At 47.8% G+C, this 71,786-nt stretch overlaps 2 protein-coding genes and 1 long non-coding RNA gene across 4 annotated transcripts in view; 1 reads left to right on the top strand and 2 right to left on the bottom strand.

Annotated features, from left to right (window-relative positions):
* The window catches only part of LOC122370926 (TOG array regulator of axonemal microtubules protein 1-like), a 49,500-nt gene extending 31,348 nt beyond the window's left edge, over positions 1–18,152 (bottom strand). The window contains exons 1-4 of the mRNA XM_043346874.1: positions 18,111–18,152; positions 15,389–16,124; positions 14,932–15,091; positions 10,300–10,378 (exon numbers count right to left, since the gene is read on the bottom strand). Of these exons, the coding sequence (XP_043202809.1) occupies positions 10,300–10,378; positions 14,932–15,091; positions 15,389–16,124; positions 18,111–18,152 (1,017 nt within the window). The remainder of the gene's footprint in view (positions 1–10,299; positions 10,379–14,931; positions 15,092–15,388; positions 16,125–18,110) is intronic.
* A 13,694-nt stretch (positions 18,153–31,846) lies between these two features.
* LOC122370928 lies at positions 31,847–34,840 on the bottom strand. The gene is made up of 2 exons (XR_006254642.1): positions 32,750–34,840; positions 31,847–32,451 (listed from the first exon to the last, which is right to left on the bottom strand). It is a non-coding gene; the product is annotated as an uncharacterized LOC122370928 (long non-coding RNA).
* A 3,743-nt stretch (positions 34,841–38,583) lies between these two features.
* LOC122370925 (aldehyde oxidase 1-like) lies at positions 38,584–59,859 on the top strand. Of its 2 annotated transcripts, XM_043346872.1 has the most exons (25): positions 38,584–38,643; positions 42,077–42,155; positions 43,664–43,905; positions 45,361–45,479; positions 45,940–46,099; positions 46,540–46,738; positions 46,966–47,325; positions 47,528–47,652; positions 47,822–47,947; positions 48,222–48,389; positions 48,512–48,677; positions 49,061–49,176; positions 49,589–49,720; positions 50,251–50,470; positions 53,213–53,405; positions 53,757–53,940; positions 54,173–54,377; positions 54,911–55,028; positions 56,416–56,527; positions 56,797–56,955; positions 57,228–57,493; positions 57,726–57,972; positions 58,167–58,263; positions 58,567–58,674; positions 59,243–59,859. In XM_043346872.1, exons 2-25 carry the CDS (start codon positions 42,089–42,091, stop codon positions 59,311–59,313), a joined length of 3,960 nt encoding a protein of 1,319 aa, XP_043202807.1. In that variant the 5' UTR covers positions 38,584–38,643; positions 42,077–42,088; the 3' UTR covers positions 59,314–59,859. The 2 variants fall into 2 exon arrangements, with proteins under 2 accessions (XP_043202807.1, XP_043202808.1); XM_043346873.1 differs by lacking the exons at positions 38,584–38,643; positions 42,077–42,155; positions 43,664–43,905; positions 45,361–45,479 and adding an exon at positions 45,508–45,545.
* Positions 59,860–71,786: the final 11,927 nt, after the last annotated feature.

The following is a 71,786-nucleotide window of genomic DNA, read 5'->3' as shown; positions in this document are numbered from 1 at the left end:
TGCTCTACGAGGTCTAAAATTGCTAAAAATTGAGCTTGAAAATTTGACGTCATCAATTTTGAGCAGTTTTTTTCGCTATAACTTGGCCAAAAAAGAGGTATCGATCTCAAATTTGGTATGTAGATAGAAGGCGGTAGGGACTATCATATATATTCCGTTTTTTTTTTCGAAATTCAAAAAAACTTTTTGTATTTTTCGGCTATTATATTCAAAAAATCTAATTTTTGATTTTTGGGGGTCAAAATCCAAAAATTCGAAAAACCGAAATAACAGTTTTGTAGCCCTCTTGATTCCACACCTTTTATGTCTGAAACGTTTTTCTGTATCTCTAAAGCTGGAGGCCTGACAGCTCTTCCCGCGAAACCTTTTTTTTGGGTCGAAAATGGCAAAAATGACATCACTCTGACGTCATTAGCGGCCAGCCTATCATAGCCTTTGGAAAAATTTTGGTCACCATGTGCGCTAGCTGCTCCCGTGATGGTACTGAAAGTTTGGTGAGGATCGGCGCAGCGGTTCTCGAGATATATTGAAAAAACTAAAGGGGGGGGGGCAAAAAAATGCCCCCCCCACCGCCTGGAAGGATATAGGTATACCTAGCTATATTGTTACGTCCCAGCAATGCTGCAGCAATGTCACTCTAATCTGGCTTTCACGAAGTGGTTTCCGCCTGACGGTTGCCTACTTGCCTATTAACCACTAAACATTGATCCCTAGCACCTACAATTCCGGCCGCCACTGAAGACCGTTACAAATACAAATAAGCGCGTGATGCGTGAGCATTTGAGCGCCTCCATTCTCCAATAGTTTTTGTTCATAAATATCTTAAAGACGGTCGCGCGAAGAGCCGTAGGCTTAGCACACCTGATAACCCCACCTGTAGTGTATTTACAACAGCGCGTCAATGTTTTAATAGTGGCCCACTCGAGATAAGGTTATTTACTATACCTACATAGCTAAAGAAAAACGTAAATCCTTCTCACTCTTGCTACACCCACTTAACCCGCGCAAGACTGGGGGCCCCCTCTCCTAGAGCCCCTTCTCGTATATTGCGTCCCGAAGAAAAATTTCTTAGCTACCTTAGGTCGGCGGGAAATGACGTCAAAGTGACGTCATGTCGGCCGATTTTGATACAAAATATTGAACTATGGCAATCACTCTCATAAGCTCAGTTTTTAAGCTAGCTTTAATTTCTTTGCATGAGGGGACTCAGATTACACATGACTATCAAACTGCTATCACGGATTTCCAAAATTTTGGAAACTTAAAAAAGTCATAGAAATACCTACTCATTTTTATTTACCCCCTATTTTTTCACTATTTTCAGTATCTTTTTAACATCATACAATATAATAAATGTTGTTCCTGAGCTCAAACTGACTATGTAGACACCTTTTTTGTTAAAAATGTCAACTTCAAAATTTGACCTTTTTGGCCCGGTGACCTGACCTTAGCTATGTTCAGATGAAAATGGCCTCAAATGACACAGACGACACTGTTTTCGAAATCTATGGCTGAAATGGAGCATGTAAAACATGTATCACGTGACCGATGCATGGTATAAAATTTTCGTGACCTAGGATGACCTGGCCCTGACCTGAAAAAGTCGAATTACAAGTTCGTTACCCTCAGGTTATCTACGGTATATTTCAAAGAGCGTGTAACAAAAAAAGAGCTTGATCGGACTTGGTAGCCGGCGGCCACGGTCTAAATTGTGAACAAGTCAAAATGTTGATAATTTTTACTTTGACCTGAAGTGTGACGTCATCGGTAACCTCAAAGTCAATAAAATTGGGCTCCGCTCGACAGTTTTTCTCAGAGCTATCAGATGCCGTTTGAATTTTGACGATCTGCCCAGTAGTTTCGGAGATAGGAGGGGGAGGGAGGCTCTGTTAGCAGCGTTATGGAAAATGCCCCAGTCATGCCCGGGTTAACGAATGATTTTGAGCCAGTTCAGTGATGAAAAAGTTGGCGAGACGCGCTAAATGTCTATCTCGGATTTTCATGATCGGTGAGCCGTTCATGAAAGTTCAAGCCGCGTGGCCTTCCTATTATAATCAGGCAATGGGAAAAATGAAATAGGAAACTTCACCTCATACAGCAATCAGCACCCTCAAACAGCAGCCGTTTGTGGGTTACCTACTGAAGCGATTGGAGTGCCCCACTCGTAGCAACAAATGGTGCCTTTGAGATCTTATGACATGAAGATTCACCAACAGATTCTTTAAAGAGCCCTTCTTTGTGCATTTTAAGTTATAACTTACGCACGAAGGGCAATGTAACACTTTTGGATATGTTCACCTAAGCATTGCAGATCGATCCATATGACATCTGACCATTGATGACCTTCAATGACTTCAGCATTGAGCTGAGCAAAAAAGACCTTAACACGTTTTAATGGAAAGCCCAGGTCGTTTATATTTATAACCTCTGTAGTCTGTCATAAAAACGAGACAAGAGACACCAGCTCTAAAGTTCAATATCTGGGTCTCAGACGAGAGACACTTCATTCAAGATATGAAGTCCGATGTCCTGATACCTGAACCTCAATGATCTGGCAGGGCAAACGTTCTCCTTTCAAGTGTCGGTAGATATGTCTGTCGGGAGACTGCACAATGCCAGGAGGCTCCTAAATTAGGTGCCTCCTAACTCACGGAATTTATATCTGTAGGTAATCATATTGGGTATAGGATCCTTAGCTAATTCTAGAATGACTATATCTACATAGGTATAGGTATATAGAAGGCCCTTTGGACGATTGCCTCACTTATTTGCCTGTGCCTATCAACAATAAATAAATCATGCTCAAATGCCCACAATGGGATATCTGCTCAAAATTAGGTATCTTCCTGTGGTGAAATCCTTCTGATATCGTCAGTTACATTAACCGAAATCTCATGAATGGCTGGGGTGTTTCGTTATACTATCAGTTGAAATAGACGGCCATGAGCATTCAAAACCGATTGACCGCCACGCCTGGCCATTCATAGTCACAGTTATGTTCGTTTGTCGCAGTTACTCATACGGATCTTATATCAGCTACTCGCATCGTTGACAGCGCTAGGACATTTGGATTTGTCGGCTTTACGATATTACGGCCATAGAGCAAGTCTGTATACCAAGATCTTCTGTCTACCACAGACCTCCGTATACCGAGGTCCTCTGGTTTCAGGTGACGAGGTCCTCTCATGAGGTCACCAAACGGCCATTTGTTTATCCCGGAGACATTGGCAATCCTGCATAGCGCTGGAGTTTCTCAGAAACCCCGTCCACATCAGTAAATACACAGTGTTTAGCTATTCGCCAGTCGTAACAGTCATATAGATGGAGTCCGATAGCTAGCTGAACGGAAAATTACCATTGCAGTTGTCAGTAGGCGATGTCCCATGACCATCCTATGACCCTCTTATCCACAGCACCCACTTATTCCTTCACCCCCCCCCCCCCATCTCACCACCCACCACTACCCCATCGGCCATCACCCTCCTGTCACCTGTCCTCCTGTCCTGTCACGGAGGTTGCGACCCTGTCACCCACCTGATGATGACCGTTACCGGAGAGGAGCTCGCGGCGCCCCGAACAAGAGTCGCACGCGGTGGGCAGCTCGGCCACCGTGAGCCGATGAGCACGCGACCCGGCGCCAGGCCCGGCGCCGTTCAGAGCCGGCTGGGAGCGGAACCGTCGCATCAGCATCGATGTGGGTCGCACGTTGAGCACGGGCAGCCGGACGGGCGGCCGTCCGGCCGGGTCTCCACCGTCCGCCTCTTGGCCCAGCATGGCGGTCCGGTAGCCGCAGAGCATGTTGTCGCAGCCGACGGCGGCCGGCGGGGAGCGGCGGCCGGCGCCGGCCGGCTCCGCACCGCTCACCGGTGGCAGCCGGGGCACCTTGCGGTCAGCGCCGCGCCGCGCCGAGGTCACCGGCGCCGGCGGACCATGGGGCACTCAGGGTAGTTACTTGGACGGACGTCCCGCACAGACGCAGATCGGTGGACGAGCCGCTCGCCGAGCTGATCCTCCAGGCAGCGCGACTTCACAGCTGAGGTCGCCTGCTCCTCTGCTTCTTTAGGCCCAATCGGAGCTCTGTGTGGAGCTGTAGCTGACGCGACTGATGGCGACGATGGGTGAGCGCTAGTGACACCTGTCCGTCCGTCGGCGATGCAGCCGGACGGCACACTGCTACTGCCACTGTCGGCGCCGCCGCCGCCGTCGGCGACGCCGCCATTCCGTATTGATCGCACCCCGCCGTCCGGCCGACCGACCCCGTCGCATGCCGATGGTCTTGGCCGTGAAGGGCCTGGGGCTGCCCCGCGCCGCCTACAGCAGGTGGCCATGGTGTCGCTGCTACAGCACCACGTCCTCCGAACTTCAGCAAACATCAGCGCTTCGTCCCGGGATACTGGTAGATGTGGTCACCTTTCCATGCTTCTATCCTCAGGATACTGAAGTCCTTCTCCTCCACGCCGCAACCCCCCTCCGGGCTGGACAGGCAACTTTATCTCATGCAGGCTGCTCCCTTGGAGCGGCACCGCTGCTCCTGAGGGAGCGCACCCCGTAGCCGGGTGCAGTGAGTGCCTTGGGGCTGGGTGGCCTGTCCTCTGGACGGGCTCAGCCCCGGCGACTCACTAGGGTGCCTGCCCAGACCAATGTCTCCCCCTAATTCCTATCATCCTTCCGGCTCTGCAATGGTCTTGTCGACCGAAAGGGCCTAACCCAAAAAAAAAAAACAAAGTAGATGTGGTATTTCATACGGCCTTGGGTGCCGCTGGTCTCCAATCAATACATACGAGTACATTCAGTTATTAATGCAATCCGCTTCCCACGCCAGTGCAAGGGGTACCCAACATGATGGCCAATGGTTGGGAAAAAGGAACATTATCAGCCATCGCCGCACGGTTTCTTCTACCTTTCACCTCCTCACTATAGAGTTCTACTTTGACAGTGCATTGTGCAGACTCTAATAAAACATGCGTGGGTAATTAACATTTGTCGCCTTTGCGGCTCGCGTTATTAAACTTGCATCTGCTTGGGAAAGAAATGCTTTATGACGATACCGGAAGCCGGAACTTAATTATCCTGACACTAATGATGACAAAGTGATGACGCAGTAGGTACTGCTTCTCGAACACATGGCCCCTCAACAAATAACCTGTAAAGAACTTTGCGAGGTGGTCGTCTGCGCAGGAGCAAGCTGAGCTGACTCGTGAATGGCTCGTGTCTTTTATCGTTTAGTAAAGGGGAGCATGGCATGTTGGCTTGGGAGAGTTGAACGATGAAACAGCGGTTACGGTTGACTCACGAGTTGACTCACTTCTTCATTCTTTTTCATGATACATAGTTGACTTACTTTTTCATTCCCAAGTTGTTCGCTGCCCCCCATAAAGAATATCCATTGCGCCCCAAAGCGGCCTGGCACCCCTACAGCTGGGCTCCCATAATCATTTTAGGAGAATGAGGTACACTCCTGTTTGCTGGAGTGTGGGGCATTCCACGATAGATCGTACCATTTTTTTCCAATTTGACACCCTCATCTCTAGGAATTTGACGAGAATTGGTCTCAGGGTAATCAGGGGCTCTGAATCCACCTGTAACAATTTCAGGCTTATCAGATAAGTATTTTTTGAGTTATGGTGTATAACATTTTTTGGATCTTGCTTTGCAGCGCTAAGTTTGGCGGGCTGTAACTCTAAGACGGATTATTTAAATGCCAAATGTTATATAACATTGAACTTGCAATGAAACAGAGATTAATATGTATTTTTGAAATTTCGAAAAATACGCTATTTTTGATATATGACATATCGAGTTTTCTTTCATTTGTATTTTTTGACTTTGGGACCAATTTTTTTTTGAATTTTTATTTCTTTGAAAAAATATTTGGCTCATTGTTAAGAAGTATGCAAAAAAATAGGAAGGTGTTCTTTCTATAAATGTATTTATTTTACGTCACGATAACGGTTTCGATTAGTGATTTCGGGAGGGGAGCTTACAAATGGCGTGGTAAAGCTGCCTAGTGACATCACGGGTTACTGAAATTTCAATTCAAGTCTGAGTCATCTGAAAAAAGTGAAACGAGGGTTCATTCAACCCTCTTTCCTATAAGCGCGAGGGTGAAAAAGGCTGTTTGGTTCTGACATTGTTTTGGACGCCAATGACCATAGCTGTCCGAGATGAAAGCTACAGGACGCATACATGGTGTCCTCCAGAGGTCTCACAACTTGTATATCTGGGAATTTTTCAAGGTTACATGAGGTCAGGTCGGTCACGTGACATCACTGTTATAAATCAATGGGGAAATATAAAAACTGTTATTTTGGCGCCGAGAATGATCTAAAACTATCCCACGTACATGGTATCGTGATTTCATGCACTCCTTGCAAAGTCCAATGCTTTACTTTTGCATTGTTAACCTTGCGTGACGTCATTTATGACGTCACTAGGGTCGTACGAGTTTTTCGTCAATAACTCCCGATCAAATGGAGCTAGAGAGTCGGGAAAGCCACCAATGGACTCGGGAAGACCTTCCGAATCGAATGATATGCCATATGATACCCTTTGCCCAGCTTCGTGACCTGAGGGGCTCTGACCTGACCTTGACCCGAGGTCAACTACTTAAGTTGACCTCACCCTAGCAAAAAGTATACCATTCGATGCACCTGAGCTAGGCGAACACAATAATGCCAAAATCGCGGCTCTGCGGCCATTTTTTGCGAAGTTATTTACTAAAAACCGAACCCGTAACTTCAGTCACGTGACCTGACCTCAGACGCTACCGGTTAACCTGAGACCTTAAAATCGGGTAGCAATCGCTGCGACTTGTAACGGCACACACGCTCGTTTTTTCCGCGAGGCTCTAGCTCTATTAGAAGCGAAACGGCGTGCTGGGGTCGTATCAACCCCTCCGAAACCCATTTTGTTTGCGGGAAAATGAGGAACTTATAGAAAGAACACCTTTCTAATTTTTTGCATGTCGATTTGCAATGACATGAAGATTATTTTGAAAAAAATAAAAATGTGAAAAATTTTGGTCCCAAAAGTCATTAGCCCGCGCCCCACTGGGGGGGGGGCTATTTATAGCCCCCCTCCCATTTTTCTGCAATAACTTCCAAACCGCTTGACGTATCAACGCCAAACTTTCAGTACCTTTGGAGGCATCAATTTGACACCTTGTGTCAAAATTTGAACGTCGTACCTACCATAGGTCGGCCGGAAATGACGTCAGAGTGACGTCATGTTCGGCCGATTTCGACGCAAAACATTGAACCACGGCAATCGCTCCCAAGAGCTCAGTTTTTAAGCTAGATCCAATTTCTTTGCATGAGAGGACTCAGAATAGACTGCGCTATCAAACTGCTATCTCGGATTTTCGGAATTTTGAAAATTTCGAAAATTTTATATAATAAAATTCAAAATGTATATTTTTACATTTTTTTCAAAAAAATTTTGACTTTCCGAAAAAAACCGGAATATATGTGATAGAACGCATTATTATGACTAACTCTAGCAAGTTTTAGCTAAATATCTTCAAAAATGGCCAAGTTATACGCATTATTGCAAAAAATTAACAATTATTGATTTTTCAAATCAATTTTTCAGCACAAATTTGACATCGTACGCCAATATAAATAGCACCATCGTGTTGCTGAGCTCAAACTGCATCCAATAGACACCTTTTTTGTTGAAAAATTTTAACTTCAAAATTTGACCTTTTTTGACCTGAAAGTGACCTGACCTAAGCTAAATATGACTCAAAATGACCTCGAATGACACAGACGGCATCAAATTCGAAATGTTTGGCCTAAATGGACCATAAAACATGTGTCACGTGACCGACGGATGATATAATATTTTCGTGACCTGTGATGACCTGACCTTGACCTGAAAATCAAAGTACAAGCTTGGTACCCTCAGAGTATCTAGAGCATCTGTTCACGAGTATGTGAACCAAAAATGAGCCTGATCTGACTTGTAAGACGGCGGCCAGAGCCCAAAACGTGAAGAAGCCAAAATGCTAATAATTTTTACTTTGACCTGACCTGTGACGTCATCGGTGACCTCGAGGTCAATGAAATTAGGTTTCGCTCGACAGTTTTTCCGGGGCTATCAGACGCCGTTTGAATTTTGACGATCGGCCCAGTAGTTTCGGAGTTAGGAGGGGGGCTATGAATAGCCCCCCCCCCCCAGTAGGGCGTGTTATACGCAGACCCCAGTGGGGCGCGGGTTAGAGGCAAATGAAAAAAGATTAAGGTTTTTGCTCAACAATGAAATTTTTTCTTTGGAATTTTTAAATAGTAATATTAATTTTTGATTCATCGCAAGCTTAGTGTTGTTACGGAGCGAGCGAAGCGAGCGGATACGTAGAATAACGGAAATTTCTGAGTATGAGCGGCCGGCCGGCCGGCCGGCCGTGCGGACGCTTTTGCGAGGCTTATATCTCAGCAACCACTTGACCGATTTACATGCGGTAATTTTTGTAGGGTAGCTTCATTCCTTCTACCAAGTATTGGACTATTCCCGATGCATGTGGGTGACCCCTTATGCACGTGCCACGTGCAAAACGAAGAGGTGTCAGTTTTGTAATTGTTGCAATATCTCGGTAACTACTTGGCCGATTGCGCTGAAAGTTGGCATGTAGGTAGGCACCCACTAGGCACTGCATATACAGGGTGATCGAAAAAAAGTGTCACCCCTAATTTAAAAGCCATCTAACTCGCGATTGGTTGGTCGTACGACTTTGCGCCAGGCAGCAATGGAAAGAGCATACAATTTCCTTTCGAATGGATGTAAATATGCATGGTTTATGCCGCAAACGAATATGTAGCTATTCAAAAAGTATGTTAAGGACGCAATTTGGCGTGTTCAAAAGTTTGGTTGTGCAAATTTGTACTTTTGACAGATTTTTTGATCTGACAGCTCACGTGACAGCTCACGTGAGCATTTTTCTTAACTGTTCCATGGTTACCGCTGCATAAAATTGATAATCCGGGAGTGCAGGTTGTCGCAATGTTTCGCTAGTTACCGGCGAATTTGTGAATAATGAGGCCGCATGTTTGCGAGAAAGTTCGAGTGAAGTGAAGTTCAGGGAGCTTCGAGTGAAGACGAGTCTAAGATCAGCTGAGAAACAGTCTGCAGTGAACAACATACACTCCATGTGTAATGTGTAAGGTGTGTGTCATGTTGAGTTACGATACTCATTGTTCTCGTTCAGCGGTGTCCGATCCCGTTCGGTGAATTTCGTTTCACGTGAAAGCCGCACATTGACTGGTTTTTGAGCCCATGGGGACATGATTTGGAATAGAAAACAATCATGAATACATTCAATTGAAAATAAATTGCCTGCTCTTTCCGATGCTGCCTGGCGCGAAATCATCCGACCTACCAGTCGCGAGTTATGTAGATTTTAAGTTAGGGGTGACACTTTTTTTTCGATCACCCTGTACATGTGCCAGAGTTGGGGTGCTGCTGCACGTGCGCACGTGCAGGGGTCGTTTCCAGATCTCGAGAACGGCTCGACCGATTGCGCTCAAATTTGGTACACAGTTAGGGACCGGTTAGTAGGGTGCCGTGCACAAGTCAGTTGGGACCCATTTTGCACGTCCGCACGTGCAGGGTGCCGCTTCCAGATCTCGAGAACGGCTGGGCCGATTGTGCCCAAATTTGGCACATCGCTAGAGACCGGTTAGTAGGGTGCCGTGCACAAGTCAGTTGGAAGTACCCCCTCGCAATTTCGCACGTGCAAGGCCCACCCTCTCGCTCGCTCCGTTAGTCGCCCCAAAAGGCGTTATACTGGTTTACTTTTTGTTGGTTGCTTAACCCGTTCTTGAGTTATAGGCCATCAAACTCACCGTTACATACCGAAGTTAAAAAAATGTGATGCAATATAACTCAAAAAGTTTTGATCTGAGAAGTCTGATATTTTGCCAGGCGTCTTTGGGGCCTATGATTACCCCTAGGACCGATTTTCATTAAAATCTGAGAGATGAGGGTGACGGGCCTGGTACGATCTATCGTGGAGCAACCACTTGACCGATTTACATGCGGTAATTGCGCTGAAAGTTGGCATGTAGGTAGGCACCCACTAGGCATCGTCACAAGGCTGAATCAAGTAAGATTCAGCATCGGCACATTCTCTTTATTATTATTATACATAAAACACACCGGAGCAGGCACATGGCGGAGGTCGTTCTTACCGAATGAAGCAGGGAGTCAGAGGATTCAGCTTCCTCCCACTGCAAAACAAAATATGCAACACCCCTTCCCTTTTCAACCTCACTACATTTGCCGTGCTCAAGGCACCGTGCTTACCTTTTTGGCTCGATGTATCTCATGATCTGACTTGGCTCGACTCAGCATCGGCATTTCATTCCATCGGGTGGGACGATAACTGAAAAGAAGTCGCAGCAATATTAGTCTGCAATCACCCGGGTTGACACGCCAAATATCGTCACAAATATCGTCATATTTCCTTTATATCTAGTTATGCGGTCACCAATGGGGGTAAAGACATGTGCCCGATCAGTAGGGAGCATTTGTGTTTGTGTGTAATGTGTGCATATCGTTTGGGTAAGTGTTTATGCAGAGTAGACGTGAATGGGCTCCACAATTATGTGAATCATGTATTCGGCAGCTCAATGACAATAGCTCGACGGGGACCTCTATTGTATCGGTGATACCTCATGATAGCATTGACAGGGGCATGATTGAAAGGGAGCAACTACAAAAGGTGAGACAGCCAGCCGAGTGTTGGGGTCCATTCTCTATTTCTTTCTATTCATTAGAAAGAAATGGAGCGTAATGCTAAAAATCGGATCCTTAACCCGCGCCCCGCTGGGCTATTCAGCCATACGCGCCCTGCTGGGAGGGGGGGGGGGGGCAGACTCTGCCCCCCTGTCTAACTTCCGAACCGATGGTCGTATAGAAAGACGGGGAAAACGGCAATCGAAAGCTCTCAACAAGCCGGATCTAAAGAGCCCAATTTTTTTTGCTTAAGTAGGTCAGAGGTCAGGTCAATGTCAGGTTAAGGGTACAAAATGCAAGTTTCTACAGCATCGGCCTTGCACCGTAGTTGCCGAAGAATGAAAGGAGACTGATTGCCCAAAACGTGTTCTTAGGCTACTAAGACAATATTCGTTGCATAAAATATCATTCAAATGTCAAGGTCAAGGTCAGGTCAGGTCAGGTCAGCTCAGGTCACCAAAAACAAAATATAGAAAAGGTCATGTGCGACACATGTTTTATGGGTCATTTTATTCATAGAATTCAATAGGCACACTCAATAAGTGATATGGACCACATCTGGATGAACTTCAGGTCGAGGTCAGGTCAAGGTCAGGTCAAGTGAGGTCAAATTTTGAAGTTGGTTGTTAAGGCCTAAAAAGGTGTCTATCTGATGCATTTTTTACGGCGAATCGAATGGTGCTATTTTTGTTTCCGTACCTACGAGGTCTAGAACTTCCAAAAAAATCATTTTTCAAAAATTTTGTGTGTTGTGACTTCATAAAATTCTGAATAACTCCCACATCTTTGAAACGATTTTTCTAAAAATTGGTACCTATCTAGGTGCGCATAGGTCTAGGTGCACTTCTCTGACATATGAATATATTCCGTTTTTTTAATACACACAAAATTTTGGATTTGATAATTATTTTCCCAAAAAAGTCGTTTTTTTAGAGAAAAAAAAAATTGGACCAAAATCCAAACTTTTCAAAAACCGAGATAGCCATTTGATAGACAAAGTAGAATCACGTAAAACCTTTTTGTTATGTCTTGATTCCTTTAAAAATGAAGATGTTAGCGGCGTTTGAAATTTTGCCGTTTTTGAGGCGAAAATGGCGAAAATGACGTCACTAAAACGTCATTTTCTAAAAAAAAAAAAATCCGACGGATTTCGCTCAAATTTTTCAGGGAACGTGTCAAATTGATGTATGATAAGGTAATAAAAGTTTGACGTCGCTGGCTTAACGCGTTTAGAAGTTTCTGGCAAAAACGGGAGGGGGCAGATTCTGCTCCCCTCCCCCAGCGGGGCGCGGGTTAAGGGGGAGAAGGTTTAAAGGTAGCTATCACCTAGGGTTGCACTAATTGCTTATATGCCTGCTTTGTCATATTATCAGAGAGAATCATCGATTAAAACACTGAAATAAATTCATAAAATAAAGATATTTGCTCTAAAAGAGATTAGGTGCAGATTTGGTCAAATTAGGTGCACTCGCCGGATAGACCGTCGTGAAAACGGCTATAGTATCCACCCATTGGGGGTAGTGTGGAAAGAGGCCGAGGGTAACTGGTCGTAAAACTCACCATTGGTCACTGGGAAGTGTTTCTCTCCCGCTGGTGGTAATGTTACCCGCTGGGGGTAGTGTTACTCACCCGCTGGGGATAGTGTTACTCACCAGTAAAACGCCTTTTGGGCGAAGAACGAGCGAGCGAGATAGTGAGCCCTGCACGTGCGGAAGGGCGAGAGGGTGCTTCCAACGGGCTTGTGCAAAGCATCCTTCTAACCGGTCGCTAGCGGTGTGCCAAATTTGAACGCAATCGGCCCAGCCGTTCCTGAGATCTGGAAGCGGCATTCTGCACGTGCGCACGTGCAAACGGGGTCCAAAATGACTTTTGCACGGCACCCTACTAACTGGTCCCCAACCGTGTACCAAATTTGAGCGCAATCGGCCCAGCCGTTCTCGAGATCTGGAAACGCCCCCTGCACGTGCGCACGTGCAGTAGCACCCTAACCGCAACACATGGGAATGCATTGCCTGGTGGGTGCCTACCTGTATGCCAAGTTTCAGCGAAATCGCCCCAGTAATTACCGAGCTACTGAAATGGGAACAAATTTGGCACCTCTTATTGTTGTATTTTGCACGTGCAGTGGGGGTCACTCACATAGATGAAGAGTATCCGACCTTTGGTAGAAGGGATGCAGCTACCCTATAAAAATGACCGCAAGACAATCGCTCAAGCCGCTGCTGAGATATGGGCCTCTCAAAATCATTACTTTTGCAAAACTGCTTGAACACCCTTGACTTTTCACGTGGCACGTGCCACGGCGGTCACTGAGATGTATCAAAAGTAGTCAATTACGGGGTAGAAGGGATGGGGCTACCCAACAAAAAAGACCGCAGGCCAATCGGTCCAGCGGTTGCTGAGATATAAGCCTCTCAAAAGCGTTACAGGCCGGGCCGGGCCGGGCCGGGCCGCTCATACTGAGATTTTTCCGTTATATTGAAAAGACTCACTTCGCTCGCTGCGCTCGCTCGCTCGTAATAAGTATCCCGCTGATGATAATATTATTCAGTATTCACCCGCTGAGGGTAGTGCTACTCACCCGCTGGGGGTGGTGGGGAAGGAGGCCGAGTACAGCTCTTGCTGTCACTGAGGGTAGTCTCACCCGCTGGTGCCGCTGGTACAGTCGTGTACAGGTTGATGGTCCCCTACTCTTTATCCACCGGGCTCCTATGGCTCAGCATTGGCAGCAGCCGCCTGGTACCGGTAGGCTGTGCCGCATGACCCGAGAGTGAAGCGGCACAGCCTACCCACACTGTATGACACCGGCTCGGGTCGCCTGGTAGAGCGATTTGACCGGACGCTGCGTTACACCGGCTGGGGGAGGGGGGGGGGGGGGTAAGGGTCAGGCCTGTCTATTTGGCTCGGCTCGGTGGATGAGGCGGGCTGGAGTGTGGTGTGGGGCGGGGGTGATGTGGGGAGGGAGTGAGCGAACCTGGGGCTGGGTGTGTGTGGTCACTTGTCGCATAGAACCGATCGTAATCCACGCTCCAAAAATTCGTTTTAGAGATATTCACAAAACCCAGGGGGGTTCAAACACCCATCTCCCAAGTGGGGTGCGGAAGGACAGGTAAGGGTCCATACGGTCTCCTCATGCATTGCAGCAAAGAAAGAAAACAGACCTGTCACCAAATAATGTTTCTGAAAAGTGGACTAATTGCATAGCCTCGGACACAGAAATAAACACCCAGCACGCGAAGCGTGTCGAACCGGGCCTCTCACTACCGGTCAGTTTGACAGTCTAGCACTCCTACGCTGAGCTACACCGGATGGTGGCCATCGGCCGGGGCAAAGTCCGGCCGGGCGGGCGGCGGGGCCGGGAGGTCGGCAGCAAAGTCAATGAATGTTTTTGTGGTCTCGGGTGCCGGTCGCTCTAGCTTGGTGGAATGATGATGGATCATTGGCAAAACTTTCAACGTGGAGTCCCGGTTCGAGCCTTATCGGGGCTACGGCTACTTTTCCGAGTTAGGATCTGGTTTGATTTTAGTGGTTGCGAGCCATTTATACGGTTTTATATCTACATGTCGATTGTCGATTGATTGATTGATTCATTCATTCGTTCATTTAATACATATCGACATTTAGCATACGAATTGACATCCAGGATCAATCCGATCAATCTACCATTTTCATAAGCGAATTGCCTAAATATCATGCATATATGTGGCACAAGAGCTATGGTTGCCTCGATACCATGCCAAATCACGTTTTGCACAATGCACAAGTAAATTATATTCGCTGGGTCTGCCGTGCATTGTGCTTAGCAAAAACAGGAATGCAATGACGCAAAATGTGCAATGCAGCAAGTGACCACACACACCCGCCCAGCCCCCATGGTCCACCAACACGCCCCACACCACTCGCCAGCCCACGCCAACCACCGAGACGAGCCCCTCCCCCCGCGCTGGTCTGACGCGACAGCTGGTCTACAAAGCGCTCCACCCGGCGACCCGAGCCGATGTCAAACGGCGTGGGTAGACTGTGCCGCTTCACTCTCGGGTCATGCGGCACAGCCTACTGGTACCAGGCGGCTGCTATCAATGCTGAGCCATAGGAACCCGGTGGATAAAGAGTAGGGGACCATCAACCTGTACACGACTGTACTTACCCGCTGAGGATAGTGTTACTCATTATTATCCCGCTGATGGTAGTGTTACTCACCCGCTGGGGGTGGTGGGGAAGGAGGCTGAGTAGAGCTCCTGGGTACGCTGGTGACGCTGCAGTGCGTCCGAAAAGAGCACGTGCCGTTCGGCCGTGAACCTCCCCCCGGAGCCGGCGCTGGTCGGACCACGACCCTGCATGATCCAGTCGACATCGGCCCCTGCCGTCAGACCACGACAGGCTACCGTCAGCTAACGGGAAGCAGCAGGGGTAAACAAACAATAAATCACATAACGGATCACGGCAGCAGCCCGCATGTGGCCGTATTTACCGGCGACCGCTACGCTAGGAAGGCCAACAGCCACTGGCTACGGATTTTATTTCGGTGTCCGAAAACAGCCGTATAATTTCATAAATGATGGCTTTCAGCAAGCAAGCCAGCATTACGTTATAAACAGAGAATGAAAACGGAAATAGCTGAGGCCTGAACATCCCTCGGAGCTAGCGCAGCACTTACCGCTGGGAGGCCGGCGCAGAGAGCTGCGCGGTCCGTTGGGGCCGGGCAGCTGCAGAGAATATTCCACCAGACCGTCCTCTGTCAGCCGCGGCAGCTGCTTCCGCTGCAGACGCACCGACACGGCGCCGCTGACACCCGCGTGGCCGGCCCGCTCCAGGCGCTGGCAGGCCTCGGTGAGCGCCCCGCTGCCAGCCGAGCCTGCCAGCTGACCCAGCAGGGCCACGCACTCGAGCGCCGCCTGCCGCACGCGCCGCTTCTCATCAGCCAGAGTAGGCGCCACGTGCTCCGCCAGCCGCGTCAGGTTGAACGAGCTCGCCGGAAACGTCAGCAGCGCATAGATGATGACGTTGAGCACGTGCTCGCGCACAGAGGCGTCTCGGTGCGTCAGATGCACGCGCAGCAGGGTAAGCACCGGCTCGGCGCCCAGCTGACGCATCAGGTGGCGCCAGACGCGGTAGCACTCAGTGCGCACCACCAGCCGGCCGCTGCCGAGCTGGCCGACCAGCGCGTCCACTACCTGTCTGAGCAGGGGGCTGAGCGCGAGCTGCAGCCGGTCGGCCAGCACCCGGTACATCTCCAGCGCCGACAGCGTCACCTTGAAGTTGTCCGAGCCGAGCAGCGAGCCGATCAGGTGCAGCAGCTGCGGCAGGTGCCGCTCCAGCGCCGCCGGCTCCACGGTCTCACGCAGCACGCGCAGCAGCTCCTCGGAGCCCTCTGCGCCGCTCCGCCAGCTCTCCTGCGGCGACAGAACGGCAGCCGTTAGCGAGAGATGTGAAAAAACGCGAGGCATTGGAACATTTAATAGCCGTTTACAGTGGCCTTCATCCCGCCAAAACATATTTACGGCACTTGGCATGAAAAGACCCTGTGTGTACTGTGTATGCGAGTGTGTGGCTGGGGGCGTTTTTGACCACTTTTCAGGTTTTTTTTGTGTGTGTACCTTTATGTGTTACGTGTGTGGACACAGTAGTGCGTTGCGACGCGAGATACTTGGTATAACAGTTATACCAGCACCAGGTATGTACGTATAGGTACTGCATTCCGTGCGCAACTGCCACAGATAAAAAAATACTCTATAAAAGGAAAGCCGAGTCGATCCTACCCCTACAAATATTACGAACGAATATGGTGAGCTTTACTGTTCGAGAAGACAGTGCACACATCCAGAAATGCCAGAGCCGGGGACCTAATGCATGGGACTATACTCGTAAAGAGGTTAGTTGAGCTTCACTACTCGGCCACTATAATTCCTTATTTTTAGTTCTCCTGAGCATCAGAATCGTTGCTTAAATTAAAATGGATCCCGCATTCGTGACGAAAACCTAGAAAGTAACCCTAGTGCCAGTGCCAGTCTAGCGCCTTAATACTTACAGCAGATAATTCACAACACCCGTATTGTGTCGAGTTCATCCATGACTCACCTATACCTTTATGTCATAACATATGACATATGTGCAGTGTGCACATAGCGTCAGCTTTGCCCTTTACAACTTTCCAAAAAGCATTCCATTCGTAGCGTTGTGAATGAAATAAAGATAACACGTTGGGACCCTGTATTGGGTTGGGGCATTTCCTTGATGTCTGCCTTGCATACCGATTTCTTCCTCAATATAGGTATTCCCCAAAATCAACAGCCGATTTTTACAATAAAAGCTTTAGCTCCGAGGCAAATCAAGGTTTATTAACATCACATAGGTAGTAGAGAAGTATATGCTATTAGGTACATTACATGGCTCGTATGTTAATTTTGGTTGTGTAATAACTTTGACTGTTAACCACCACAGTTTTCCCTTTTAATTTTCTTTTGAGGGACTGAACATTTGAAACGACAGCATGTTAACGGGCAATTGCGTGTTTGAATCCTTTTCAACTTTCTTCTGAACAGCGACAATATTTAACATTTATTAGCGGGTTGGGGTGGGCCATGTAATAAAATGAATACTGTACCGGGTAGGGGCGATGACGCCACTGTAGGCCTTGGGCGCGAATACCTCAACCAGCATTATTAAAGCATGTTTCGGTCTTCACCCTCGGGCTACAGTGACGTCACATTGCGCAATAATTTTTAGTCGTGCCCGCTACCGGCGCTTCCCCATGTAGTATATTCATATATTAGTACAATTACACGAGAAGTAGGCCGTGCAACTTTTATTTATGCGATAAGTAGCCAGTAGGTAGGTGACGGCCCAATTATATTGAGTGCTTCATTTTCGAAACTGTTGATAAAGTACCCACTTTTTCTAAGTTATTAATCTAATCATCTTAAGTGTCTTATGAACCTGTTGATTCGATATTGTTTGAAAAACCGTCTCTCGGCTTTAACGTAAATGTTAACCTTCCGTAACTTCTAAGCCACTAATCCAGTTTCCAAACAAGCTGGGACCGCTGAGGCCGGTCCGTACCGCGCGAGGCCTCACTGTGAAATGCAGTGGGAGGCCCGTGGGAGGCCCTGGGGATGCGTGGCCCGTGGGATGCAGGGAACGCCCGGTGGGAGCCGAGCGGGCAGCTCCGGTCTTGGTCTTGGTCTTGGGTTAGGGCGCACAGCCTCGTCGGGCTCAGGCGTCCGTTGATTGCCCTCCAAGGATGAGGAATACCCTGGTGTTCATCCCCAAGCAGCACCTCCGCTTATCGGGATGGCTGCTCTGGTAGCACGGACAAAGGGTTCGAGGATATGACATTGTTCTGGATCCGTGGGGTGTGCGATAATGTAAGAAAGACTCACTTTCGAAGGTAAAACTATAAGGACATCATTCAGCATAGCCATGATGGGAGAATATACGTTGCCCACTGATGGGGTGAATCCGGCTGACTTACCGATAGATCTGTATCGGTGTCCGTCTCCCCACATGCGCCAGATTCTTCGAAGATCATTTGGTTCTGCATTATCTTGCGATAGACAACAGATTCTCTTAGATTCAGCCTTGAAAATTATCGATGCTGAATAGCAGGCGAGATCTCTCGTGTCGACAAAATTAATTATAATTGCTTCAATGTCTTCTCGCCGACATTTGCTGCTGTTTTTTCTGATATTTGTTTGTGACAGGCAGCATGCTCATGCGACTATCGACTCTTGTGGTTACTTGTTCAATGTTCAGGGATCTTACAGCGATACTAGAATCCGATGCATCAATAGGATGCAAGCTCGGCATCGATAAGGTACACTCGGGGGCAGAATGATGTTCTACAACTCTTTATCCACCGGGTTCCTATGGCTCAGCATTGGCAGCAGCCGCCTGGTACCGGTAGACTGTGCCGCTTCACTTACTTGTCAAGCGGCACAGCCTACCCACACCGTATGCCACCGGTCTGGGTCGGTGGCTGGAAGGCGATGTGGGCCGCCTGTGACGTCAGCGCAGCGGTGAGGGCCGAGCCCGGAGGCATGGCTCGGGTCGGCGCGGCGCGGCGGCTGGCGAGGGCTGGGGAGTGAGGTGGGGTGGGAGCACGGACCATCGCGCGGGTGAGCGAGCGTCTCAAGGCGCCAATTATTCTACCTAACAATTGTGCTAAAGCAGTAGCTAAAATGTCCTATCCCCAAGACAGCGCCCATCATCATACTTGCCATGCACATTACGACACACTTAAGCGTGGCAATGGGACAGCCTTGGGACAGCCGATAGAATTTATATCATACGTGCATCGAGTTGCAGAGCTACATTGTTTTTAACAGATAAGTATTAAGGCCTTGATTGAGCTCATTGGTGTCTATTATTTCGCACAGCAATCGTCCTCCAGAGACGTGGGAACTAGGATTTTTGGATAGCGCGGCGTCCCAACTTTAAGCAACTCTTACTGTTCCTCTAATGTGTGGTCGCAGCCACCAATAGCAAACCGTTCCATCTAGGAACAAATAAGTCACGCACCTGGAACGGTTCGAACCGGGTTTCTCCAACCGGTCACCCTACAACGCTAGCGTGTTTCCACTGAGCTGCCGATACCAGCGACCACCCGCCGCGGTCAAACGCGATCAAATGTCACAATACCTACTGTCATTGGCGGTCAGCGGGTGAATGTCATTTTGTTTTGTGCAGACGAGGACCATTCTCGGTAGCTCAGTGGAGGAACGCTCGTGTCGTGAATTGGCCAGTGGGAGAAGCCCGGTTCGAACCCCCCTGAGAGGCCGACTTTTTGGCTCCTAGTTGGAACGGTTTGCTATTGGGGGCTGTGACCACATATTAGAGCAACAGTAATAATCGCTTTAAATTGGGGCGTTGGCTGCGGCACTACTCATAACCCCCAGTTCCCACGTCTCTGGTCTGGACGATTGCCGTGCGAAACAATAGACACCAATATGCTCAATCAAGGCCTTAACACTAATATGTTATACAAAATATAGCTCCGCACCTCGATGCACGAGTGACATAAGTTCTATCGGCTGTCCCATTGCCACGTTAAGTGTGTCGTAATGTGCATTGCAAGTATGATGATAGGCGAGTCTTGGGGATAGGACATTTTAACAACTGCTTTAGCACAATCGTTAGGTAGAATAATTGGCGCCTTGAGACCAGGGTTGTATACCAATCAAGTCGATTGAATTGATTGATTTGATTCAGCGCGTATTTTGAGTTGATTGGATTGAGTCGATTGACTTTTCGAGATGACTGGTTGACTGACTCGTTTGACTTTAGCGACTGGTTGACTGATTTGATTCCCGAAAATTAGAGTGACTCGTATGATTGAGTCGATTGAATGGAAAGTTGAAATAAGTTTTAGTTGACGAAAAATAATGACACCAATTGATGACATCAAAGATCACAAAACTACACTGAAAACTGCTTGTCATCACAACTGCAATATGGAGTAGATGGCCAAATAAAGAACAGGGCCTAAACATGAACAGCCAACTTTGACTTTCAACTGCAATAACTGCTCCAATTGAGTCCAATCCTGTGATAGAACCTGGCGATGCACCTACCTACCTTTCTGCACTCAGCAGGAATTTTTTTTTTAATCCAGATGATAAAGTGCAAGGCCCTATATACTAATAAAGTGTGATTAATTACTAATTCACATCTCCACATCTCCTCAGAAACAACCCACTGAACTCTATAAATATCTGAAACCCCTACAAAAATAGCTGAAACAAAAGCGCCGTTTTCGTCTCGCTAATTACGTTTACATTAATAGCTAATTTGCTGCATTGTTTAATTTGCAGCAGAACGTTTGTTGATCCTTTTCTCCTGAGAGCCTAGGCATAACATATTTCATTTTCCTTAAAATATTTTACCGAATATTATTAAGTGGTTTTATTTCAATTGAAATAATAATTAAAACGAAATTGGTGTTGTACAACCGATTTATTTTATGATGATCTACCATACTACATGATAATCAATGACGTCATCTTACCAAAAAATCAAAAGACGAAGAATAAGGATTTATAAAAGCTTAGCATACTTCTTGGCAAAACGTTTTCTTTGTTTTTTCGCAGTCGCACCAACGGCATTTAATTTTCATTGTTCTTCTTCCTTTGTCCTTAACTTATCCTGTGGTTCCAGAGTCCCTGTCCTTTCCATTTCCTTTTAAATATATTTTAATGCTCATCCCTATCCCCCAGTCCTAACAGTTTCAAATTGTATTGCAATAAAATGTTTTGAATTCTTCACATATAACCTATCTACCTTCGTTGGTACTGTTGGTAGCCAGTGACACATCTAGGCAGGTAAGTAGGTACCTACCTGCTTTCCTGCTGTCTTCATAAAGCATACCTAATGAAGTTGTCAAATTTATAGCACATTTTCAACACTTTCATATCAATATGGTGTCAGTGTGGCATGTAACCTAGCTAGGTTCATTATGTTCAGGGTTCAATTCAGAAGAGCTCCGCATAACTCACATATATAAGAGACAGACGGGGGCTTTACATGGGGTAGATGGCCTGATGACTTAGCTGGAATATGGCCAAAATTAAATTGACAACTTTTAGGTGAAAGGTGGTGATTTGGGTTAAGGGGCGTTTGTTGAAGTCAACTACTGGGTTATTTTGCACCCATTAAATGAAACTTCTGCTCCAATTCTACCCATTGAACCTCAATATCATGATCCACCTGTCCATCACTAGGTATCCTTCCTTATTACATAAAAACTTTGAATGTCATGGCAATTTATAATTTTAAATGACAATATTTTTGTTTCTTCTGTAGGTAGGTAGGTAGGTAGGTAGGTACACCAGACTGCTATGGACACTTTTCCAAGTTGGTGGGGCAAAAAACCTAATGTATATCTTGGTTTGAGTCGTTTGATTGAGTTGATTGATTCCTTTCATTGTCGCGTTTGAGTCGATTGAATCAATTCCCGAAAACTGCTCTGACTTGATTGATTTGATTGGTTTCCCAAATTTGTCGTGATTGAATTGATTGCTATTGATTGAGTCGTATACAACCCTGCTTGAGACGCGAAAATTAACTACACTCGCTCAGCCGCGCGATGTCCGTGCTCCCACCCCACCTCACTCCCCAGCCCTCGCCAGCCGCCGCGCCGCGCCGACCCGAGCCATGCCCCCGGGGTCGGCACTCACCGCTGCGCTGACGTCACAGGCGGCCCACATCACCTTCCAGCCACCGACCCAGACCGGTGTCATACGGTTGGGTAGGCTGTGCCGCTTGACAAGTAAGTGAAGCGGCACAGTCTACCGGTACCAGGCGGCTGCTGCCAATGCTGAGCCATAGGAACCCGGTGGATAAAGAGTTGTAGAACATCAATCTGCCCCCGAGTGTACTCAAACAGCAATGGCCTCAGGCTTGTCTATGTATGTACAGTCTCAAGAGGAGCCGTTGTCTGTCGCCCTGAGGAGGAACATCGTTTGTTGTTCCCGATAAACCACTGTCCACCGTACCAGGAGGACCTTTTGCCTGTCGTTTCAGGAGGACCCCTGTCTGCCGTTTCAGACTACCACTACCAGCCGTTGTCCAGAGGACCACCGTCACCGTCTGCCGTCACCGACGAACTCGTACTCTGCGAAGCACTGCGCCGATGGTCCGACTACACACAAGGCTGCGGTCGATGGCCGCCGTCTGGGGGGGCGCAGCAGAAGCTCGCTGCAGGTGCGCCCCGCACCGCCGCCTCTGTCGACTGGTGACCGGGTCCAGGTGGCCGGGGAGCACCACCACCACCAGCAGCCCATTAGCACCTGCTCACGTGACTGGCGCCGCCCTCGGCAAGTGGGCCATGTCAACATCGCGGGACGGCGGCGCCAGCCGGCAACACGCCATCCACGCCGCCCATCGAGCTTTCCATCCCCGGTATCGAGATCGATTCAGCTTCATTACGACACAGATGGTAGCCCGACGTCATGCAATTCATATTTAACAAGGTGATCTAATGCGACGACCTTCTTGAATGTTTTTGGCATAGTGAGGTGGGTTGATGCAAGTTGCAACCTTCCTAAGCCTTTTCTCGAATATGTAAATATGAGCTCAGGGGGTGCTAAGGTTACTCATGAACGGGTCGAGCCCAAATTCTGAATAGCCTCGTGTCCATTCTTCGCACACATCACACGAAAAAGATGCTGGTTTACTGTCAAGGTTCGAGATTAGAGCCTCATACATATATAACCCGTAATGCACAAAGGTCACCCATGGTCATCAAAGTGACCTGAGGTTGACCCTGATGTTGGCGGGCGCAGAAGAGAGAGCGAGCCAATCGAGCAGAGATATGCATTCAGACCGTTCACTGTTCAGCTCGTCAGCATCGGTGGGGAGCAGAACTTCAGCGGATACGCGATACCAGGCCGATCCGACGACCGACGGCTATATTTATAGGTCGGCGGCAGGGGCCATGACGCGTTACGGAAGCGAGACTTCTGGACGACACGGAGCCCTAAAAACGTATCCTCTCTGTATCGTACCTACCTATTTACCACTAATTTTAAGTTTTGTTCTGTTTTGATTAGTAGATTATGTGTATGTAACTGTATTTTAAGCCATCTCACTCACCTTTTTACCCTGTATTTTTATTACGTCGATGTGTTATGCTTCCTTGTCGACGCACCTGTATCATGTAAAATGACTGGGCCATAATAGCCACATGTGGATAAGCCCTCAATATACGATACGATACGATACGATACTAATGCAGCCTGGATCCGCCATTGGAACAGACCGATATTGAATCGAACGCCTAATACCAGGAATGGGAGGACTCTATTGACTATTGGATTCATTCGGGTCACGACTTGTTGATTTGAGCCGCATTGGATTGGTTCGTGGCCTGCTCGGACCACCTGAGAGAGAGCTGTCAAAATTGTGTATCTCAGTTCCCTAATATCAATGTAGCACGTAGTTACATTATCTATGCATGCATGGGGTCTCTTGAGCCTACACAGCGCATGGTATAACTAGTCTTTTATATAACTAGTCGTAACTTTTATATAACTCGTATAACCAGTCGAAGCAGCGTTCAACACGACAAACAATGTAAAACAATTAGATCAAATAGTCTATGCTTCAGTCTGACATCATGCCTCTTTTTTATAAAAAAATTAGTTCGATTTTTTTTAATGGAAGGATTCACAAGGACAAAGCCCCCGCTAAGCAAGGCTTGTTGCATTGATCCATTGATCCTACCCTCTACACTCAGATCGCGCAATACCGGTTTTATGGCAGAATTTGGAGTCCAAAGTTTAACGTGCGCACATTAGCCGCGCACGGCCGGTCCCTTCACTGATTTCGCCTGGCTACGGCCTGCCACCAACCGCAACCATACCTGTCAGGAGGCTCATAAACTGTGCAACTGTGCATAAACTAGCTTAAAGCCTCTGTGCAGGTTCTGCGAAAGCTGTTGGATCCCTTGAACTACATGGAGCTTTATTGCTTCTTCAGGCCAGGGGCCCTACAGCTAGAAAAGGAGTTTTCAAATTCAAGCTGGTACGCTTTTGGCATAAGGTTTTCGAGGGTTACCCGAGTCCCGAATTTTATATCGGATGGGTCTCACAGACCGACTAGAGAGGTTAGATCGTCGCCGCCTCTGTCAGCAGTCAAATACGGTAACTTTTAGAGCAAAGTAACCATGTGCAGTGTACTGGAAAACATAGTGAAGTAAGTGAAGTTTTTAGCCATCCACTCTGGGCCCACCGTCTGCCCCGCGTTGGCCGGCACTGACTGACCTTGTTCTCCAGTTTGTCGGCGGTGCGACTCGGCACGAACGGCAGACTGCGCCAGCTGGGCGGGTCGGAGGCGGCCGGCGCGCTCCTGGGCCTCCCCCGGCGCTCCGCCGAGCTGAGCCGCTCGTACTCGGCGGCGGCGGCGGCACCAGCGGCGTCCAGCGCCATCAGCAGCCGGCCCTCGCCCAGCACACGGCCCAGCGCCTGCAGCGAGCAGAAGCTGGGCTTGGCCAGCTCTCCGCTGAGCTTGGCGGCCAGCGCCACGGCCAGCGGCTGCAGGTTCAGCCGCGCCATCTCCGGCGTCACCAGGGTGGCGATGTTGCCGATGACAGCCTTCTGCAGCTGGCGGTCGCGCGCGTTGACGCCGTGCGTCAGTATCTGTTTGATGACGGCCTGTGTGTCGGTGAGCTGCAGGAGGCAGGCGCGCAGCAGGCCGGCGGCGGCGCGCTGCACGGCCGGCACGCCGTAGTTGCCCAGCCACGGCACCACGGTGGGCAGCACGATGGCCAGGCACGGCTCGGCGTCCCGTCCCAGGCGCGGCAGCAGCGACTCGGCCAGCGTCACCGCCTCGGCCTTCACCGGCCAAGAGCCGGCGCCGGTCAGCAGCTGCTTCAGGTCGCGGAACCAGAGCCGGTTCTGGGCGGTGGTGTGGCCGCCGCGCCGCGCCGCCGCCGCCAGCCGAGCCAGCTGCCCGTGGCCAGAGTCCTGGTGGCGCGCTGTGGCCTTCACCTCTGGCAGGGAGCGCGCCCGGGCGCGCTGCCGGGGTCCGCTCATGGTTGGAGCGGCGCCTGCCGGAGCCCACCGGCCCGGCCGGCGGGCGTCCACTGGTCGCCGGTCGACCGGGCAGGGCCCACCGGTACCCAGATGCTGCTAGCTGTAACCATGAGCACGACCCTGTACACGACGCACGCTGGTCGATAGCGCTGGAACGCCGGCTACCGCGCTGCAGGTCCGTTCGACGGGCCACCGGCGCCCCCCCCCCCCCCCTCTCGCGCCCAGCCGACTGCAGCTGCTCACTGCCCGCCGGGCACAGAACGAGTCGGTCCTGGTGGCCCGCAGCCCTGCCGCCGGCGGCCTGTAGCCAACGTGACCATCAAACCAACTTCTTTCGGTTTATTGAACACTGGATACCATTGTTGACCCCATGCTTCCCGAGGACGTTAGTAAGTTACAATTTTGCCCTACCGGCTCCAGTATTTCATAGTCGGTTGCTCTCTTTCCGGCACTAGTAGTATCTATCATGTCTTCTATTTTGACCACAGCTTACTTCGCCCTAAGCAGAGATTGTTGAGAAGGCCTAACCCCTGCCGTCCGATCGAGTAATGCCGGATAACAGACAAATTTGGATGCCAAATTTTGGGGGCGCACTTACTGCTACTGCCATATTGGTTTCATCCGTCAATCGGGCTTCGGTCCATCACCAGAAGATACCAGTTTGATTCTTTCAGCAAGCCGCTACGAGTGCTACGACGCCATCTGCGAATAAGAACCACTGGCGGATCCAGAAAGGCGGCCTTGGACGCTGCGTTGGAGAGGGGGGGGGGGGGCATATCACCAATTTTTTTTTCAGAATTCCGAAATCTCATCAGATTTCAGTTGCTTACGCGCTGCTATGCAGTTTAAAGGTAGTGTGCCAGCTTTCATGTACCGTATGGAGTTAATGGCCCAGATAAGGAGAACCGGATTTTTAGAACTTATCCATACCTTCAAAAGTCATGAAAACGTCTTAAATTCTTCAAATTTTGAGTACCCCATTGCGAAATTCGCCCCGACAGGTTGTCGGTCGTACCCCAACCACATTTCACACCACTATGAACAATAAATGCACACACTGAAATCGCTATTGCCGATAGGCTAGTCCAATCAAGTTTCGATAAACCCTTTCATCATCATCTCCTGCGGTTTCGAACACGCCTGTTAGGTGGTGTGGTAGACCGCGCCCAAAGCCAGAGCCCCGGTAACGTGAGGTAGCCGAGTCGGGGCAGCGTGCGCTGACCCAAGCCGGGGCCGCGCGTCCTCCCGGTGTCATGTGATAGCCCGGGGCTGCCCGGGGATGCGGTAGACCGCACCCAAAGCCGCGGCCCCGGCTTGGGTCAGCGCACGCTGCCCCGACTCGGCTACCTCACGTTACCGAGGCCCTGGCTTTGGGCGCGGTTTACAGAGGTGAAAAAAATGTCTAGGCTGTCTCCAACTGTATGAACTAGCATACTGACTCTGTCTCCAAAGAAATTGAAAACTTTTATTGGTTGAGCAGTACACGAAAAGCCTTTATCTATTCAATCTTTCCAGCTTTTTGGCTATGAAAGACAACCAACTTTCGGTAGAAGAAAGGTGGAGTATTTTCAAAAGCACAAAAAACATTAAAAAGTGGTAATGTAAGATTTTGGAATTCAGGGTTCCTTTTTGGGTAGTGTGTCACCTTTAATACCGTCAAAATATACATTTCTGCCAGTGCCATCTGTATATTTGTTATTACTGCACCTGGGATTTCGCTACTGGCTTTCACCTTCATACTTAAAATCGAGACATGAGCTCATAGTTATTGCACCGATGTTTTGCTAATGCTTGTAGAACTTGTATCAGACCAGACAAAATCGAACTAAGCCATGCGACACTCGACAGTGACCCTGTATCAAGCGTTCGATTACGGACGATCCGCATGGCGTCCGTATTCAGGGGTCCGCCTGATGAAAGACGCCGTTGTTCCATTTTATGGCACACAGATGTTACGGTCGGTCCTTTGGCAATGGGCAGCAGTGTGGAGGCTGTGAGGAGATCGGTTGGACGTGGGTGTTCGTGGCTGCTCTGTTTCATCTACATAGGTATAGGCAAGGTAATGAAAATGTTTAACTTATTTTGTTGCATCAGTAATACTTATGAACTCTGAGTGTTTTTAAACTAGTTCAAAGCCGGACGCAAGTGTAAGCTTTTAAAAGGACTATTGTTCAAACAAATCGTGGAAATTAAGAAGAAATTTAGGTTAGCTAGGCTTCCAACATTTTGGTGTATACCCAAGACATACAAAGCAGGCTTATACCGTACTTATGGGCTAATTACCGGTTATTATTTCAAAACAGAAGGGTAATGCATGAGTAACGTGCAAGTGCCTATTGCCTACCAATTCTCCAATAAAAAGCGATTCTTATTTCAGTAACGTCACACCTGCCTTAAAATGACTCCCGAATACTCGAGATAAAGCGTTTCTTACGAATTTTGTTAATTTCAATGCTGCCGTCGTTCCGGACACCATTCCCCCTCCCTCCCCTGCCGTCCGCTCGCCCGGTCCGTCCGCCGGCCGGGCCGGGCGTCCTTCGGGGTCCGATTTTCAAAGCAGGTGGCGCTCCTGCCGGCCCGAGGCCATCAGCCGCCATGGCAATGGCCACCGTTGACAGGGGGCAGAGAAATGAGGAAATGAAAGGGATTGAATTGGTTACTGAAATGAACTTAGCATAGATAATAAGAACGTCATATCGCATTTCCCTACTATTTTAAAGCATAATTGACAAACATAATAATAGATAAATGCTGAATCTGCCATGAAGATGCTGGTATGAAAATAAACCAAAATGAAAGTAGCATTATTACAATGAAAAGGCACCAATGTCAGGCTTTGATTGTTTCAAATCATTGAGATGCACGCGCATATGTAAACTGCTCCATGACCTTACCTGAAAAGTGCAGATGGGTGCTTCTTTAACCACCAAGATTGAATACCTTCCTATTTGCAATATGATGACTTTGCAGCATTTGCTCCTCATCTCAATCTCCAACAGAAAGGTCAGGAATAGTCCCCATACTAAAGGCAAATGCTTGTTGTTGGCCTGCATATGAGGCTCTTCACTATAATCTGCAAATATCAAACCATTTTTATTGTAAAATGAGTACATTGAAACAAGTTTTAGGCATCATGGGCTGATGCTATAAGACAAGAGACTATTTCTGAAGTCCAAACATCAAGCCTTATAAATTACAAACCTATGGTTTATGAATACCTTACCTACTAATGACTAATTTATTTTGAATCCTTAAAATTCAAAGAATGAAAGTTCAATCAACAACAGACATCACTTCAAGGGACCCTCCCACCTTAAAGGGACCCTCCCACCTTCAAAAAAGTTCATGAATTGGCATGAAAGTGATGTCGCTCGGTTCAGAAAGAGCGAAAACGAATATCTACCAAATTTCATCGAAAAATATTCACCGGTTTTCAAGATATTAGACTTTTACTTTTGTTTACTTTTTGGGATCTCCGCTGTTTCTAGCGACTTTATTTAAAAGTGCGGCATTTGTTGCGCGCAACGCAGCATATACCACCGCGTGCTACAAAACGTTTTAGTCAAACGTTTAAAAATCGTTAGATATCTGCGCTGACGTCACACATTCAGAGGGGTATTCCTATGCACTAGCCCCTCTGAATCAAAATGCTGCAAGTTTGAAATTCAATATTTCCGATTTAAGGCATTTCTCGATGTTGTGAGTGCCGAAACTGGTAATTGTGAGCCAGGGACCCCATTTTGGCTATCTCAACTCAAATCTAATGTTAAGGTGGGAGGGTCCCTTTAACATTAGATTTGAGTTGAGATAGCCAAAATGGGGTCCCTGGCTCACAATTACCGGTTTCGGCACTCACAACATCAAGAAATGCCTTAAATCGGAAATATTGAATTTCAAAATTGCAGCATTTTGATTCAGAGGGGCTAATGCTGAGGAATACCCCTCTGAATGTGTGACGTCAGCGCAGATATCTAACGATTTTTAAATGTTTGACTAAAACGTTTTGTAGCACGCGGTGGTATATGCTATTTGCGCGCAACATCTGCCGCAAACGCCGCACTTCTAAAATAAAGTCGCTAGGAACAGCGGAGATCCCAAAAAAAGTAAACAAAAGTAAAAGTCTAATATCTTGAAAACCGGTGAATATTTTTCGGTGAAATTTGGTAGATATTTGTTTTCGCTCTTTCTGAACCGAGCGACATCACTTTCATGCCAATTCATAAACTTTTTTGAAGGTGGGAGGGTCCCTTTCAAGTTGTCTGATCATTTCAGCCTGCTTCTGAACTTGTGAATAAATTTAGTTTTGAAAGGGAAATGGTAATTGTTTTGCTCATAGCTCAACCTGATATAAGCAAATGTGCTTGCTGCTAGAGCTCCTTTTGCTGTCTTCATCTGTCATCAAACCAGCAAGATTGCCTAAGTGATGGGAATTTTATTTTAGCAATTTAATTGTAAAATATTTAGATTTAGATAAATGATTGCTAGTACAGAGGATTTACAATCCATACAGAACCTGTTCAAATATGATGTTTGGGATAACATTATCTTTATATTTCCTTTTAAAGTATTTGTAGATGTAACAATGCAATCAATGTATTGCACCAACTTTACATGCAGCCATGCTTCAGTTCAGTTTAGACCTAAATTCTGAACTGTTAACCATGGGAATATAAAACAAATGAAAGAAAAACGATTGTTTCTGCATTAGCCAATATACATCAATCACAATGGATTTTCTACAGTATATAATATACTTTTGCTTTAAGACTCCACTATTTCCTCTTACCTTGTAGATTCAACTGGTATCTACCGTCGCTTCAAACACATTACTCTCGCTTCTATCCCAACGGCATTTTCAGAAGCTGCGCCGCGTTGTCACAAGTGCGCAGGATTCGTGCTAACGTTTTAGCTACTGAAATTTTTTCGTGTCTCCGGAGACAGCCGTAAGGTCTAGTTTAGCGGCAAGCGGCAAAGAGAATCGTCTTTATGGATTCGGCGGCCGGCTCTGAGTCATCACCTTCTTGCCACCTTTTGTCTCCGGTGTCTCCGGAGCAGCCAATGGATGGTGCTATGAAGTTCTCGCAATGAACTGAGATTCGATATAATTGAAATTTTCGCGTGCATGAGAGAAAAATGAGAAGAACTTTGAACCAACAACGAGAAAGGAGAATAGGTAAACTGAAAGTGGTTGTGTCTCCGACAACCTTCCTTTTTGGAAAAACTCTGTCTCCAACACCGGTTGGAGAGTTGGCACATTTTTTCACCTCTGGCGGTTTACCGCAGGTGGCTTCTGCTCATACTTTGTGGTGCGGTGGTGGTGCGTCGGGCCGCGCGCTCTGACTTCGGTCAAGAAAAATGCGTCAGCTGATCATTGTCATTTCTGCCACTTTCATGTGGTGAGATGGGGTCATAACTTTAGAGACGGCTGTTTCATATCAATTATTTTACATAAAATAATATTTCAAACCATAAATTAATGTTCGACAGCCAAATTAAAGAAACAATACCAATACAGGCTTACAGTTTAAATTCGACATTGTGTTGTCTACGATTAGACAGCTGATAACTCATTCCCGTACGTCGTAACTCTATAATGACCTTTGCTTATTGTCACATGTGCGCCGCATTCGCGATTGTTGCCGACGCCTGTTTGCAGGTCAGCCCACTACAGTTGTTATAATATCGAAAAACCGATACACTTTTAGGCGAAAAAAGCACTATTTTAGGCCCATTTTTGATTTTTTTTGCGATATTAGGTAAAAACAGAAGCTTCTTATCCCAGGAAAAATAAAATGGGAAATCATTGGAAGGTGGCACACTACCTTTAAAGCAAACTTTTCCTCATAAAATTTGTTAAGTTTTCTTGTTGTCGAAAAACCGCATCGACAAAGCTGGGGGGGGGGGAGGGGGAGGAAGGAGCATTTGCCCCATATGATCCCCTGGATCCGCCAGTGACAAGAACTGGCACGTGAAGATATGCAGAATAACACCGCGACTACAATCAATAGATGTCTAACGTTTTTTTTTTTACCGGACCACCAGCCAAGGCGACCAAATACAGGAACCGAGGGAAACATGGTATAACAACGCTGTTAGGTACTTACCTACATCTGATGATCTAAATGCCTATGTAGGTATATACCTAGTTACCCCGTACTCGACCGGAATGAACATATCTCTTTTGGAATAAGCGCTACTCGATCCCCTATAGGTGTCATCTCATTCCACGGGCACGTCCTTCCAATGTTTGAGATGACCCGAAAAGGCCAAAGGTGAAAACACGACAACAAATACCTATCGTAATTTGTAACTCTTGCCTTCTCGTAAAAACGGCGACAGTGAGCCCCTACTCCCAATATGCTTTTCGGGAGTACTCTAAACGAGACAGCCCTCACCATATAGCGTCAGCCGTCACAGCTCACAATAGGCATTGCACACATCTTACAGAACCTCCATCTTCGCCCAGGTTTGGTAATTTAGCAATCAACAGGAATTGGTCCGTGGTCGCAACATTTGAATTCCAAGGATAGAGACATTGGAATTGTTGTGCGTAACGTAGCAAATTCAAGTTCAGCAAAATGGCGAAGTAAATGTTAAACACACACTTTATTGAGATGTGAATAAGAAGCAAACATTGAGTAGGCATACTGCAAAGCATAACAAGAGTTTTCCTTGGTTGCTGGCAAAAAAGTAATTAACCATGAACACACGCGCGTCATTCAGATTGCTTTGCCAATAATTCATCGCAGACATTCCTGGTCTTCCGTCAAACAATCACGCCAAACGTTCTGGAAGTCAATCGACACCATACAATATGCCTGCATTCATACATGGCTGTAAAGGTAGGATGCATACACGGCATACAAGTGGATGTGTATGCATCATTCGAGCCAATAGGCTTGTCCGTGGACGGGCCATCCACAGCGTACACGTACATAAATAGATCGATGGAAAGGCACGCAGCCACTTACTCTCATTCCAGGGTCTCCGCAATGACCATGAGGACGCATGCTTTCATCTAAAACACATCCGGTGTAAATAATATTGACATTGCCTTTGAAGCTTGGTGCACATGGCGAAGCCATTACAGCCGCTGTCAACTTGTAATAGTCTTCCTGCTAACTTGATGGGCGTCAGTATATGATGCGCATTGGGCACTCCATGCCTCGGTGCACTGTTAGCCTCCTGTGCACTGTAAGCCACCGGTGCACTGTTAGCAAAATATACCCAGACGAGCCATCACCAATACGTGTTCCTGTTTGTGACTGGGTGGAACGTAGGGCGTGTGCAACACAGAACAATAATGTGGAGAATAAGACAACAAACGGTCCATGTGTGAGGCACGATGTGTTGATTATAACGGAGCACCGAGCACCGACCTTAGTACCCGCTGTTCTGATGAGTTGACGAACATAACAAACGGTCGTATGCCAATGGAAAGGAAAAGTCAATAGGTATTATGCGGATTTCTTTGGGCAGGACAGACGTACCTAATTAGTGAAGAAGACCGGAATAGCTATGAAATAAGGCGATTTGTGCGCACTTCTTGAACCTGATGACATCTTAGCCTTTCTCATAAACATTTTTTACTATTACTGGTGTATAGTAGAATAGTGATTTCAAGTTTACTAATCACTGTTGCCCTCTGTCTCATAAACAATAGTGAAAAGTAATTAGTAAAAGAGTAAAATTTCGAAGCTCAGTAACGCTTGAAAACGAGTCATGGGACCTCCGTGTGGAAGATATCTTTTTAATTTTATTTTGACCGTCGAAATGCGGTAGACACCGTTGCAGTTCTGGCTATATATCTTGGTAGCTAGACCAATGATCGGCACGGGACCAGCATCCACGTATCGATAATTGAACGAGCTATCAAATAACATCGGTTTATGCCATGAAGGAACCGGCGAATGTTTGATGAATCATGCGATTTAGAGATAGCTGACGCAACTAGATATTGTTTTCGATGGAAGGGGGTCAGAGTTTTTAAAGCAGGCCCCCACGGCACACCCACTTTTAAAATATTTCAGCATTCCGTGCGCTTCTTGCCATTAAGTTAAGGATCCCTGCAATCAAGTTGGCTTTGAATTTTGACCTAAATTGGCTCGAGCTCAATTTTTAATGTGGAGATTTATTTTGTTGCGACCTTTCGTCTGGTCACTAAAATTTCATTTTCGGTAGCTGCTTCATTTACAGAGCAATGCAAAGGAAATGGAAACGCCCCCAGACCCGGGCACTGGATTGGACTAGACTTTCCCTGGGTTGGATTTCCCTGCCTCGGCTAGCCTAGTCCGTACCAAATCTGTACGTGGCTTTAAAAAATGCCCATCACATTTCAGTTGCATGTATTTTGTTGTAGCTACATATTCACATGGTTATATCAAAGATTACAAACGCACAAGCCACAACCGCACAGACACTTACGTATCTACGACACATGGGCGAGAAAACAGATCTCCCACGTGCCGCCAGTACGGCCCAATATGAGCTCGTACGGGCGCTCCCGCGCCGCGGTCAAAGTTGCTATTTGCTCGTCGGCCTTCTCCTTCACACTGTGCAGTGTGCACGGTTAGTTATTTGAGCACATGACTTCGATAGCCGGCAGATCCCGCTCGTAGCTGACCGTCACTTACCTACAACGCTGCTTGTAGGTGGGCATACGAGAACGTCGCACACAATAGCCCCAGTGGATGGCATCACTGATGTAATGCATGACTCCGTCCGACCAACCGGAAAAGTCAATTCATTAGAAGATCCAGAAGTTATTTGATATGCTGGGGGAGGCATGCTCCCCAATAATGTGCTTCATTTTTGCTTCTCCAAAAATTTCTCGTAGTGTGATATATTATGCCTATTTGTGCTGTTTAAATCAAACTTCTTATAAAAGTTGTTGATTTCCCTCTCAATGCGAGGAAAAATGCGTAAGTTCGTACCTTTGGGCGCTGCAGAGGGGGACAAATACTCCAACGTGCCCCTCGAACCATCAATGGTCAGGGCGGTGAGCGCTATTTTGCTTCAAGTTATATCTATGTGTTCAGCACCCACAAAGTATTCAGCGTCGTATTTGTTTTGTACTCACAAGACCAATTACGTTTCTTTCACTTCAGGTTCAGGTTCAAGTAGTAGGATAATGTTGGACTTGCGTTTATTCCAAGGCTCTATAGGTTTATTCTATGCCGACATCGAAAATGCTTCGGTTACTGGGTCTTCCTTTATTATGTTTCAGTGATAGCCCGTTGTCCGTGTGTCTTGTCCTTTTTCAATTAATGTCTCTCCTTCAATGAAAATCCATCGCAGTTCACATTTTGAACGTTTTGAACATATCTCCACTTCACATTAGCTTGCTAGAAATACGCTTGACCTCGTTCAGTTTGCCAGGATGGAGAGCCAACTTTTCATATGATTTATCGTGAGGTTTTAGCAACAATAGATGTTTTTAAAGAAAAAATGAAGTTTGTTATTTGTCAATAAAAGGCTTATGCCGAAAACTCAGGGCATGCATTAAGACATAAAGTACAATTAAAGCTAAAAGCAAAACTCCTAAGCTGTTTTACTGCAAGGTAGAGCAAGGGTGAAATTGACAGCACGAAAGCAAACGTCATTCCAAGATTACTAGAACATATTCAGCACAACAGCGTCATTCGACTTTTTTACTACGGCACGTGCTTTTATGAAACACAACCCAGGATCTTCCTATACTGGTCACCAGTAAAACTGCGCCATAGTAACCTAGTAAATTTGCAACTCCAGGTAAAAGTAATTTTTGCTTTATGAAACAAAATTTTACTGGTCAACAGTAAAATCGTGCTTTTTACTATTACTTTTTACTAGACAAAGCTTTATGAGAAAGGCTACTGGAAGGGGCAATAAGATACTGTATATTGCAAACTTAACCCGGCCGGGCCCGGGGGGTAATCCCAACCACCGCAGCCCGGGGAGGGGCGTTTTTCGCCCCCCCCCCTGTCTAACTTCGTAAATAAGGGAGCTACGGAAACAAAAGCGATACCAAACGAAAGTTCCTTACGACACGATTCTAAAGCACCTAATAGTTTTGAACTCAGATCAATTTTCAAGGTCAGAGGTCAAGGTCAAATGCAAAAACCGGCACATGTGTATTGATCTCAAAGTAAGCGTTCTAGAGGACGGCAGGATGCATAAAACCGACAAAATTGGGTGTCAAACGAAAGAGGAGAATCTGAGGATGCTGTAAGTGTGCTCAAAATTAAAGTTCAAGGTCAAGGTCATGCTCAAACTTGACCTCAAACTTTGCACTTTTTCGTACATCTTGCGTGCTAATTTCCAAGATGTTTTGAAATGTTTTGAGGCTTATCAGGTCCCTATTTGTGGTTCATTCATCTTACGATACAAGGCTGCTCAAGGGTCAAGGTCACAGTAGAGTATCCTTGCTAGAGGCTATTTCACTGATTCAAGTTAGCAATAATAAATAAGACAAATTTGCCATTCGGAGGCTCTAAATAAAGGATTAGAGGAAAATGGATGCCAGATTCGTGATCAGCAAGTACGAATCCATCATTATCGACCTTTCATATGTCAAGGTCAACCAAAGGTCATTCGAGGTCACATGAGGTCAACATAAAACTTGACCTTTTCCAAACAAAATATATATCATTCGACGTGGCTTGACAAGGCGAATGCGATGGTACCACTGCCGTAGCTCTAGGGCCATTTTTGTCGAAGTTATTTGCGAAAAACTAAATCCACATTTCGGGGTCGTTGACCTGACCTCTGACCTCAGGTCACCAAAAATATTTTTCTATTTTTCTCTCGGTCAAACGCTACACAACCGTGTTCGTAATTTGTCTTTATCTCTAAAACTCTATTTTTAGCAGCTATTTGAAGTTCGCGTCTGTGATGCCGAAGTTTACCGTGCAGGGGTCTAGAAAAATCGAACCTGTGACGTCATCAAGGGGGCTAGGTCCAATTTTTTTACTTCAGAAGATTTCAAATTGATGGGAGAAAAGGTACTGAAAGTTTCGCTTTCCTATCCCAGTGGTCGATAAAACTTCCAACGTGCCAACGCTCGTTGGAGCAAGATATTAGCAATACTTGGAAGAGCTGGAGACAGTCCGCCCGTCTACATGGATGCTTCCTTACGCCTAAAATACAGCATTGACTTATGACTTTCTAATCGTCCGGTGCTGTTATCGGCTGCCCGCTGCTCGGTACCGCGTGTATGTTCCCTCATTCACTCCTGGTCACCCTTCGGTCACCCCTCGCTGGGTCGGGCCAGTCGGCTATTTTTATCCTCTTTCCGGCTAGGCCACCCGCTAAGCTCCCGCCGTGCCGCGCCGTCTGCGAGGGACCTGACCCTTCTGCCGGCAGAGGTTTCTCCAGGTGTCTCCAAGGAGCCATCGTAGCGCTAAGGGTGTGCTCCGCATACACATGCATTGATTTTCGCCCTTACTAGCAGGGCCGCTGGCACGCGTTGGCAGCGCCCCGCGGGCATTTTTTCGCTTAGGGTCATTTTGTGGTAAGGAGGATCAGAAAATCACCCTTCCAACTTTCTCCAGGCCTGGGTGTTTTATCGAGCGCGCCTGAAAACGCACAGTGGACCGGAATCACACTTCGATTGCGTTACTTCGTAGAAGGTAATACGATCAAAAGTGCGCTCTTTTCTCAATCAATAAGGACAAGTGCGTTAAAACACACTTATAAAGTTTTAAGTTAAAAGCTTTAAAATGCTAAATTTCAACATTTCTACGCTGATGATAATCGTTAGTTGTTTCAGACTTTGGCATGAAAACGTAGGCATTCAGATCCACCGTGTGACCGGTCACCGTACGCAGTAGTGTGATGGTGTGAGTTGGGGAGTCAAGGCCGTGTGGGGAGAAGGTGAGGAGATGCCGGTGTGCCGACGCGGCAATTGGCAGTGATTAGACAGTTGTGCATGCATTGTTCATCTAGCATATCATTTGCTTCGGCAAATTTATAGGCATGGCGCCTGTTTATCCGTCTAATTCAAAGGAAAGGTGTGAGTACCAATACTGGTCGTACTTTTCATAGTCATAGTCCAGGTCCTGAAATGACTGGCACTTGAAATTTTCAGGATATGTCGCAAGAGGCTCATTCCCAGACGTTGTACCAAATTTTGCGGCGCTACGCGACACCACCTTTTACAAAAAAAAACTTAGGGAGGCTGCATCCCCCCTCCCGCCAGGCGAGGGCTAAGTTGGAGACAGTGATGGGACTAAGATGTTCGTTGGAGCAACTCCAAGCATTTTATCGACCTCTGTATCCCTAAGCGTTCGGGAGCTATCGCAAATATTCGGCAGGGGGGGGGGCGAAAACGCCCCCCCCCGGGCCCGCGAGGGTTAACAAGCATTTTGAACGTCCTGGTAGTCCAAGGCTGTCCTGGAATAACGCATATGCCGAAGTCAAGTAAACCCAGGAATCGCCTATCAAACAACCAAGCGCATAACGCGCAAATTTTCCTCGACGGCCACGCGTTGCGTCAAGAACTTTACCGTCCCGTCGCGTCGGGCAATCTGAATCGGGAGCATTTTGATGCCAAAGAATTTAGCGTTCCCATTAGCCATACACGATTCAATCCGAACAAATGACCTCAACTGAGCGCGAGTGTTCTCACCAACCGCAGGAACAGCTCATCCCTGTCAGAAAGCACATGTGTCATGCCAAGCGTCGGATCACTGATCATTTCTCGGCAAATGTAGTCTATAAACATTTCATGGCACAAAACGATGCTCATTCTATCGAAATAAGCTCGACAGCGGACCTTGAAGCAGCCTCGCCTTAAGTTCACTGACATCGATAGGTACCACCTAACATGTCAGGACCCATGTAGATGGACCAAAGGTCCCTGTTATCTGATGACTATGCATTTGGTGACTTCTACTGTCCATCGTCTTCCGTACGTTGCTACTATAGCTGCCCCTTGCTGTTACTCTTCTACGCTTCGACCCTCGGCCTCTCCTCCTCATGCAGTGCTGGGTGCTAATTTGCCCACTCCCCGTGACTCGGCGGAATTCACCAAGCTGGTACTCAGGGCACTCAGGAGTCCTTTGAGACGACACGTGAGCGTAGACATTCATGGGCGATAATGCTTCGGAGCCAGTGGCGGAGCCAGGGGTGGAGCCAGTCTGGCGTTTTCCGATTTTGGGAAACAAGATCAATAGCTATACGGGGAATGGTACACTAATAGATTCTTAACCGGCAATAGAGGTAGTTCAGCAGAGGGAGGGCCACACAGTGTGTGGATATCTATTTGGGGCCCAGCCCACCCAGCTGGGCGCGCCCCTGACTCGTCGGTGGCGCCGGCGCGGATCCATCGTATGGGCTGGGAGCGGCGGCAGTGTGAGTCCGACCCCCAACCGACGACCGGCACCAGCGCAGGCCGACGAGCCAGGTGAGGGGCGCCAGAGGGCGGCTTCTGATTGACTCCAACTGGGAGCATTCCATACATTGGAGCTATTATGTACTAGTGTCAACGTCTGTCAACGTAGGGGAGAGTGGGGAAAGATGCCCAGGGTTTTACTATGTCATATATTATTCGAAAATGACGATCGGAAAGCAAAAACTTGGAGTTTCAACGGAAGCCGACATCATTTTTCTCCAAAAATATCACACTTTCGTGCTTGAAATATGATAACTTTTTTGCTATTAAGCATTTTCCTGAAGAAGTGAAAGGGGGCATCTTACCCCACAGGGTGGGAAAGACGCCCCCTGGCGTTGGGTAAGATGCCCCCTGCACTATAAGTGACATAAATGGGCACGTGAATCGCCTGAACGAATCAGTAGTCCCTTCGGGCCTGCAGTAGACACCAAACGTCATCGTAAGGGCCCTCAAAAGTAGTCGTAAGGGGCTTCAGAGGTCATCGTTAGGGCCATCATAGTCCAGCGCGGCCAAACAAGCCTCCGTGGTGGCGTTCGGAGACCACTGTGGGGCCCTTATAGGTCTTCATGATGCTTGAGGGCCCTCGAGCCCATCGTGGGGACCTCAGATGCCAGCGCGGCCCGTGGAGCCAACGTGGGAGCCCTCAAAGGATGTCGTGAGGGGCCCTGGAGCCAATAATGTGGCCCACAGAGGCCGTCGTAAGGGCTCTCAGAGTCAGATGCCGCCCAAAAAGTCGCTGTGTGGGCCGAGAGACCGGCATGGGGAGCACCCGACCGTACTGGACTCTCAAAAGTCCCAGATCGGCTTTTGTCTCTCATCACAGGTATGTAATAAATGATTTGACGGGCTGCTTGAAGGACAGCCTACGGATTTAAGGGGGCGTCTTTCCCCATCAGGACAGGGGGCATCTTACCCCAAGGTACCGAGGTAACATTAAATCAGTACAATTTGTTAGCCATAAAACTACACCCTGAAACAAACTGTTTGGGACACAGTACACGCATGTTAATTTATCACGACTATAGCAAGGGACGCAAAAATTATCTACCTTCTTTGATATTTAGAATGTTTTAACACCAAAATATTTTTTGAAAGCAGCAAATAAAAAACATGCAATCACCAGCCAGCCGTTGCCCAACTGAGCCTCGCAAATTTTTGTGCCGTTAACAAGGCAGGCTTCCGCTTAACGCTAAGAACATTAATTTCCAGGTTCGATTCTTTGTTTCGCCGCTAGAGGGGGTGGGGCGTCTTTCCCACCCTGGGCATCTTACCCCACTCTCCCCTAATGTCAACGTCTATTAACAACTAGTGTCAAAGATAACACATTTACATATATGACTATCGTCAACCATCTCAAAAGCATGTACTATTACTCATTCTATCGGTTTTCGCCGGTTCTATCGGTTTTCTACATGCGCCCTGACCAAGGGACAGGGGAGGGCGGGGAGGGTGTGTGTGTGTGGCGCGGGGTGGAACCATTCCCCTTGCCGTTTTGCTCCTAGTTGAGCTAGAGCTCCGCTACAAAAGCGAGAACGTGCGCCTTTACCGAGACGCAGCGACTAGTACCCGATTTTAAGGTCTCAGGTCAACCGGTTATCTCTAAGGTCAGGTCAAGTGCTCCGAGGTAGGGGTTCAGTTTGTTGGTGAATAACTTCGCCAACAGTGGTCCCAGATTTGCGATTTTGACACCATCATTTTCGCCATGGTCAGGCGCGTCGAATGATATACTTGGCTTGGATAAAATCAATTTAGGGTGCTGACTGTTGACGTCAGGTCAAGGTCAGGTCAAAGCTACTCAAGTCACCGAGTTGTTCGGTAGAGGTCATGATGCGTACATCCGGTTTATCAGGTCTTTATGAGTCCGGTGGTGGCTTTCCCGACTCTATAGTGAATTTGACCTGCAGTGAGTGACGAACACTTCCGATGTTTTTAGTAGTAAGAGTCTGTGACGCTATTCAACGTCACCAACAGCTTTCGGAAGCATGTCAACCCTCGCCAGGCAAGAGCCTTTTTCATAACCAATACTTTTTTCATGCAACCTTTATTTACATAGGTAAGCTTTATTGTATAGGTAAGCTTTATTTCGTAGATGATGACGGTTATCACAGGGGAGATGCAAAAAAATGCACATACAGGAGCCGGCTATAGACTGGTTCAGTACATACGTAGGCATTAATGTATTATTGTATTATATGTACACTACTGCAATCTGCACGCCACACATTTGGTACGACTTATCACAACTCAGTGAACTCTGGTTCAAGTGTCAAGACGAGACGACGCCGGCCTCTCTGCAGTGTCCTATCGACACGACAGGTAGTGGATGGCGATTGGGTAGCGTTATGAAATGCCGCTCTCCAAAAAATCACTGATATAGGATAGTGTTTTACGTTCATGGAGATAAGCCACTGAGCACCCACACAAGGACAACTTTGATATGTGTCCCAAAAATAGGGCATTATATTAAAATATATACAAACTTACCTATAATTGTGGGATGAATGGTGAGATTGTTTGGAAAAAAATGACCAAATATTATTTATAACTCACCGAGTTTCAAACCCACCAACGGTCATTTGAAGTCACCTGAATTTCTGAAACCATCCGTGACCTTTCATCACCATTTTTTTTTTAACGTCTTGACCGTACGAACTCATGTTGGTACTTATATGTAGGCAATTCAACTCTTCGACGATGTACTTATTCGAAAAAAACAGCTAAAAACAACAACAAAAATGAATACTTATCTCATTGACTTGAACTCAGACGGGTACCTACCGACGGCTTCGTGTTGTAAAAAGCAACTTCCTCTTTTTTTGCTGAACTGTAGGTACTGTATCTTTAGGGGCCCGAAGCAATAGGGATTGTATTCACCGTTCCTGTTTTACCGGTGAAATGATGCCGAAAGGCCAGTGCCTGCGAGGATCAACTGGATCCCTATTCAACACATGAGAAGTATTGACTCGGTGTTCATTCAACGACCCATGGTCGTCGGCCATTTTGAGATGCAGCACGCACGTGCAACTGCTAAGGCTCACCAAATATTTTTACATCGATGGTAGCACGAGCTTCCGTACCTACCTCTGATGTCAGCGGTCGTCAAAAAGTGGTCTGATGATCATAATTCAAATAAGGGAGAGTGTTTAACCCCTCCTCCCTCCGGCTTGGTGGAGACTTTCAAGAGTGCGGACCCTGCATGCAATCATCACGGGTGATGCCACTTCATTCATGCAACGTTTATATCACCTATCGTTTCACCCCATCATTGATTCATCAAAGGATATTTCATCTCACATTTTCAAGATAAAGTGCAAATAAATTACACATGAGTACCTAAAGTAAGACTAAAGCAAAGTGCAGGTGCTGCGCAGTCACTTTAACGGCGCACTGTAGCAGGTTAAGACCCACTCAGAGCACGCTGACTGAGGCTGCGTCTCTTCTGCAGGTCGGCTGTAAAATGGCGCCAACTAACGCGGCGAATGACGCCGCTGTCTCCTTCTCCATCAACAGCCAGCCACACAAAGGTAGGTACCTACCTACGGTTATTGTCATTCCTACAATACACTATCAACGTCAGCGGGTATGACTAGTAGGGGAGAGTGGGGTAAGATGCCCAGGGTGGGAAAGACGCCCCACCCCCTCTAGCGGCGAAACAAAGAAGCGAACCTGGAAATAAATGTTCTTAGCGTAAAGCGGAAGCCTCCCTTGTTAACTGCACAAAAATTTGCGAAGCTCAGTTGGGCAACGGCTGGCTGGTGATTGCATGTTTTTTATTTGCTGCTTTCAAAAAATATTTTGGTGTCAAAACATTGTAAATATCAAAGAAGGTAGATAATTTTTGCGTCCCTTGCTATAGTCGTGATACATTAACATGCGTGTACTGTGTCCCAAACAGTTTGTTTCAGGGTGTAGTTTTATGGCTAACAAATTGTACTGATTTAATGTTACTTCGGTACCTTGGGGTAAGATGCCCCCTGTCTTGATGGGGAAAGACGCCCCCTAAATCCGTAGGCTGTCCTTCAAGCAGCCCGTCAAATCATTTATTATATACTTGTGATGAGAGACAAAAGCCGATCTGGGACTATTGAGAGTCCAGTACGGTCGGGTGCTCCCCATGCCGGTCTCTCGACCCACACAGCAACTTTTTGGGCGGCATCTGACTCTGAGAGCCCTCACGACGGCCTCTGTGGGCCCCATTATTGGCTCCAGGGCCCCTCACGACATCCTTTGAGGGCTCCCACGTTGGCTCCACGCGCCGCGCTGGCATTTGAGGTCCCCACGATGGGCTCGAGGGCCCTCAAGCATCATGAAGACCTTTAAGGGCCCCACAGTGGTCTCCGAACGCCACTTCGGAGGCTTGTTTGGCCGCGCTGGACTATGATGGCCCTAACGATGACCTCTGAAGCCCCATACGACTACTTTTGAGGGCCCTTACGATGACGTTTGGTGTCCACTGCAGGCTCGAAGGGACTACTGATTCATTCAAGCGATTCACGTGCCCATTTATGTCACTTATAGCGCAGGGGGCATCTTCCCCAACGCCAGGGGGCGTCTTTCCCACCCTGTGGGGTAAGATGCCCCCTTTCACTTCTTCAGGAAAATGCTTAATAGCAAAAAAAGTTATCATATTTCAGGCACGAAAGTGTGATATTTTTGGAGAAAAATGATGTCGGCTTCCGTTGAAACTCCAAGTTTTTGCTTTCCGATCGTCATTTTCGAATAATATATGACATAGCAAAACCCTGGGCATCTTTCCCCACTCTCCCCTAGGTAGAAAATATTTGAAGTATAGGTACCTAATCTCAGTGTAAGGGCATGTGTTTGTGAAGTACGGTACGGACTGTGAGTTAAAATAAAATAGGACTTGCTACTGATAGTAATGGAACCTATCGTAAGTTTAAATTCAGTTAATATAATTTTCCAGATAGAAGGCAAATAAACAACTGTTTTCCAACGAATGTCCCAGGACAATAATTCTTTACTTAAATTTATGATAAGAATTTTAACGCAACTATTCTCTCTCGTGGCTCAGTGCTGAAGCGTGCGGCTGGTGATGACGTCAGCGGTGATGACGTCACGTCGACCACGACGCTGGCCGAGTACCTGCGGCGGCACCAGCAGCTGCCCGGCACAAAGACCATGTGTCGCGAGGGCATGTGCGGCGCCTGCGTGGTCAACGTGACCTCTGTGAATCCGGCCACCGGCAAGCCGGAGAGCCGCGCCGTCAACTCGTGCATGGTGCCGCTGCAGGCCTGCGGCAACTGGAGCATCCAGGTGACCCACTGCGCGCGCACCAACACACAGGCACACTGCACACACTCCATCGCGGCAGGTGGATTTGTTACTTCATCCTTATAGTTTAGGGGAAGCCGGGGGAAGCCCGGGCGCGGGGGAAGCCCGGCCACCCCGTTTCCGGCTAAATTATTCACAATAAAATGCTCAACTGTTTGTCCTTTCAGCGTGGCAGCTAAGGTAACGCCAGCAAAAAAGTTAAGGCCGACAAAAATTGCATATTGTTAAAGTTATAGCGCAAAAATGATATTTTAAGGGTTTTTAGCTAAAAAGTGAGATATGTTGCACTGCTAATGTTATACCATACAGTACTAATATTTATACGAATGTTATGTAAGGACCGTCTAAGTGTTTGTAGTGAGGGGTGACGAGGCAGGCTGGCTTAAGTATGACATTTTTTCGAATATCGCTGTTCTAAAATAAAAATTAGCACATTGGGGTAACCCCGGGCGAGTGGCCAAGCTTACCCCCAACCGAGAGCAATGCCACTAAACCACTGTTGTCCATGAGATGATAGGTACTGAGCAGGTTTGGTTTACACCTAGATCAAAGATAAATTTAGAAAATAAACATGTTATCATAGACAAAGCCAGTAATGTCACTTAAGGTCAACTAGGGTCAAAACTACGTTTTTGCAGATAACGCGACAGACAATGAAGCTAGAGCTTCAAAAATGGTGTCGTTGTGTTCTTCTTCATCAGCCGAGTCGAATGATATGCAATATGATGCATTTAGGTAAAAAGAAAAATAAATTTTAAGGAATTTTGAAATACACATTTTTTGTCAATTTTGCATCACGATTTTCATCGACCTGTACTGTATATGTGGTAGACGCTAGCTAAAATACCAGTAGTGACATAAACGCTAAGATGTCCAGAGCTTATCAGTACCTTAATATTTCACTTTCCGTTAATATTTGGAAGACACATAATGGTTTCATCAACTCGTTTTAAAGCGCTGGGGAGGTGGCCGGCGTTACCCCTATGCCGGGCTTACCCCAGAAAAATCAACGCTTTTTTAAAACTCGATTTTCTCAACCTTATACTTATTCCACGAAACCGAATTTTTGGGAAAACACGGCCAATGAACTTAGCTAGCTAACAGGATATCAACATTTTATACAGCACGTATGGTACCTATGTAATAAAAATCAAAAAGAGCTTACTATGCCGGGCTTCCCCCGGCTTCCCCTAATTGTTGACATTAAATTAGCGTAGTAGCCGAAATACGCTGCACAGTAAATCTACTGGTAACGATTTAAATGCTACTATCGTTGATGCTTGATCGCCATCACATATCGCAAATATCAGTAGTCCGCAGTACCATGAGCATGTCAACGCGAAGGAAGCCAATTTCAGCAGATTAACTATAATAATGCTGTTCGTCCTACGAACTACTCTGAAAGGACCGTATAATATTTTGGCTCAAACGTTTCAGACTGTGGAAGGAATCGGAAACAGAAAGGACGGCTACCACCCGGTGCAGGCGCGGTTGGCGCATATGAACGGAACACAGTGCGGCTACTGCAGCCCAGGAATGGTCATGTCTATGTACAGGTAAACAGCGGGTCACTACACTCATTGCGGCTACTGCAGCCCGGGAATGGTCATGTCCATGTACAGGTAACGGACTAAACCCAGGGCAGTTATGGAGTTCGTCAATGACTTGCACGCCGCAACTTTGGAAACGACCCGCTAGTACCTTACCGCTGGTACTTTATGGTACTTCATGGTACTTTATGTAACTGTCGTTAATTCTCACGAATGATTGAAACGTAAGCAAAACAAGTAAGCCAAGTAAATGTGATCGTGAGCAAAGTAAAAACATATGTTAACGTTCTATTTGATGAAGAAAAAAACTTGTATCGAAAACATTGTCCGAGCTTCTTAGATTACTGCGCTTGTAGTGCATAGTGCACAGCATCGTAAGGCCGTGTTCTGAGACGGTTGCGGAGGGATTGTCCAGAAGGGTACACACAGCTTGTTGCGGGCTGACAGTGCCACAACGTTGCCGCAGCCTGCTCCAGTCCAAGGGTCAGCCGACCCCGGAGCAGGTGGAGCAGGCGATGGACGGCAACCTGTGCCGCTGCACCGGCTACCGGCCCATTCTGGACGCCTTCAAAACGTTCACCGGCGAAACAGACGACAGCACCAAGAAACTCGTCAGGGATATCGAGGTGCCTCACAACTATTTTCCCTATTTGTGTCTTATGATAATTTATGCGATGAGATATCAGATTAACTTTCCTATATATTTTTCTTAATACCTTTTGTACGTCTGATGTAAAAGTAACGCATCATCTTTATCATCTGTCTAGATGAATGTTTACCAATAATCATCAATAAAGAATTTAGTGGAAATGCGTTAGCCCATGCTCAAACCAAACTTGCGAAACTCAACCCTTTTACGTATCCCTCTTATTTGTTTTTACCTGAATATCACATCAAATAACTACACTTCAAACGCATTATCATAAACACATCATAGCTACGCAACAAACCCGTGTTTCGATCTTTATGATCCACACACGGACGACCCCGGAGACAGGTGCTCCAGTGCTCTGTCGTTTCCGTGTAGGTCGGTAAAGGTAACCCATTGTTTGCCTTGCGCTCTCAGGAGGCGGCTGGCTGTCACGGCAGCTCCGGTGCCAACTGCAAGGGCACGTGCGCCGGCTGTCCGCGTGCCCGCACGGCGCTCACCCCTGCTGGCAGCACGTGGCGCGTGCCGAGCTCGCTGCCGCAGGCTCTGGCCGACCTCAGCGGCCTCTCGGTGGGCGGCAAGACCATCCGCCTGGTGGCCGGCAACACGTCCACGGGTAAGTGTCGCCATTGCCAGGGTGGGAAGGTGAGCCTCCCAACCAGATACGAACGTCCTTTTTTACTTTACTTCAGGCTGCTATAGGCAAGAAACACATGTATGAAGAAGAGTGAAACAGTGATATCACTATTTCTATGTGCTCTTAAGACAAAGTGTGAAGTAACAGTTAGCCACGAGCCCCGTAACGCATCACGTCGAGCTCACGTTGCCCGGTCGCTGCGACAGGCGTGCTGGACAAGTACGAGGCCCCGGCCGACGGGTACGTCTCGCTGCTGAAGATCCCTGAGCTGCGCGAGGTGACCGGCCCGGAGCCGGCGGCGCGCTCGGGCCGCTGGAACTCCTCGGGCGCAGTGTTCGGCGCCGCCGTCACGCTCTCGCAGCTCATCACCGAGCTGGAGAAGCTCTCCGGCTCGGCCGGCTACCGCCACTGCGCCGAGATGGCGCGCCACCTCCGCCTGGTGGCCAACACGCCCGTCAGGAACGCCGCCACCTGGGCCGGCAACCTGATGATCAAGTACAAGCACCGGTCGTTCCCGTCCGATGTCTTCCTGCTGCTGACCGCTGCCAGAGCCACCCTGAAGATAGGTTAGTGCCGTATTTCGAACATTTACTGCGGTGTGCGTCTGCATAACACAATGTGAACGCTCAACAGTCACCATAATGTCTGAATGAAATCACCAGCAATGGAATGGTGTTTATTGCTGCATTGTGGACATGTGTAATATAATTTTATTACGTCATTGCACAATGTGTGCTCTTCTGACTGACTATTTGCATATTCTGTCAGCCGAGGGAAGGAAGATGGAGGAAATTTCCGTGGAGAAACTGTACGAAATCAGCATGGCGAACAAGATCATCATCTCGATGAAGCTGCCCGCCCTGGACGACAAGTACATTTTCAAATCGTATAAGGTTCGTGTGTGGCCGTATGTTGTTTGGAATGTACCGGAGTGTATTTACATGATGATTCCTAATGCATTGCGATAAAAAATATCAAGGGTCAAAACACAGCTACATACGTCGGTGATATGTTCATACGTTGGCGGTTTAAGACAGCGGCAGCGTGTTCCGTCTCCTTCAGATCACTCCGCGGGCCATCAGTGCGCACGCCTACGTGAACGCAGCGTTCGTCGTGCCGTACGACTCCGCCACGGGGAAGGTTACCGAGCGTCCCACCCTGCTGTTCGGCGGCATCAGCGGACAGTTCGTGAGTAGCTACAGGCGGAGAAGGCGGACGGTCGTCATTCCGTTGTGATACCTTATCACCGACCTTCGCATACGTGACTCGTATAGCGTGTAGTGTGCACAAATCATACGTTTTCCATAATTGTCTATGGACCAGTGTTCTTTGCATCAGTAACCCCTAGATGAGTAGCCTGTTCATCAGTAGCATGGCCATCAGTGACCTGTTCGCCAGTAACCATGGTGACCTGTGGACGCGTGACTCGTATATAGATCAGTGACTACTCCTGTGCGGGCAGGTTCACGCCGAGAACACGGAGCGGTTCCTGACGGGCCGCTGTCTGAGCGAGGCGTCCACCGTGAGCGGCGCACTGGAGACACTGCGGGGGGAGGTGCGACCCGAGCCGGACCCCGAGCTGGCCGACGTCAGCTACCGCGCCCGACTGGCCTCCCACCTGCTCTTCAAGGTAAGGAGAGGAGAAGAAAATAAAGAAAAGGAAAAGACCAGAAAGGAGATGAGTAGAGAGATCGGAGGATCGTTGAGGAAGGGAGCGTTTTTAAAAACGTTACCACGATGCTTGTTTTGCAGGTGATGGTCCACACGCTCGGTGACAAGGTGCCGGCTCACCTGAGGTCGGCTGGCCAGGACCTCACCCGCGACCTCATGAAGGGGACGCAGGAGTTCGAGACGGACAAGACCCTCTGGCCCGTCAACCAAGCCATACCGAAACTGGAGGCTGAGATCCAGACCTCAGGTCAGTGTTTGGGGTCAGAACCTGAGGCTTTCGGAGACAGGACGGTGACACATATCCCATCGAAACAAATACATCTACGCTCCCGCACACTCACATGCGCTGACACATGACTCCCAACCACTAAACCGCGGCCATACTATCCCCGAGATGGTAAACCTCACCTCACTGAGAAAGAAGCACAATACACCGTACCTGCAAATACAGGAAAGATTAAGGTACTCAGGGCGACATGCCAGATAGATACGGAAAATGAGATGACCGCGCAATTAATAATGCCCAATAACTTTCAGCGGTCTCGAAATAAGTAAGCACCTAACCAATCTGTTAGAATTACAAATCCAGTGCATTTCGGCGAAATACATTACGACTGATGGTGCTGGCAGGCGAAGCGGAGTACCTGGATGACCAGCATGAGGCGCCGGGAGAGCTGCACGGCTACTACGTTCTTGCCACAGTCGGAAATGCCGTCATCAGCAGCATTGACGCCTCGCAGGCACTAGTAAGCCGTGTTTGAAACTCTGTATTTGGTGATGCTGCCTTACAGTTGGGCGTATGCTATGGACGGTGATTCACGTACCTATCCACTTTACTTATTCCCAGGAAGTCTTAGTACGTTTTTGTGAGCACTCATTAGATTTTTTCAACATGAAAGTCCGCCTCAATCCTGACCACAAGACTGTTTTATGAATAGCATCATTCCTTCCTTAGATATCTTGGTTTAGTGGAGCGCTAGAACGGTATGCGCACATAAGAATACCTGACTGTCGAGCGTGGGCTCCATGTGCGATCCATTTTCATCCCGTCCAACCGAGTAATTATGGCATGTTGCCCGGGCTGTTGTTATTTCTTTGGCATGAGTAGCTCCACATTAAGAGCATGTGTCATTTTCTGACACTGTTTCCTATCCACAGGCGATGCCAGGCGTCCAGGACTTTGTCACGGCCAAAGACGTGATGGGCTCAAACGATAATGTCCTTATGGGACAATTCGTGACCTTTTTCGGGGCCCTCGGTCTGGATGGCAAGATGGTGCCCACCGATCAGGTATGGCTTCGCAAAACCTCCATTACCTGGCTCGTTGCTCCGTATAAGCTGTCGATGTGTGGACTGTGGACATATGACAAGCCTTCAAAATACGATCTGAAGTTGCAGGGATCTTCTTTTATTTTAGAAGTTGGGCAGTAAATGCACAGCGTCGAGCCCCACTGCATGAGCATTATTTCTTATATACCTACACTGATTGGTTTGATTTTAGATAGGTATCTTGTCTTTTGCGGCCAACACGAAGTTAGCCCTGATGTTACACCTCAAACTCTGTCTGCAAGTCTCGGGGCTGGTCTGAAGGAGAGGGGAAACAGCTTAGCATCGGGTGGCGCCCAACGTGGGGCTAAACTGTGATCTTCCTCGAAGGTGGATTCAACCCTGCTTACGATTTGTTTCGATTGGCAGAATCCTTGTTACTCGGTGATGACCGGTGACTTGTGTTGTCCCCTGTGACGACCGGTGACCTGTGTTGCCCCTTTGGTGACCTGTGTTGCCCCTTCGGTGACCTGTGCCACCCCTGATCTGTGCAGCTGTTTGCCGACGGCCGGGTAAGGTTCTGCGGCCAGCCGATCGGTCTGGTGGTGGCCGACAACCGGGAGGTGGCCCGACGTGCCGCCGCCCTGGTCAAGGTGCACTACTCGCAGCAGGAGCGTCCCGTGCTCACCATCAAAGAGGCGCTGATCAATCAGCCAGAGGGACGCCAGCAGACCAAACTGTGTCCAGCCAACCTGAAAATAGGAGATGCCGATGGTATGTAATACACCGGCCACAGCTGTTTCCTGGCCATGGCGAATGACCATCACGGCGTCTTATCGGTGCCACGCGTCCCCATTTCGTTGTTGACTGGTCCTCTCCCCTTCGCTCTGTCAGTGTATAGCAGGTTCAACCCAGGGGCGGCGGATTCGGGGGGGCAGGGGGGGCAGCTGCCCCCCCTGGCAAACTCGTGGGGGGGCAAAAGTATCTTTTTGCCCCCCCATAATTTGTGACAAAGTTTAGACAAGAAACCACATAGCTGATTATTCTGTTCGATCATCTGAAGATGTAACCAGATGCCCATATACTTTATCATACGTTGCCTTTCTTAAATGGCAAACGTTCGCGTTCAACTGAAGTTTCCTCTCTTCAACCTAGTTTTGGAGGCATTATAAGCGTCAACGTGACGCAGCGGCAGCCCAGGCCTTCAGTGACCGCTTACAGGGGCGACGGATACGGGGTGGCAGAGGAGGCACCGTCCCCTAAGAAACTTTTGGAGGAGGGGTAAACGTATATTCTTGCCCCTCCATAATTTGTGCCCTAAACATGAGGAAAATTTTCATAGCCTATTGCATATTTTCTATTGCATGTGGTAATTTTCATAACCATATTGCAGCTTTGCGCTCCTACAGTTTGTCCAACGGTGCCTTTTGAATATGTGTAAATGCTAACCGTTTCCGCTTTATATCATTTTTTTGTCTTTTCAGATTCGATTTAAATATATTTTAAGTGTGCGAGAGACGCAACTCATACCTTCAGTGGTCGTTTGCCGCTATTTTGTACCTACATAAATGCCAAATCGCAAGCGAGCGGAGACGCAAGGGCTAGCCATTCGCTTGCGGGTAGTTAGGACTGATGAGCGCGCATAATAAGCCACTCCCCTGATTTTTTCGAGCGCAACAGTTTCCAGCACATAAAATGGTAAACGCCGAGGTCGTACACATTGACCACATTGACCAATGCACGGTATGGTATGACACCCAAAGGCCAGTCATCAGAGATCTGCTTTGGGCATTCGGAGGCTTGTGTGGGGCCAGTGTAAAAACTGGATGTTCACAGTTCAATATCCGCTTTATTTCAGTTTTCACCATTAAAAAAGTAAAAATTAATGTTGGAAACTTTTGAGGGTTAGGGCACTAATCATTAGTGGGCCCCCCTCTGTCGTAAGGCTGGCTATAGAATAAAGAGCATCAAACACGAACAGTAGCGGCGGAACACCTTCAATTAAGGGGGGGGGGGCACTGCCGACTTTTGGTCCCATTCTTTCCATGCAACGCCCATAGGGCTAACGTTAAAATGCCAAAATCAAAAGGAGGGTGCACGGTGCCCCGGTGCCCTCCCCGTTCCGCCGCCCATGAACACGAAAGCAAAATCTAAGGCATTTTGGGAAAAAATGAGTATGCCCCGCAGCGTCCGATAACTACCACCTTCCAGTGGGTCAAGCCAACGGGGCCCAAGTCTATAATGGCACTTAACGATAGCACTAACCTTGTCTCACTTTTCCTTGAAGTCTGTTCCGAATGGTTTCGGCCACAGACTTGCTGCACTGAGGTCGTTTGATATGTGCAACTGTAATTAAAGCCACCTGAGGCGCCCTGACACCAGGCTGAAGCTGGGTTGGAAATGCTTCGTCTTTGCAGATATCATTGGCCGCTGATTCTCGAGTGCCTGAACCGGTAGATGTCATGGCAAAATTTGGTGTGATAATTTGGACCTTACCGCAGTCAGCGCACCCTAAAGCCCTAATTAAGAAACGCCCCACCCAGAGCTTCTGGATTCTCGTTCCAGTCCACCGTTCCTTCACCCCAGCCCGCCGCCGCGCTCCCTCACCTCAGCCCTCCGTTCCCAGCTTGACGAGCATTTGGGCCTTAGTTAAGCCTTGCTGTAGGCTTACTGTATAAACCCATCGAGACAGCCCGTCTCGGTGAGCTTAGTTGGCGAACTACTGCCTTGGGGAGGGTTTCTGGCGGATCGCTGTCCCAATAGGTTTAGATGCGACCGACTGTCTCTGAATGTTTGAGCGGTCTCCTCCCGCTGTGAGCTAGTTTCAGTTGATATCTGTCTCAGAAATACTTTTTAAAGAAAGTTAAACGAAAATCCAACGTAAAATGAACAGAGGAAATGGTAACGAGTTACCTCATTGAAGAGCAGCGCTCGCCTACTTCAAAAGGTTTGGCACCGTTCTTCAACATCTGATATGCGATCGGGTTATGGCACAATTTTTTCCCATTGGAGCTTTTTTCTAATACAGCAATACGAAATGCGTTACATCGTCCACTGGCGGATCCAGGGAGCGGGCATTTAAAGCAAATATTTACTCCCCTCCCCCTGCCCCTGCATCGCCCGAAATAGACAAAACGTACCTTATGTTTCCTAATAATTACATTTTTATCAGGATTTTTTTTTTTTTATACTGTTCAGCAGTAATCGAAATCGAAATCCGAGGAGTTTTTGGATTTTGGACACTTTGGGGGGTATGTCCCCCTACAGCGTCGAAAACGCCTTTCTGGATCTGCCTATGACATCATCTCGACTGGGATCTTGCCCCCCCACGCCAAAATCGAATCCGCCGCCACTGGTTCAACCATGTCGGAGCATGATAGAGTCACACTACGTGAGTGTCACAACTTAGTCAGTGTGTGATCGGTTATTACGTTGTCAGTATGTGTCCTATGCGGTCTCCAGTAAGTCAGTGACCACTATGTCAGTGCGTGACCGGTCTCGTTTTCGCCCGTTCAGTGGCGCTGGAGCAGGCTCCCCACCGGCTCAGCGGGGAGTGGGAGGTGGGCACCCAGTTCCACTTCACCATGGAGCCGCAGTCGGTGCGCGTTGTGCCCAACGAGGACGGTCAGCTGAACGTCTTCAGCGCCACGCAGACCATCAAGGATGTCGTGGACGCCGTCTCACACGCCGTCAATGTTCCCTCCAACAAGTGAGTCTCCTGGCACTGCCGTGGAGGCGACGTCAATGGACCAAAGCGTCCCCGTTGTGACCCGTCAGGGAGAGCTAATCCAGCTCCTGATTCTTGTGTTAGTTGTCGGCTGAATATGTCCACTCAACTTCACACGCCCTTTAGGGTTATTTTTTGTTAATTGATCATGTCTCCAAATTAGGTTAACCTGTATGATGGCGTTTCGAGTTCGCAAAACACTAAGGCCAGGAGCCGCTGATTTGTTGACTTATTAGCCTGAAACTTTGGGATCACTGTCGAGATCGAACACCGGACATCGAACACAGAACAGAACACGGACCAATCTCTGGACTGAGTATGACTCGATTTCAGGATTAACGGTCAGGTGCGCCGCATTGGCGGCGGATACGGTGGCAAGATCACCAACTCGCTGCCCATAGCCAGCGCGTGCGCCGTGGCCGCCGTCAAGCTGAACCGTCCCGTGCGGGTCGTGCTCGACATCGAGAATATGATCGACATGTGTGCCACCCGTCTGCCCTACCTCATCTCGTACGAGGTGAGCCACTATGTAGCGGGATATGCGAGGCTGTGTCCCCTAGCCAGCTCGGGAATCGATGGACAAGGGTGGGAACCTGCTTGACATTGGCGCAGTGAGGCAGGTCTGATATTGTCAAATTGTTGCTGTTAGCCGTGTGGTGCCACCGCATTAACATTGACAGCAGTCCAGGCAGTCGTACCGCAGATGGCAGCGGCAGAGAGCGCCCTGACATAACCTGCTGTGTCCTCAGGCTGGCTACGACGACAGCGGTCGGCTGCTGGCGCTGAAGATGCACCTGGTGATGAACTTGGGCCACTCCAACACCCTGCTCGGCTTCATTGAGGCCATGGACGTGATACAGCGAGTCAAAAACTTGTACCACGCTGAGCACTGGACGGTTACACCGGGCACGGTCACCACCAACCAGTGTCTGTACACCGCCTGCAGGGCACCAGGTAACCACACAGACCCAGGGCATATTTTAAGGCACTTACTGCGTCCCATTTTGGGACGCAGCCCCCTCGCCTTGGGACGTAACCCCTTCTGATTTGATCCACTGCGTCCCTGCCCTGTGCCCTATCCGGTTCCCTGACCTGTGCCCTGCTGTCTGCCCTGACCTGTAGGTACCCGGCCTTCCCTCTAAAATGTCCTGTGCCATGCCCTGTAGCCTGCCGTGCCCTACTTTCTGCCCTCCTCAAAGCCCTACTTTGTTCCTTGCCCTGTGCCCTTAGTCGTAGCACGTGCCCTCTGCTCAACTTTGGGACTCAGTAAAAATTTGTTAAAATATGCCCTGCACAGACCGACTGCAAGGTATCAGGTGGGTTTCTGCGCATGGACCCTTGGGAAGTGCGCAAGGCCAATTTTGCCGTTGGTGATCACTATCAGGTGACTGTGCAGTCTACAAATTGCAAGCCATCGGGTAATCAGTATCACTGTCGTCTGGTTCACCCCAAGCCAGCCTAACGCCGATGTTGTTGGGTTTCCGCAGGCAGCGTCCAGGCGATCGCAGCCATCGAGACCGTGATGAACCACATCGCCCACGAGCTGCGCATGGATCCCTGGGAAGTGCGCAAGGCCAACTTTGCCGTCGGTAATCCGAAGATACCGTGAGTGAAACTCCGACCACTGGGGTTTTCCACCAGAATGACGAGAGAATCCACATTAGCTGTGGAAAAAATGTAACGAATGTACTGATTCATGAGCACAGCTGAGATGGCCATCATGTGAAAAAACGGGCAAAAGCTCAAACAAAGAGTTTGAGTTTGAAAGTTTGAAAAGGCCGAGTCAAAGAGTTTGAAAAGGCCGACTTACACTTACGCGTAAGTGTCGTCACAACTCACAATGGCTGACGACACTTACGCGATTGTCAGCCATTGTGGGTGAATGTGGATTGCAAGTGAACCATGAGACCTTAACCCTATTCCTGGCGGGGGGGGCCTCAGGAGCCCCCCTGAGGTTTTTTGGTTATTTCTCCCAAACGCGTTGAGCTAGGAAGCTCAAATTTTCTGACTTTTCCTAAAAGGCTTCTACGCAACATGTCTGAAAATTTTGAGTTGATCTGACCTCAGGTCAGGTCACCAGAGGCGGTTTGGTGACCCTACCTCAGAAAAGTTTGCAATCACGCCAGAGCTAGAGTTTTTGACCGATCAATTTCTTCTCTTCAGGGTTTAGTTAGGGTACCAGTATGTGCAATTTGTATATCTCGGAATTTTGATATCGGTGACCTAAGGTCAGGTCAATTTCGCGACCTCCCCATTATAAGTCAATGGGGGGGAAAATCAACTCCCTGTTTTTACCACTAAAACGGGTCGGAATGGCCCCATATACCATACATGACTTCATATACGATCAACCTTCACTACCTTGAGGTCTGTTTTGCTGTTGGGCAGCTGTGAGGTCATGTGACGTCATCAAAGGTCACCAAAGGTTTTTGGCCAATAACTCCGTACAGGAACAAGATACAGACGCGTTGATGGTCTCATTGTGTTCAGCTCGTCAAGACGCATCGAATGATATACATGATGACCTCAAGGTCACGTGACCTGAGGTCAACCTTTGACCTTGACCTTTCGAGGTCAACATATATATCATTCGATGCGGATTGACGAGAGGATCACGATGATGCCCTTTAGTTTGTTCCTATCTTGACTAATTCGAAAGTTATTCGAGAAAAACTCTCTCCATATCTAGCGCCGCCATTTTGACTTTTTCGACCCCTGTGACGTCATCTTTGACCTGACCTGAAAATAACCTTTGTAAAAATTGTAGATCTTGGCCGTGCGTATCCGATGCCGTTTACCGCTTGTCGCTATCTTGCTTCGTTCTCGAGATCTCAGGGGGGGCCGAATCGGCCCCCCCCCCCGCCAGTTTCTTGTCCCGGCGGAGCCCGCCAGGAATAGGGTTAAAGTGACCCAGCATCATAGTGGTGCCTGTGGTGATCTGCCTATAATGATGAATTTAACTCACCGTGATTTGTGTCCACCTATTTTCAAGGCCAACCCCGCAGTCCGAGGACGCCAACAGGGTCGTCTCACTCATGGTGAGCGAGATGTTCGAAAAGGCCGACATCATGAAGAGAAAGGCTGACATCGACAGCTTCAACAAAGTGAGTATCCGTGGCCTTCGTACATGTTGTTCACGACCCAATCCGTCCATGTTTTTTTTTTTTGCAGTTATGCATTTGTTTTTACCGCACATCGCGTACATCGGATATGTTTTAGGGCCTTGGGATGTGCAAGATGTCAACTCCATAGCACTTGCGACTAGCGCAAGTTAGGAACTCAAAATAGCTAACTATACAAAGGATTCGTTTTGTATATTGCTTGGGTGCAAATTACCGCTGCGAGCTGACCGAAGCCGTGTCTGTCGCCGCAGTCTAACCGCTGGCGTAAGCGTGCGCTGGCCATGCTGCCCATGAACTACCACGTGGCCATGATGTCCAAGATGGTCACCCTGGTCTCCATCTACGACAAGGATGGCTCGGTGGCAGTGTCGCACGGCGGCGTGGAGATGGGTCAGGGTCTCAACACCAAGGTTAGCCCGGGTTTAGCTCGTGGATATAGGTATGTGTCTGCCCATAGCCGGTCTAAATAGATGGTAGGTATCCTGAAATTGCGTTGTGAGAATGTTTGCACAATACACACTGTGCCCCATGTTGTGCTTGACGTTGTCTTCACTGTTGCAGCGAGTGCTTGTAGCTAGACGGTATCCATTCTGTGTTAGTGTGTGTCTGTAGCCGGCGCTCTGGAACGGGTGCGGCCAGCCCAGCTGAGCTCTGTGCTGAGCGTCGCTCTGTCGGTTCCCAGGTGGCACAGGTGTGCGCCAAGGAGCTGGGCATCCCTCTTAGCACCATATCAGTGAAGCCCAACAATACGCTGGTCAACCCGAACGGCTTCGTCACGGGCGGCAGCGTGGGCAGCGAGATGTGCAGCTTGGCCGTACGGCAGGCCTGCGACCAGCTCAAGGAGCGTCTGAAGCCGTTCAGGGCGCCAGAGGGCGAGCCTGAGCGGCCCTGGCAGCAGGTTGTCCAGATGGCGTCCATGATGGGCACCAACCTCACGGCGCACACACTGTGAGTGCAGTCCTCGTAGGGTTCAGTACGCACGATCGGCTGCGTTGCACGCATATGTGTTATGTAGGGAGCCCATTAGGCTCGCCGCCTCAGACATTTATCTTATTTTTATTGTGTCTTGATTAATTAATTGTTAGGTATGCTATGTTTCTAACTTCACAGTGGACATCGGTTGTGGACCCTCTACGTCAATATAACCGCCCCTCCCCCTTTTCGCCCCGCCGGACGGCAGCCAGCCGCCCCTGGAGTCGGGGTACTCGGTGTGGGGCCTGACGGCCGCCGAGGTGGAGCTGGACGTTCTCACCGGCGAGTACCGCTTCAACCGCGTGGACGTGTACGAGGACGCCGGCCAGTCGCTGTCGCCCTGGATCGACGTCGGACAGGTGGAGGGCGCCTTCACCATGGGCATGGGCCTGTTCCTGACCGAGCAGTACCGCTACGACCCGGAGACGGGACGCAAACTGACCAACCGCGCCTGGGTGAGTACGGACCGTAAACCGACCAGCCGCGTGTGAGCGACATGCTGCTCAGATGGACTGACAGACATTCAAATATGTATGTGGATTTACCTACCAGTATCATACGGAGGAAGCCGCCCATTGTTTTGTTTGCTGCCGAGAAATATCTTGGTGCTTCTATGTGTAAAGCTTAACACCAAACACCCATATTTCAGAACTACTATCCGCCGACTCATAAGGACATGCCCAGAGACTTCCGGGTAAAGCTGCTGAAGAACAACAAGAACGACGTCGGAATCTTCAATTCCAAAGGTAAGGCCACTCCAAGGTTATATGCGTCATATTCAACAACTACTGATGAGCAATCACCTGCGTTGAAACGTTCGTTATACTTTCAAACGTTATTGTTTTCTGTTTTATATTTTCCGTTTGGGCTGCAAATTCAGCCGCTCGACTTGCTCTCGTTGCATCGAGCCCTATAAATGATCTGTCGCAAGTGCCGAGCTAAATCCTCCATCTGACATATCCCAGTGGCTAGACAGTGGACAAACTATCACTGAACCCACCGTAGCCCTGGGCTGAGCCCTCTAACTGAGCCCCTTCACCTGCCCTCAGCGACTGGCGAGCCGGCGGTGTGCATGAGCCACGCGTGCCTGCTGGCCATTCAGCAGGCAGTGGCCGAGGCGCGCCGCGACGCCGGTCTCAACGACTGGGTCACCATCAGTGAGTAACAGACTGCCGCGTCCCACCCAGTCATACTGGAGTCCCGGACCGAGGCACTGAGCCAAGCCATGCAGCCGTGATTTTGAGCGGGGATGTGGCATAAAGGTGGTTTTGCCAACCGATAAGCGGGCTGCGGGTTCCGAAGAAATAGAACGCATTGGCGGTTTTCTGAATAAGCCGGTTAGACCTCATGAGACTCTCTCATTTGAATATTCTTCTGCCACTTGTTGTCGAGAGGATTTGATGCTTGATCCACATTTGCGAAGTTCGTGTCTGGCTCTTGATAAAAGCATGTTGTGCCTACCGGGTGATCATTTTGGAATGATATAAAAAGAAAGTCGCCACGTGCAAAGAAAGGACAATATATTTTTATTTCACCTGCTGGTTTCACGTGTGTTTTGCAATAGAAAAACACAATTCTAACGAATAGTGTTTGTCTAATGAAGAAACAACGGTAGGTACAGTATTCTTGTCTAATCCCCAAATCCGTTATTGTGTTTTTCGCTATATTTGTACCCGCGTTTATTGTGCCACGTTTACCAAGCATCTGTTCGCGGCCATCTTTCAGATGCGCCCAGTACGGTGGAGTACACAGAGACCGCGTGCGAGACCAAGCCTGAGATGCTGGTCCTCTCCTAGTCGTCCGCGAGGGACCCGGAAGACCTGGACCGCGCCAGGCCGAGGGACCGGACCACGGCGAACGTACGGGTCATCTCCGATCAGGGGCCGAAAGGCTGGGACAAGAGGCCACACCAGTGATCATCCAGCGTGGCTGTTAGCCGGAGACCAGCCATTGATTTTACATTGGTTGCGTTTTCAGCCATTGAATAATTGAACGTAGTTTAGACATCGGTTTGCTGGGTATTATACTACTCGATTTCCGCTTATGCCGAAGTAGTCCAATCATTTGCGATTGATTACAGGGGTGTTAGACGCAATTCTTTGACGGGTAACTCGGTATAAAAAAAAACATGCCGAATGCCGTCGTTGTAAGGATAAGTGTAACTGGAGCGATGAAGTAAACGCTTCTTCGTTATTTGTGTAAATGCAATAGTAGGACCTGATAATATTTTTGGCCTATCTCTGGTATTGAGGGATGTTGGGCAGCGTCAGCATTCCCTCTAACAGGAAAATACAAACTCGAGTGTTTGTGTGAAGTGCACGGGGAGAATACAACGCATGGCTGACGGAGTGGTTTTAAAGTCGCTTGTCGCTATACATGTGCCGAGATCAGACTGGATCGATCACCTCACCTCCATATAGCCGAAATAAGTTTGGGTCGCCGACACAAAGCATTCCTTTAGTTCTATGGTATATGGTGGCATCCTGTTTTTTCGGTAGGTGAAGATTTTAGGTTAGTTATTGGACAAGTACAGCTGTCCAGTACATTAACCCTCGCCGGCCGAGGGGGTATGTATATGCCGATAGGGGTTTTTTTTTTTCGCGATAGCTCCCAACACGCTGGCGATAGAGCGCTGAAACTTGGCATACCTGACTTTTTATTCAAGCCGGATCTTTTGACACCAACCGCATTTTTTGGGTCAGGTCAGGTCACTGACCTATGACGTCATAAGTGAACCTCTGCACGGTCTTCAGATATCGCAACTTCGCAACGCCCTCACTACCAGAGGATATGTCACAGGGAAATGAAACTTGCAGGATCTAGTATCCATTATGAGTCTCACAACTTGTATATCTCGGATTTTTCCCTAAAGGTCATATGAGGTCAGGTCATTTTCGTGACCTCACCATTATAAGTCATTGGGAAAAATGAAAACTGCTATTCTGGCGCCTGGAACGATCTCCAACTATCTCAAGCACACATAATCGTGATTTGATGCTTTCCTTGCAAGGTTAGATGCGTCACTTTTGCAATGTTGACCTTGCGTGACGTCATTTATGACGTTATCAAGGCCATATTAGTTTTTCGCCAATAACTCTTGATCAAATTGAGCTAGCGAGTCGGGGAAGCCATCAATGGAGTCAGGAAGACCTGCCGAATCGAATGATATGCGACATGACCTCTTTCGACAACTTCGTGACCTGGGGGTGCTGACCTGACCTTGACCTGCGGTCAACACGCCAAGTTGACCTGACCCGAACAAAAAGTATATCATTCGACGCGCCTGAGCAAGGCGAACACGATGCTGCAAAATCGCGGCTCTGCGGCCGTTTTTTGCAAAGTTATTCACCAAAAACTGAACCGTACCTTGGGGCACTTGACCTGACCTCAGAGGTCACCGGTTGACCTAGGACCTTAGAAATCGGGTACCAATCTCTGCGTCTCGTAACGGCGCACACGCTCGTTTTTTCCGCGACGCGCTAGCTCCACCAGTGGCGAAACGGTGAGGGGGGTCGTACCCGCCCCCCCCCCCCCCCTCGGCCGGCGCGTATGTAGAAAACCAATAGGTCCGGCGAGGGTTAAAGGATAAATAACTAAAAGAAAATACATAATCATTGTATACAATCAACATTTTCAGCAACACCGGCTAACTAAAGAAAAGCAGACAAGTGATTTTTTCTTTTTATAGTCGCATTTAAAGCCGTATGATAGGTGACTATAACATATTCTATTAACAAAATATAACTCTTCCATTTATATTCGTTCTCCGTTGGCAAAGGACACCCGACACGTCGTCATGAAAACCAGTCAATAGCCGTTTTCACGACGGCCATCTGGTACATATTTGGTGCACATCTGGTGCAGAATAGGTGCAGATTTTGTCAAATCAGGTTCAGTGTGTCTCTTAGCAGCTATCAGCTAGGGTTGCACTAATTGCTTATATTGCCTGCTTTGTCATATTATCAGAGAGCATCATCGATTAAAACACTGAAATAAAATCATAAAGGCCGTTTTCACGACGGAATAGCAGGCATCTATTTGATACCAATATAATCCTTTGGTTCCTCAGGAATTTTAGTAGTTCTTTTTAGTAGGTTTACCAGCTTTCGAATGAATGGCGCGTTAGTTTGCTATTTTTCTATTAAATATCACATCGATTTACTTTATCTAAGGATTTATCACTAACATCAACATAAGGCGTAAGCACAATTATAAAATTATGAAATTATTAAATACTAGTACAATAGTTAAAAAAAGATACTGAGTTGCCACACTACAAAAGATATATTCATTTATGGCGCACGACAGACATTTAGAAAGCAGCGCCCTGTTTTATTGCACGCTGCTAGCCGCTTCCATTGGGTTTTGCAGGCCGACGTCATTGGTTGTTACACGTATGATGTCACGCGACTTGTGGCCTATCACAGTCGGTGACACACCAGGGAAATAAGCTAATATTAGAGCGCTCTATTTATTGCTCCCGCTACTTCACCGTCTCCCATAGGGCCCTGTGTTGAGCTGGTGTCGAGGCTCTAAAAATGACGCCGATTTTTGCACCCTTCTCACGAAAACCGCTCGGACCGCCTGGAAACTAATTGTTCCGCTTTAAAAATTTCATGGTCGACGGAAAAATGAACGAGGAAAAGATTGGTCCTGAAATAATTCTGAACTCCCTGTAGAACATATCGAAATATGGCTGCAAACTAGGAGCATGTCAAAATCGGCAAAACAATACAAATAAACTTACCGGGATTTTTTTATTTTCTATGCATCTGTGTATGAAATCAGTCGGTTTTTCGGAAAGATCATCTTCTGTTTAATAAATAATTCCACAATTGAAATCGAGAAAAAAAACATTTCTGCTGTGACAGCAGTTTTGGCATTTTGCCAGTAGTGTGGCGTGCGCGGTGCTGGGTAGTCGTCGGGACGGAGTTGTGAGTATTTTCGGTGTTTTAAATTGGTTGATGGCCATTGGAACTAGCTTTATATTATTTCCTACAAATTTTTTGCATCAAATCATGCTTTGAAAGACCATTGAAACCCCTTATCTCTTCATGAAACACGATCATATTCATCGTCGACGAAAATGGCGCGGGACTAGATGTGCGTTTCCATCGAAATAAATCGTAAATTTAATAACAATTGATGATAAATATCATATTCTAGTGACACATTTTCATAAGATAAGGCATAAACTTTGCAAGGAAGTAAACATTGGATAATTGGATTCTTATTTTGCTCACATATCCTTGTAGTAGTCAAATGGCTCAATTGTTAGATAAATGTAAGTATATGTTTTGGCTTGTTGTTTGCTGTGAAACCACCCAGCCACTTGCTGGTTGAGTGGTTTTCTGATAATTACCTGATAATCATTTCTCCTTTTCCTTAAAAGAAACTAAAATTATTTTCAAAGTAACCCATTTTTAGGAAAGGCGGCTGGCTCATTCACATTTCATGTTCTTGTTTTGTTATTGCTGGCAGTATTTGATACAAAAAAAATGCAATATGAACTTTTTGCAATAATAAAACTTAAGACAAACTTAGTTAATGCATCAAACACCCAACAGAAAGATTGCGAGTCCTTGTGACGTGAAGTAGAATATTCTATGAATGTGTTTTATAGAATATGCCAAACTTTAAATTGATTTATTATTTGATACTAATAGCTGAGCATGTGAATTATGCCACAATATAATTTCATTTTCTGGTTTTGAAATAGCCGGCAGTATTTTACTTCAACAAATGTAATATACATGGAATACATGTTATGTTATGTTAAACGTTTAATAACAGCCAACAAGAGGGGCTGTTTCAGCAGATAATGTTTGTACCTTATGCATTACCTTTCTTTTCTGCAGGACCATGCTTCCGCTGGGTGGTCAACATTTGCCTCCTGAAGAAGTTGAGCAACATGAAGACCACCAGATGAGGTGTCTGCAGTTCATGTGGAACGCTGCAGACTCAAAGTGTTATGCCAACCACAACCAAAATGCTGTGATCATGAAGGCATGAACCTCATGACAGCAATTCAGATTTGCAGTTGTACCAAAGTGTGATTCAAACCACCTGTGGCATCTCACTCAATGCGTGAACAGCGTGATCATTGTGCAGTGTTCAGCTGCAACTAAGATATTTATTAGTGACTTGTTTTGCAATTAGCCACCAAAAGCATTTTTTGGGCTGGTTGCTGTAATTTGTTGTGCACTGCGCAATAGTGGTAGTGTTTTGTCACTTGTCAAGTTGTCAGTTGTGCATGTTGCATGCAGGGGCGTCGACACCGGTCCGACTTTTCCGACTAGTCGGACCACTTTTTCGACTAGGCGGTGCCCTGCTGTGGCTCGCGGGGGCCCCTGCTGCAGACCGCGGGGGCCCTACTGCGGCTCGGGGGGCCCTGCTAGAGACCGCGGGGGCCCTGCTGCGCCTCTGGGGCCCTGCTAGACACCGCGGGGCCCTGCTGCGGCCCGCGGGGTCCCCTTTTGCGGCCGCGGGGGGCCCCTGTTGGGGCTCTCGGGGGGCCCTGCTGCGGCCACGGGGGCCTCTGCTGCGGCAACGGGGGCCCCCCGCTGCGGCTCGCGGGGGCCCTGCTGCGCCCTCGCGGGGCCCTTCGCGGGGGCCCCCCACCGGTGGGGCCCTCCGAGAAAAAGTCGGACCAGTTTTCCTTACGCGTCGACGCCCCTGGTTGCATGTTTCTCTCCCCTCGGCCTTCATTATCAGTTAAGTGGTGAATTGGCATCACTCAGTCTCCTCAGATCTCCATTGACTGTCTGTCAACCACCACCTAACTTGAGACGGTATTTGCTAATAGTGTCAGAAAAGAAGTGATTGTAGACATTTTAGGAATATGAGCTCCGTTTCATGCGTGTTCCAGTGGTCATTTTGTCACATGTCCCATAGTGTAATAAATGGAAACTGTTGTTCCCTTTTGAAGGTACTCGCGGATGCAGAAAGCGTTGGGCCTAATTATTAAACGCACCCTCCTATCAGCGACACACGAAGTCGACAAATATCATCCTTTTTAGAACAGGAGGAAACGAAAACTTGTGAACATAGCTGTACCTACAACAGTGCATAAGGCATTGAAATTCTGGGAGTTTTTGAAATTCGGAGAAACTCGAGTTGTCGACAGGTATGCCCCCTTGTAGTCAAAGACCGCCTTAAAACAAACGTCTACAAATGAAGGCAGTATTCGTATGTTCGTTGTAATTGCAGCAGCCTAGCAACATGCATTGCGGTCCGATGGCGAAATACATTCGTGCTAAAAAACTATGCCGGCAACTGCCAATGTACTTAGGTCATTGGTGAGGAGAGGAAGGGTTATGTCAACATCATAGAAATGGCTTCATCTATTGAGCTGTGCCTATTGTGCATAATTCAACCAATCAATGCATTTCGTTTCTTGCAATCTACTCATGCTATCACTCCAGCTTCAGAGTAATCATCCCATATTGAACGTCTAAAGATATTGATTTCTATGGCGGTTTGCAATTGCTAGCCACGTCTTATCTCAGTTTGGTGGCCCCGCATCGGCCCACTCGGCGGCTCTAAAATTGACTTACGTAGGAGGATGGTGGCTTTTATTTTAGCTTCCCCGCTGACTGCGGGGAGCGCCGTCGCCGAGGTAGGAGCAATAATAAGCTTATGTTTGGGACTAATTTCCACGCTTAATTAACATTTTGATGTTATTGTAATTAATTCATGTTAATCTTTGACGCATTCTCTTTCTATTGATACCATCCACCAGTCTGAGAAGTGCTGCCTGGCTGCGTAAGGGCCGATAAAAGATCACGCTTTTAGGGGTATCTCTTCAACATGGGGCAGGAGCAATAAATAGAGCGCTCTAATTTTAGCTTATTTCCCCGGTATGTCACCAACTGATCACGGCTCTTTAATGATCTCCACTAAATGAATGCAACAATGGCCTTTTAAGTTGATATCTGTGGCCATCTGTCTATGGAGCGACCAATATGAAAGTTAGATGAATTTACCGGGGTTACATGACTATGAGCAAGCAAATGTGTATCAGGAATGGATTCAGGTGGAGAATTGCGCTGGACCATGAGTGCTCGAGCGCTCCCAATTCCACGCCGGTTTGGCTTTGGAGCCGAGACAGACGATGCGGGTCAAGGTCACCGCTGGGGTAACGCTGGATTGGCTGCGCCCGAGCACCCGTAACGCGGCACAATTCTCCATCTATAGATTTTCCTATTCGCTCAGCATTGTGATACCTAGGTGTTCGTAATAGCAATTACTCTGCTTATGTACTTATCCCCGGTTATTTAAAAGAAGTTTTTGTGAGGGCAGGGGCGTCGCCACGGATTTTTGAGTGGGGGGGTCGGGTTTCTAGTCTTCACCCGATGGGTAGGGGTGTTTTTTTTTGCCACACTTTCCAGTTTTGTGCGTGTGTATGTGTGTGTGTGCGTGTGTAACAAATCGGCGCGCAGCGCCGCCAAATTTGGTATAACCTATTAGGTAGGTATACCTACCTATATCACTTGCGTAAAAATTATCACTGGTCACTTAAGGTCAGGTCGCCATGTCAACGTCAAGTTCAGTTATACGGTATACCTCTATAAAAACTTTCCCCTCTCGCCATTCTTGTAGCTTTTCTCCCATAACTTCGAAATTTGGTACACTGTATAGGTACCTAATGTATGGGGTTATACGTGTCAGCAATTCATGATTCTAACTGAGGATTTACATCTATGATCTGAAGGCAGGTCAAATACGTGACCTCATCATTAGAAAATAATGAGAAATTAGAAAAAGCACGAATGCCTCCTGCTTTGAAAAAGTTCGTCAGAAACGCAAAATATCTTTGGAGCCATGACAACTCAGCTCATCATTGCCAGGGACAGGGTGCAACTTATGGCGAGTGATGACTCGAAAGGTCATTAGTGGAAATGTCCATCGATGGCCACCAGCATTTTTTTCTACAACTTTTGACGAAGACGCGGTAGCACCTGGAAGGTGTTCACTGTTCAGCTCAACAATACGGATCCATTCGTATGCAGCAGGAGGTCCTTTTTCGATTAGGACATAACGTTGACCTGAGGTCGTTTTAACGTTAATTCTGAATGGTCAAATTTTAACTCATGTGACGCGTCTCAAAGAGATCAAGACGGTGGTGACAAGACAACATATGTACATACCATACAAATTCACGGAATCGAAAGTTATTGCAAAGCAGATGTTTCGGCAGAATCTGTCCAGTTAGCTGTTTACCTTCTTATGGGCCAAACATAGACCTGAGATGAAATCTAACGCGAAGCTAGCGAAAGAGCGTTAAAAGAGCTATCGAAGAGTTTTCTGCTTCACTGTAGCCCTTCTATTGGTGGTTTTCCAGTCGCTAACGTATAACGTATACTAAACTAACGCTGAGGCATGCTTTCGACCCCTGATCGATCTACAGGTTTGCGGAAAAAGAGCATGCTGCCCGTGACGAGAGAAAGCCGATGATACCTATTTACAAGTTTTCGGGTCATCTCAGGACTCAGGTCATCGCCAATAAGTAGAGAAACTCGGGACCTGCTAGAACTTAACGAATGTAAGTTGTGATGGTTTTTCGAGGTTCTGATTATGAATGTTATCTTAGTTTTGAGCGAAGATGATGACTCCATGCATTTGGGGTAGATCAGGTCAGGTCAGATCGACCAGTACCTAATAGTGGATGACCACCACCGATTGCTTCCTAGCATGTTATATGAATAAGCAACACAACTACTTCTTAAATGTTCAGATGGGCGCTAAGTTCAAAATCAGCTCCAAAAACTACCCTATCAATTAAAAGCACGTTATGAAAAAGTGAACTAATTTCATCTTTATTTGAATCAGGGATATCGATTTATTTTAAGTAGGTGATTAACTCGAGCGCACCGGAAGTTTTGTTGCAATTGGCTCCTTTTTGCGCGACTTCTTTGCGAAAGCCCGAGACGGTTCCATCTGACTCCCTTTCCCCTACATATGCACTGTACAGCTAGTTGTGACGGTAGCCATGGGGCTGAGGCTAGTTTGTAGTTTTGTAGTTAGGTACTGATCCGACGAATCGACTGCGACCATTTTTTTTTTTAAACGATCAGACGAACGCTCGGGGCAGTTTTGGCGCGTCCAATCCTTTGAGGGATAAGAAGGTACTAGGATGGGGGCTACTTAAAAACATTGTTGTGCTGGTGTTCCCCGCCCACAGCTAATTGACCTTTAGGTAATTGGCTAATTGGCTTTAGGGAGCTCTTGAAGCGATTTTGAATCTGATGTATTTGTTGGTGTTGCTGACGCCTGCTTCACTGACATAAAAGCTAAAAAAGCATACTCAGCATCGCAAAAAGTGGGGGGGTCGACACCCCCAGTTTTCAAGAGTGGGGGGGTCACGACCCCCCCGACCCCCCCGTCGGCGACGCCCCTGTGTGAGGGGATATCACGGCTATAGGTAGCTTCTCAGTTGCCCTATTCACGACTTTCAAAGAATGCTCCGATATCTAAATACCGCACAGACCTACTGCATTGGTGAATCTGACAAAAGGTCTGTGGAATTACATTCCCCCTCACCACACCCCTAAAAACTCATCCAGTGTCCAAAACCACTTTTATCGACTCGCCAAAAAAAAAAACACACACACACACTCACACAAAGCATGGGGCATGTCAGCTCTCAGTTCATTTATCATTGTCTTTACCATGGTTCAATTGCATTGCGCGATTCAAAGCACGTGAGTGCCTATATAGTATATATGTAGAAAATAATACCTACAGCAAAACATCAAAAATTACAAAGGCTACAATGCTTAAAAAGTAGGTTCATCAAGGAAGCCCATTTTAGCTTGCGTGGTGTTGCCAACCATGCGATTCCAACGCGGGCTATTCACAACGTCTGCAAAGGCACGTTAACAACTGACAAGCCGCCACCGCTGCCACTTATTCATAGATGGTTGATATCGCAGCTTGAGCGTCAGCAGCGCGGCCCACAACGCGTCGGCGCCAGCGCACGCAGCTGTTGGCACTCGGCAGCCGGTGTTGCGACTTAACGGCCGGCCGGCCCCATGAAGGAGAAGCTCTTGCTGAAGCTTTGTGATCGCCTCATAGCCGCCTTGGATGTCATCTTTCTTGGCAGATCCATCCGTTCAGATGGTACGGTGCAGTCTGGATAAAGGACGAAGTCCAACGCCGCTAACCCCGCGACGGCCACCCCAGAACGTGGCCGCAGACCGAACGGGCGTGAGGGCCGTAAGGGCCACCCCGCCATCCGGTAGGTGGCTGAGCAGCCGGGCGCAGCGGCGCCTGGGCGGCGGCCGCGCTGAGATGAAGTCCCAAACCGCCATGTCGCCATCACCGCCATCACCATTGCTGCAGCTGTTCCCAACCGCCTCCATTGCCGCCGTTGTCAGGTATTGCCAGCAGCCGCGCCGCGGGATGTCAGAAGCCGCGCCTCCAGCGCCCCTCTCCGCACGTGTGCAGGTGCTCTGCGGCCGCCGGGTCCGACGTCCAGGCAGAACATGATATTTCCATGCTGCTCCGACGGTGGGCTGGTCTTGTTTGGGTGTTCCTCCACTGTGACGTCGGTCACGCCTACCCCGGCCAGGGCGCAGAGGCCGACGTCTCACCATCCGGTTGCGGTCCTCAGTCGGGTCGCAACGTGTGCCTCTACCGCAGCGTGGAGCGCGCTCCCGCTGGGCAGCGATACAGCCAAACGTAACATGCGGGCGGCCAGCGCTGCGCCGGACAGCGGACCCATGCAGGGGGTATGCCGGTCTCGGCCATTAGCGGGGTCGTCGGGGCCGAGGCTGTACATACAGCTGGTGACCGCGTGAGCCGCCAATCGAAGCTCACGGCTTATAAGCTCGACGCGGGCATCACACGTTGTCCCGATGGGAGCTCCACGACGCCGCCGCGAACTCCAGCAGCGCGGCTCGCAGCGCGAAGACCGGTACGGACGGCCGGGGCGCAAACGGCGTGCGGGAGTCGCAGGCGACGGAAGACGTTCTGCGGACAGAAAGGGTTGGGCATAAGCTGGTCGGCAGGACACTCTTGAGCCGAGCCTTTGATGTAATTACAGATGATCCAGAAGCATGCACAAAAATTCATGACACACTATTCCCATTTATGTATTTGCTACATATGATATGATATACCAGCTCATGATCAGTGACGCATTCTGGCCAATATGTTCTAAAGTGAAGTAACTGAAGTTACAATTGACAGCTTAAAAAAAAACACACACGCACACACATTCGATAGCTTATGAGAATAACATGCCTTGTCTGTTTAATGCAGGAAAATATTTTTCACTTTTTTAGAAACAGCAAAACCGTTGTCAACATGCCATGTCAACTATCTAAACAATTTTTATGGAAACTGCTCTAGCTAGCTTAAAGTTCCACAACGTTTCCGGAGCACTGCACCCAAACTCAGTTCATGTTGCAAGAAAAAACAGTAATAATGCCTCCTAATTTTGAATGAAATATAGGTATGAGTAATTTGATTTGGAAATTGGAAAGCAACAAATTTCCGCACATCATTTTAGCAAAATTACTATTTTCTTCAGCCACCAGGTTTTGCACAAAACTATAGTAAACTTTATGATCTAGTTTACACCAAACCAAAGCCCCTTTTAACAAATGTTGAATAAATTTTAACAATTTTAAAAAATGTATCGTGGAAAAAATGAAAAGTGTAGATTTGTAAAGCCGGGATATTTCACGGATTAGGCACATAAAGAAATATCTTCACCTTTCTTTGAGCCACCAGCCTTCACCAAGTTTTACACGAATGAAGTGAACCAGACAATGTGGCAACTCAAAATTGTGATGGTTTGAGATAATTATAACGGTAAAAGAAAAAGCAACACAAGGTTCCTTACCCTCGCTTTTTTCACTAGTCCAGATGAGGCTTCAACTGTTGCCGACCTGAGGAGCTATAGGGACTTGAGCTTTCCAAAACTCAATTTCTAAGGGCACTGAGCAGTGTTTGGGTTTCACACGTAGGCGATCGTAAGTTATATTAAGTTGACAAAGCAAGCAAAGCAAAGCATGATGCCCCGCGCGTCCACCCGCGACCACGTCCCGCGTCCGACTCCCGACCGCCGCGTGACCCGAGGCTCCCGGCGGTCACGTGACCTACCGGCCGGGACTGCAAACGGCCTTCAACACCATTCTTGTATGACGTCATATCCTACTGAGGTGCTGATTGGTTATTTCCACCGTAGTTATTTTTGTTTCATTGTTTTGCGTGTTTTTCTTATGTGAAATGTAATTAAAAAATTTGCCATATTTTAATCACCATTAAAACATAACTCAATAGGCATAAAAGAAAGCTCGATATATACTTTCCTTGTTTTTAAGAATTCCGGAATTAGATACCCGAGGGAGTAAAGTTGCCACGCTGATTTGATACCTCATAAGACGCGTTTACATAGGGTTTGTTGCAAGCTTATATCTCCGTCCGTGATGTTGCAAAAGATGCCAATGGTGCTTAAAAATTTACAAAATGATCCCCTCTAAATATTTGAAGACCACTGCAACGAAATCATCGCCAATTAACGAGCTAGAGCCTCGTCAAATATGCTATGTAAACCGGGTTATAGTCGAAAGGTGGGCTACTAGAACCAAAAATTGCTGTGTTTGTAAATAAATAAGTGATTTGAGGGCAAAAAATGCCCGGATTTAAACTTCTAAAATTATTTTGAACATAAAATATTTCAGTTTGAGGGATGTTAAGGCCTCAAAGGGTAGGTACTTTTTAGGTATTAAATAAGTTCCTCTGCGAAAGTTCCGTCGTGAAAACGGCCATTATGAAGATATTTGCTGTAAAAGAAATTAGGTGCAGATTTGGTCAAATCAAGTGCATTCGCCGGATAGCCCGTCGTGAAAATGGCTTGTATCTCTTCGTAGCTATCAGCTAGGGTTGCACTAATTGCTTATATGCTTGCCTTGTCATATTTTCAGAGAGTATCATCGATTACAACACTGAAATAAATTCATAAAATAAAGATATTTGCAGTAAAATATATTAGGTGCATATTTGGTCAAATTAGGTGCACTCGCCCGATAGCCCGTCATGAAAACGGCTAATGTGAGCTGAAATACGCAGAATCCGGCCGAACATGGTATCGAGAAATAGGTCCCAGGTCAAAGGTCAGTTGGGTCAGGGTAATGAATTTTTAGGGTTTGGTGTAAAAAAAAAGATCAACTCGAGGGTACTGAAAGTTTCGCCGTAATCGGTCGCTTTTTGCACGAATTATTCGCGAAAAACCAAAGGGACCGACCTTTGGTTTCCGACC

The sequence above is a fragment of the Amphibalanus amphitrite genome, unplaced genomic scaffold (assembly GCF_019059575.1).
Source record: "Amphibalanus amphitrite isolate SeventyFive unplaced genomic scaffold, NRLGWU_Aamphi_draft 001185F_arrow, whole genome shotgun sequence".
NCBI classification, from domain to species: Eukaryota; Metazoa; Arthropoda; class Thecostraca; order Balanomorpha; family Balanidae; genus Amphibalanus; species Amphibalanus amphitrite.
The sequence above is the reverse complement of the archived record's forward strand: the minus strand, read 5'-3'. Positions and strand labels throughout refer to the sequence as shown.

Bases quoted from the DNA above. Each gene is read 5' to 3' on its own strand.
- LOC122370925 (XM_043346872.1), top strand. From the start codon at position 42,089: ATGGCGCCAACTAACGCGGCGAATGACGCCGCTGTCTCCTTCTCCATC. The intron at 45,480-45,939 runs GTAAACAGCGGG...ACGTTGCCGCAG, and splicing joins ATGGTCATGTCTATGTACAG to CCTGCTCCAGTCCAAGGGTC. The intron at 57,494-57,725 runs GTGAGTGCAGTC...GCCGGACGGCAG, and splicing joins AACCTCACGGCGCACACACT to CCAGCCGCCCCTGGAGTCGG.